Genomic DNA, 72,089 nt, shown 5'->3' on the forward strand with positions numbered 1-72,089 from the left:
TATAACTAAAATAAAAGGGAATAAGATACCTTAACTATTTCACTGTGGCTTATATTGATTTAATGTGCTTGGATTAATTGATGAGTCGTGATGGATGCAACTAGGTTCAAATCTAATAATAGAATCACACATACATTGTGGATGTAGACCAATGCTAATATTTCCCATGTTTGGGATGAAATTATGTACACAACTCCATCTAACTAGTGTGACTGTCTCTATTGTGTGTGATTTCATCTTAAATTGTATTCATGGATCCCTAAAACATTCAATTTGGAATATACCTAAAAAATATGGCGTTAGGTCTTATAGATTTTCTCTAAGAGGATTGAAGGATAAAATTTCCTTTACTTTAAGTCAACATGTGTTATGAGTTTCATTAGACCTCAATATTGTGAATGCAAAATGCACATGTTACTCTAGTATCCAATAGGGAGTCTTGTCAATAATCGATATATAGTCTTGTCAATAATCAAAATATGATCTATTTGATGATCATTAATGACCTTGGGGATTCCCTTAAACACAAGGTTCCAGATGTTCAATTCTAAATGGTTTAACATACATGCTAATGGGTTGTGGTCAAATAAAAAAAACAACAACTTGGGAACAAGTTAATTTGAAAATAAAAAATGTAACACATGGTTGCAAGTATGTTTTTACTCGGGGATGTCCCCGTGACGTAGCAGTTGGCTGCTGCGGGACTTCAACAGGGAGGTCGATAGTTCGAGCCCGACCCCCGCCCAAGCTCAGACCCTGTTCGCTGATTCAACAATTGTTGTCCCACTACCCGTCACAGTTTTGCGCTGACTTCTCCATTCGAGGCAGGATTTCATGATGCACGATGAGCTGGTTAATGGAGAGATTGAGCATGTTCGAGTCAGCTGATTGCTCGTTAGGTGCTCATTGGTCATTGTTCTTTGTGCGTTGGCTAAGGAATTAATAACTATGCTCTTTGGTTGTGAAAGAGGTTCTTAATGAGGATGCCTTGGCCCTCGCTATGAAGATGAGGTCCTCCTTGTGATCTCACTGGTTCATAGCTCCAGTCAAAAGTGCTCACCCCCCCTCCCCTCCCCCCCTAAAAAAAACACTGGTTCATAGCTCCAGTCAAAAGTGCTTACCCTCCCACCCCTCCCCCCCTAAAAAAAAAAAGTATGTTTTTACTCCCTGTGTGATTTATTCAAAAGAGGGGCAAATACCTAAGGATTTTGAAAGATCCAAATTTACAGTTCAAAAATTATGTTTAGAGTGATAAATACTAGGTTATGATCTACTTGTATGCAAAATAACATAATTTGAGCATAAGTATAGTGTATATAGGACAAGATCAAAATTTGGTGTACAATGACAAAATATGCACTTTTATTCACCTCAATAATAACTAGATGAAAAAGAGAAGATTGGTTTTACTCTTGCAAATTAATAATGTAACCATTCAACAAAAAAAGCATGGTATTTTGTTGTTAAATATAAGCTAATATAAACATATAGGGTAAAATTCATCAACAACTGAAATGGAATCTTCACGACTTACAGGTGGATGCAAAATGATGAGGGTGGAATTGGAGGAAGCATTTAGGGGATAGAAAACAATCTATAGAGCTAGATATTTGGTTTTGTTGGATTGAATAATTGATTGAAGTTCAGTTTTTTAATCTAGATTTCTCCTCTTGTTTACTTTGGTATTAGACTTGGATTTACAAGTTCATGATAACAACCATAGACAAACTAGACCTTTTGAGGTATAATTGATGACTTTAAATTGCAATTTTGATGAAATTAATAGGGCTTGTTAAGAGGATACCTACTTTTCTTATATCTATTTTTTTCAAGATTTAAACTTGTTTTTTAATTACTTTTTTTTTTCAAACACAATGTTTCACAAACTATTTTTTTATATATTTGCTTCTTTTGTAATAACTCCTCTTTATCAAATCTATTTTTTTTAAATGTAGGAGTCTAAGCTAGACACCATGTTCTAGACATTACAAAAATAATGTTACAATTATTTTTTATCAACATGCGTGTGTGTGTGTGTGTGTGCGTGCGTGTGCACACACACACACATATACATATGTATATATGTATATACATATATATATGTATATATTACATATGTACATGTATATATACATATGTATATGTATATGTATATGTATATACATATATACATATGTATATATACATATTTATGTATGTACACACACACACACATATATCCCGTCTCAATGTTAATTGAATTTATTTGCGAAATATTTACCTTTGTTAGTTCTAAGGTCATTTTACATTTGTCAAAGTGGGGGAAAATCACTTTTATACATCCTTTACTAAAACAACTTTTATCATCTATGTATTAGAATAGATTATATATTTAGAAATTGAAAGCACAATTCTAGATTTAAAATAAAAAGTTTCATTTTAATATCATTTTCAACCATCATTAATTTATACCCACTTGTAATATAACACTAGAAAAATCTTACAAGAATATTTTAATCTATTTTTTAAGATAAGTTGAGTTAGACGTCCAAAAACCACAAAATATAACATTGAAGCAAGTATTCCCTATAAAATTATGTTCACCAATACAAACATAAAAATTATCCAACCAAATAATAACATACTCCAAGCCAACAACATTCACCAAATTACTAGGTGTTGTAGGAGCACTGGCGAAAACCACACAAAATTGTCATAGACCAGAATAGAAGACAAGCGACATAATATATAGTGCACTACATGAAAGAATCCTATTCAAAAGGGTGTGATTTTTTTTTGAAAGACAAAAATTGACATCAAATGAAAATTATCATTTTGGTGAAGTTTGACTTTGAAACACTACTACAAAAAAAATATTCATCATTTTTAGTTCATGCACTAAGTATTGAAGTTATCTATTTGGGAGAAAAAGTTAGGGTAAAAAATTGTTTGCTCCTTTTTTTTTTAATCACGCCTCATCGACCTCATTTTTTTAGGAAACTTTCAATAATTCAAATTCCGCTCTTGAATATATATATATATATAAACACTTTTTAATTAATTTTTTTAAATTGCAAGCATAAATTTCATCAAGGGTCCTAAATTTCATTGGTTTACATCATTTTGAAATTAAAAACATAAAGACCTCTTTTATGTAGTTGAATTTGAATTATTTTGGTTGTGTTGACCATTTCCTTTATAAAAGCATGACATAAGTTTGTATTTTTACAACAAATATCCTAAACCTATATGTTCGAAATAATCAATATGATCTATTAAATATTGAAGGCCACAATTATGGTCATGGATGGGTATGGCCATGTTGGATTTTTCAGACTGTTTATTTGTAGGAACAACTTCAAGATTGTTCAATTCTTGTACAAAAGAATCAAATGCTTTTTAAAACTATAGACAATCAAACTGCCCAAAGTTTATTGTTTTGTCCACTTTACACCAATTCAAAATGCAACACTAGAAGAATTTGCATTTCATGTTGGTATTGATGCATGCAATTTAAAAAAACAAAAAAACAAAACGACAATTGTCGCTCACCTTTTCTACTATTTTATGAAAGTTTCCTAATGTAGTGTCGAATGACTTCCCAAAGTCTAATCTTGACTATGTCATCTATTGCATTCAATGCATTATTGGGCAAGATATGAACATTATGATCTCGATTGTTAACTACTTGAAATGCTTTCAATGGGGTGGAGTGGAGTTAAGTACCTGGGTCAAACACGCATTATGAAAGTATTTCATTGATTTCTTCCACCTTACAACCTTTGAACTTCCATTAGTAGAGGTTTCATTCTAGTGCCAAGTTGTTCAAATGTCTTTGTGAAAGTGGATAAGTTTGTATCTTGCACTTTCAACATTAAAGGTAAAAGCTTTTACAATTCCCAAAAAGAAAAATTAACTCACTTGCACTCAAGCCAAAGATAGGACAAACACACATTAAATTATAAACACGTGATATAAAAAATCTCTAAACAAAAAAAGCTACCAAATATCTAAAGACAAAACACACTTTCTTGAGAGAACTCGTTTTGATTTCATAAAATGCCAGAGTAATTTCCAATTTTTATTGTAGCAGAAAAATAAAATGATCATTGGGGACACATCACCTCTTACCCCCGTCCCCTGTAAGGGACATTTTGAGGATGTAGAGATGCCTAGGAAATGTCCCCCCATGTCCTCTTTCCAAGCAAAAAGAAGGGTGTGTTTCTTAAACAATTTTTGAAACAATGTACTTCAAAAGATGACTAGCCATCCTTGTGAGGCTAGGGGACGTCCAAGCATCCCTCGACTGTCCTAAAGACAACTAGTCTTTTAAGGTCTAGCAATGTTTAAGTTTTAAAAAAACATATTTTAAAATTTTTAAAAAGGGATGGGCTGGTCCACAAGGATCTCCACACCTCACTCCTTTAAGCATAAACTAAACTTAATTCACCCATCAAAACAACAACAAAAAAGCCATCTCATTTAACATTTGCAAACTTCTGTTTAAGAGCAAGAGAAGAGCAACAATTGAAAAAAGAAAAATGATAGTTGAAAGAGGAGACTAGGGCATCGAATCCATGACATTAGAAGTAAGTTTTTCATCTTACATTTGTTTTTCAATTTGTTGTTTTTAATTTTTTTTAATTTTTAACATATAGGGAGGGCGTCACAATTTTATTTTTTCTTTTATTTGAACTTACATCTCTTTTTCAAATTCTTAACAAAAAAAACACGAGCAATAATGCGAGTAGTGATAGTAAGAAGGTTGAAGTTTAACTGCAAGAAATAAGTAGAGCTAGAACTCATAGAGGTATGACAACCTCTAAGGGTTCTTCAACGAGTGGGAGTGTAGCATGGCCAACAAGTACAAACCCATTTAAATGTCTTGAACTCCCCACAACCTATACAAAAAGCCCATTTAACCCCAAAAAAACTCTCTTACAATTTGCATCATGAATTGATAAGGATAAGAAATCATAACCAAGGGGGAGTAGAGGATGGTTGTGCCATTGGTGTGAAAAAATGTAAGGGTAGCTATACTAGAGTTTATGGTCATCTTTTGTCGATAAGTGGTCAAAGGGTGAAAGGTTATTAAAAGAGTAACTCTAGTTAAGAAGATTGAGCCAACTATATTGCATATGGAGGGGGAGGCAAAAAAATAAAATTTAATGGAGAGTTTGCAGCCTAGTGTTTCATTACCTACAATAGCTATGGATATTCAAATTCAAGGGGGAAAGGGTTCTATTTCTATAAGGAAAAGAAGAAAACTAGTGTGGAAAATATGTTTAACATATAATCACGAGATGTGGTTGATTTTTGTAATGCTCATGCTATACCTTTTCATTTGACACATTCACCTTATTTTTAACAAATATTCAAAGATGTGAGAGCAATTGGTCCCTAATTTGTTCCATTTAGAGAACATAAGTTACACACCATCCTCATTGATAGAGAATATTCCAAGGTGAGTATGTTGATGGAAGAGATTATACATACTTGGATAAGAGATGAATGCTACATCATCATAGATGGGTGGATGAATATCAAACGTCAACCACACATCAATATTATTATCACAAGTTCAACTAACTCTTATTTTCTTAGAGCTTTCAATTGTTCAAAGAAGAGGAAGGATACAAACTTCCAATTTCAAAATCTGGAAGATGTCATAGAAGAGGTTGAAGCCTCTAATGTTGTACAGGTAGTGACTGATTCAATTTGTGTAAGTTAGCTAACTTGATGTGGAGGGTGCTTACAAGCACATTTTTTGGACCCAATATGTTCATGCATTGGACAACACCTTAAAGGACATTGGGAAGATAGAATGGGTGAAGACAATGGTGTTAGAGGTTAGAGATGTGCAAATGTTAATTTGTAATCATCACACTTCACTAGTTTTGTTCAAGACTATTTCGAGGAAATAATTCCTCAATCCCCATGGATACTAGATATGTAAACTACTTCATTTTGTTAGAGAATATGCTTGAGGTTTAAGAGGCCTTACAATTAATGGTATTTAATTCAAAGTGGGGTAGATGGTCAAAGGCAAGAACACATGAAGGAGGAAGTGTGAAACAATTTTTTTTTATGATGATTGGTGCTCCACAATGAGGCAAGAAAATTGTTGGTTATATTATTAATTTTTAAAATGATAACTTATTAATGCTTCTAACTTGTAAAATAATTTCATTATTTTTTAAGATTTTAATTTTTGTAACTTGTTTGCACTTGAATATATGTTTGTCTTTCCTTGAGCTTATTATGCAAGCAACACGATATGTTAAGATTGACTCTCCTAGTTTTAGAATGATTTGTGAAACCTTGTTAGCATAATTGGGCAAATTAAGCTAACAATTCATAGCAAAGACCCTACTTTGAGATTTTATGAGAAGCATATTAGACCCATTGTGATGCAACCATGGAACACTATGAATACCCAATTTCAAATGGGAGCCTCAGCTCTAAATTCCAATTGATATGTAATTAAACCTAGAAGAGTGCCTCCATCTCATGATGAAAGAATGAAAGAAGAGCTAAGGCCCTTCAAATAATGTATATTAAAAGGAATTTGTTGTACTATGCACATAGTGGGTTGCATTTATCAATCCTTATAGTTCAACCTACAACAAACCAAAGATGAGATTGGATAGAGCAACATTAAGTCAAACTAAACCTATTGGATGGTGGATGTGGCATGACAAGGATGCACCAAAGTTGATGGTACTTGACATTCATCTTCTTTCATAAGTTACCAATTCTTCAAGTGTAGAGAGGAATTGGTCCACATATAACTTCATCTAATCAGTCAAAAGGAACAACCTTACCTCTAGATGATTAGAGAAGTTAGTGGCCGTACATAATATCTTGCAACCACAAGATTAACATATTCCTCAATACCGTCAAACTTCAACCTTATGTTGGAATTTTGATCATGTACATGATATATGGATTGATGAAGAGACATAAGAAAAATTGGTTGGGGTTCCATTGCCTAAGGTAGCCCTTTATACTAGGAATGACTCAAACTTGAGCTCCGATTTTGACACAAACCTACTAGATGCATCTACTGATAAGAGACAATCATAATTTTTTATGTTTTGTCATTTGATAGTTGAAAGTTGCAGCCTTTAGGCATTTTGTTGTAATTTTTATATAACATGTACGCACATTGACAATGAAAGGATTTAATTTTTGTTAATTTGTTTGTCAATTCTCCTGTGAAATATCAATTCAAATTGAATGTTTTTTATTTAAAAAACAACAAAACAGGGGTGTCGGCCCTGCATACAAACAACCCCTAGGCGACAAAACAAGGGTGTTGACCCTGTACAAGCTTAGGTCAAACAAGCCAATAAAAACAGGTTAGAGGACCATTGTTGAAAGGCCTACCATACCAACAATAGCAGAAGCTACGAACCCAACTCAAGAGTGGGGAGAAACACCTCCAACTCGACCTAGAGTTTGGGAGGGGGACTTACCTTTACACCTATGACAAACAATACTCCAGACAATACCATTGTTAGGGACATCATTGCAAGTAAGATCAAGCAAGGAAACCCCCTCAAAGAAACCATCCACATCTGGAGCAGGTTGTTGCTGCAAAACAACACCTAGAGCAGATTGTTACTGTTGTAGGCATCTAAAAATGGTCAACGCTTGCGGTGCCATACTTTAACATGTCTGTGTGAGCTTCTTTAGGGTTTTCGCATCTTATTGACTTTTCTTCTATGTCACGCATTCGATCTTTATCATTTGTCGACATTGTGTCTTTCTTCGACATTTCTTCCCCTTTCGATTCGAATCTCTCGCATTTTTCAATTAGGTCTTGTCGATACCATTTCAGAATTGCAATCGTTGGTCATGATCAATTTTGTCACGTCAATTGGACATCATCAATCCTAATAGGTGTCGAATTAGGGTTTTGTCCTCAATTTTCAATCATCTTCAATCAATTTCAATCACTTTGGATCCTTTTTCAATTGTCAATTGTCAATCTCTTATCAATTTGCATCTGATTTGTCATTGGTCTTTTGTCATTTGACCTTCATCAAGTCGACCTTTTATCAATCTTTAATCGATTTGTCATTGATCTCAATCAATTATCAATCTTTGTCAATTTTAGATCAATTAGTCATTGATCCTTATCAATTGTCGTCTATCAATTTGATCCTTTCTTCAATCTTCATCAATTTGTCATTGATCTTTGTCAGTCAATTTTAGTTTCATATCAATTATCAAGTCTTCATCATTTGATCACGATCAACCTTATTTCGATTGCTTCAATCTTGTCTAGACCTAATTCCTCTTAGGGTTTAATGATTTGTTCATTTAATCCTACTAACTTTTCTCTTTAGGGTAAATAAATTTGTTTATCCTAGGTCTCTCATTTCACAATTAAATAAATCATGTAATTGGCTAATTTTGTGGACTAATTAATAAATGAATTAGGTGTCATCTAATTTTCTATTTTCTTAATTTCTCTAATTTTTCCTTTTTCAACCTAATTTGCTAATTTTTTGAATTTTGAATTCCCATTAATTTTCCCTCCTAACTTTTCCCACTAATTTCTCCTCTTTTAATGCTTCTCTTTGTCATGAATTATGAAGCTATTTTTGTGGCTAATTTGTCATATGATTTGAAAGCTATTTTTCCTCAATCATGTCATAAGTCATGAAGCAAATTTTGTGCATAATTGTGTCATAATTGATGAGCATAATTTGCTCTCAATTTGTCATATTTTGACATGGAACTTATCAATCAATTTGTCATTCAATTAATGCCATTTTCAAATCAATTTGCCTTTTCGAATCAATCATTCTAATTTCATGATTTTCCTCAATTTTGGTCTTTAAATTGAGCTTCTTTTTTTCAATCATTTTAACAACCACACTTTGAGTACCCTTACACTGTCGTTTTCATCTCACAATCTTGCTTCCAATCACGCTTTGCACTTGTAGGTGAAATCCATAAAGTCTCATTTGAAGGTGAAAGAAGAACAATGGAGGTCAATGGAGGAGACATCTGCGTTTGTGATGGTTTGCGCCTTTGATGTTTTGTTTTCCATTCTTCTATTAAATGTATTAGGATTGGATTTCATTAGAAATTAAGTTTGTGGTTGCCTAATGTTTGTGCTTTTGATGCTTTCCCCTATTTTCCTAACATACAGCTGCCAAATATGAGCAACGATAGAAGAAACCTCAAGGCTAGAGGGAGTCACACTCGTAGAATCTAGGGGGCCAACAAAGGCCACAACAACAGTAAGAGGCACAACCTCATCCTGGGAGGAGTCCACATCAACATCCGAAGAGTCATCAAAATCAGGAGCCTTGACAGACAAGTGATCAACACTGGCATCTTTCCACCAAGTAGCAACACCTTTATGGTGAGAGAGAACAATCCGAAGGTAAGTGACCAGATTAGAGACATCTACGACAATGAAAGGGGAGGCCCTCATAATCCAGTGATTTGAATCCATGGCCTATCCCCAACCATAAGAACCACATCCCTAGGGAAAGGCAAAGAGATGATAATGTTAATTAAAATGCGAGCAAAAGTAGAAAGACCCATGGAGGATGAGGGATCATCCACCTTCAAGAAGCAGCTGATTGAGTTGCAAATGGCCTCAAAACAAGAATGCCCACAAAAATGAAGAGGAAGATTAGAAAAATGAACCCACACCAAAAGCACATTAAGTGGTTTTGTAAGAGGGTTAAAAGAAGTTGTCCAAAGTTTGACATAGAGGGAGTTAACTCCCCAAATCCATAAGCTTACACAACACCAAGTCACGATACTTGAAAAAAGCAAAGGAAGCAATAAAAAAACTTCGAGCACAAGGGAAGAGCTCAATGCTACTAGAAACCAAAGGTTTCCAAGAATCACTCACCCAGTGATGCAAATCAGGAAGGGAAGGTCAAAGACCCACAAATCTACATACCAATCCACAACGTTGGTAGAAGGCAACATTCTCCACCACATCTTGGCTACAAACCACCATAAGGGAAGCCTTGGCACAAGGAAGAGGGTGAGATTTCCCCCTAGGAGGAGCAACAAGAAATCTGGCAACATGAGAGAAGCTTCACTCACCAATAGGTCCAAGAGGGACACTAGCACCTGCATTCCCCCCAATGGGACCACCATCATCAGAGGCAACGCCAGACCCACCAATAGCCGAGGAGGCATGTGGGGGGAAGGGTGGAGGCATTGACCCCAACGAACCCCGATGAAGGTAGAGGCAAGTATAACAGGGGTGGCCCCAAGCTCATCCCTGTGCGGAACACCTACAATAGAGAGCTAAGGTGCAGAAGGGCATCCCCGTAGAGCAGCAAGAAGGAAGGGCACAACAACATTGTTGAAATCTGCTAAGCATGAAGCACAAGTGACACGGCAGGCACAACGGCAAGCATTAGTACAATTTACAATATGGGATTGAAGGTTATCAAATTCATGCAAACAAATGATTAATTCAAATCAAATGCTATGTATTAAGCTTTTATAATGTTTATAATGAATGTTTCATCAGTATCATGACTATTTGAAATTTCTTAATATTTATAAAAATTTCCTTGTTTTCCAACAGTCGTCCCCCCAAAAATGGTCAAAAAATACCCACCATAAGAAATGGGTCCCATCGTCCCCACCATCCCAGCCTTGGAAACTTTGGAGAGCATAGAGAACATCAAGACCAACAATTACCTTAAACTTGATAGAGATTCCACCCAGCTAATTCTCCAACTCTCTTTTGTAGAATTTAACAAAAAGAAAAGAAAAGAGAAGAGAAGCAAAACAATTACCTGAAACCCCACAACAAATACTATGGTCTAAATGAAATTATCTTCTTGATGACCCTCAATAAATTTAAATGCCTTACACAGAAACCTCATTATCATTTTAAAAAAATTCTGAACCATATAAAGAGAACCATTTGCAAGACTACAGAAAATTTGTATGTTCTGTAGCTCATCCCTACATTGTTGCATTTGAAGCTATATTCACTGGAGAGGAAGTTTGCTTTCAATCAGATTTTCATCCACGACAGTTGGTGAATATATTTTCTACAATACAAAGAATGAAACTAAGACACAATTTCCCCATAAATGAGACTAAATAACAGGCTATGGTACTTAATCGTTTATTGGCATCCTCCGATGCTTTAAATACCACAAAAGCAAATAAAAATGAGACAATAATGCCCTTTCTCATTATTGCACCCAGAATTTAGAGCCATCTCAAAGCAATTTTCGCGGTAGTTTACCATAAATCTCTTAACAATTACATCTGACACAAGAATATACATACTCAGAATATATATGCAAGCAGAGGTCAGCCATTCAGTCACGTCGAAAAAAGATGTTCATACTTGTTACCAGAAAGAAATTCTTAGCTCTTGACTGCAATCATGCAGGTAAAAACATCATAGGAATAAACCAAGGTTCTGATCAGTAGATGAGTATGCTTGGAAATTTTTCTGTAAATTTCTTCAAAAAGATAAATTTATTTGGATAATTGATAAATGATAACCATCTGCCGGTGTCTTCTCCAATTTGCTCTACAGAAGATTTTAGAGCATGGAAAATTTCACAGGAAGTTATAAAACATGCAGTTACAAATCTAAAAATTGGTTAAAAAGAGTATAAATTTCAAATTAGAAAACTGATTATTTCTTTAGAACATGCTATCTTTGTCGAATACAATTTGGTGTCAAATTTTTAATGCACAACCGCTCTGACCTGCAATTTCTCTCCTAGTTCAACAACAATCCTCCAAAATTTCCATTTTCCAGCATATGGAAGAACAATATTTTTACAAACACTTAACTTGCCATTTTGTCAACAGAGAGCACTCTGCCAGAGTTACATTTTCCCCATCATTCAGATTTGCAAAGAAGAGAAATGAAATGAAAAAATCTCTACTTGCTCAAGCCCTCTGTAAAAATGCAGGACCATTTCTCCTCAGGATTCTGCTCAGTATCTTCACCATGAATTTTTCCTCCTGAACAAACATGGCATTTAAAATCACCATCCCTGGGGTTTGAACCACCCACAAGCAGCCTGACAAAGGATCACCCTCCGAATACTCCATACATGGATAAATCACCACTCATTTGCTTCACACAATATGCCTCTTTCTGCTGAGGCAGACATCGCACTACTATTAACAAATCCAAGACCAAAAAAAAATATACTAGACTACCTAGACACCATTGGAATCAGATACTGCACTGAGGAAGGAAAAAGAGAGGGAATAGAAGTGCCTTCCATATGCCCAACCTTCTCTTGCGCCCTGGAGCAGCATTTGCACTCTGATTAAAGGGTAAAAGCATCATAATTTAAATCAATGCTGCACAACTCATTAGCATGAGGCACAAGTATGACAATATGCTTGATTCACATGGTCCTCTGCATCCCGTTAATAAAAACTTTTAAGGCAATATATATGGAGCATTGACAGAGTAATCACAAAACATGTCCAGTCAGAATTGTTTCTATGGTCATCCAACTCCCTCCACAGTTACCAGCTGTTGATCTGCACTTTATTGATTGTAATAATATACTTTATTCTATGCCTAGAAAGAAAAAAGAGACCTCTAGCTCCACAAAATAGTCATATAAGAATCATTCACAAAAAGATATAAAATAATCCAAGGAGAAAACTACATCTAGATCCTTCATTTAACTAAAGACTGAATGAAGGAACAAAATAAGCAGTTGAAAAATATTCACTTCAGTTTTCCAATACAGTCTGATACATTGAATGTTCATACAACTAGATTGCCTGAATGGATAATATAGTATCCTGAACCAGAAAAGAAGGAAAAAAAATGACTGATGGGTACGATCCTATCCAAACCAAAAACTCTTTACAATTGCCAACCACTGCATATCCAGCATAATAAGTGGTACTAAAATACTATGCAAAATCATGTTTTCATGAGCATCCATCTACTTCACTAGACAGCTATAGGTCAAGTATTAAGAAATGTCAGAATGCCTGGAGAGCGAAAACTCAGCTAAAAATATTGTACCAGTTACATGTGGAACTTTTTTCTCATAAAATATATCACTGTAGGTATGACAGAACATTCAGCTGTCAAGTGGCATTTGTAAAAGATACTCATCAGATTCTTAGTACAAACTCTTCATTCCAAGTCAAAGTGAGCATCACTGTTGGGCACCAATTCATGAAAAATTCAAGCAAGCATAAGATGTCAATAACCATTATTTAGGGTCACAAAAAACTGAACCATGTATAACACCAGAATGTAGTCATAATTTGAAATAACATAATTGAATGGACCATCCCTAAAAAACGTAACACTCTTACCAAATAATGGCATGTAATGACCGGCGTAAATGAACATGCATAAAGAATGAAAGATATTTGATCCCTACAACGAACCCAACTACCCACTTAAACAAAGCCAGAACAGCTTGTTCATTTTTAAATCAAAAAAGATTCCAATTTCCAAGCTGCAGACAGCAAGCCCCAGAGTGCTGAAAAAGAATCGTAAAATTAATGTAAAACTAAAATTGTTGATCTGTTGGCTTTAAAGACAAAGAAAAGAATGGTATCCCCAAAACAGAATTATCCATCTGATTCAATTACACAATGGCATCAACGAAGGTTCACAACAAACTTGTGAAACCCCTACAAAAACCTTTAAGGTTTTTCCAAACTGAAAATCAAAGGATGTTGTACCAAAAAGAAAAAGAAAAAAATCATTTCCATAGCTCCTCAATTGGTATCCCACGAAGCTCTGAGACCTCCTGAAAAGTCCTCATTTGCGAAAAAGCATCAATAACAGCCCTGCAATTATTTAGAGCATTATCACAGCCTAATTGTTTTCCCAATCCATTCTGTATACCGGCAAGTTCTAACATAAGCCTCACAGCACCACCAGCACTGACACCACTACCAGCGGGAGCAGGTCTAAGCATCACTTTAGCAGCACCACAATGACCCTCAGCCCTATAATCATAAAGCCAGATGAGATAGGTGAAGAAGGGCAAACATAATGCAAAGAAAACGAGTATAGAATGTGCAGAGAGAAATTAATATAATATAATTCTACTCATTACTCTTTAGAAAAGACATGCAAAATAAGTGGGCAATAGAAGTGTTTGTCTTAATTGAAACTTTAAAGAGACAAAAAGCACACCGAATAAAACATACATGCATACATATACTCTAGTTCGGTGTTTGTCTTAACTGAAACTTCAAAGAAATAAAAAGGACACCAAATAAAACATACATACATACATGTACTCTAGGTCCACAAGCTTTTGTAGCTTTCCAATTCACTACTTTGGCTGCGTGAAAATGGGGTATCCTTGGTGAGTCAGCTACCCTTTATGTCATGGAGTGGGTACCCTTAAAAGAGATTGCTGGGCTCTCTCTCTATATATGTGTGTGTGTGTGTGTGTGTGTGAGTGAGAGAGAGAGAGAGAGAGAGAGAGAGAGAGAGATTAAAAGGACTACAAAATAATTAGGCAATAATTGTTCATTTAATTGATTTGGCAAAGAGATTAAAAGAAGAATGAGTAGAATCCTAATATATTAATACATCTCTGCACATTGAAATAAGTATTACAATCTGCAGAGACACATTAATATATTACAATTCCAGATATTGTTCTTATGGTCTCTTTGTAGTTTCAATTAAAATGAACAATTATTGCGTACCCACTTCATGACATAAAGGGTAGCTGACTCATTAAAGATGCCCAATTTTCAAACAGCCAATGAAGTGAATTTAAAAGCTACCAAAGCTTGTGGACCTAGAGACGGCTTAAGACTGTCTTAACCTGCTTCCTCTTTGCTTTCATCTTCTTATATATAGAGCTCAAAGAGAAAATCAGAATAATGTTTTGACAAAAGGGAGTAGACGTAACCCTTGGTTAGTGATATTGAGTCAATTTGGTAACTTGTGATAGGTATAAAGGGTAAAGTATTGGTCTAATGTGTAGAATGCAGGTTGAGATTTTACCCCAACCATTACATTAAGTGATTCCCTTATTTAGAGAAAACATATCGTGTAACCTTTTCTAAAGGGTATTCTTCCAGAGTACTTGAATATTTGGGTACATTGTACCGTCCATTGCATTTCAAGTTGAGCATTTCTGTTGCAGTTCAGTTTATTTCTATTTTTGGATGGTTAGTTCTTTACATGCATTAGAGCAGTCATTTGGGAAGCTAGAAAAATGTTATGCAGATCAAGAAATTTGAACTTGATTTTTCAGGGAAAATGCCTCATCTTGCTATCTGAAGCTTCCTCTCTTGAAGTGCTTTATTTATTTCACCCTGCTTGCTACACACAAGTGGTGATAATTTTTTTTTTCTTGCTATACCATACAAGTATAACAAATTAAATGTTACAATGAAAATATTGCGATGAAAATATATGCATGCTTACAACACTAAAAAACACCCATGCTGCTGTCTATGCTATTGATTTTGTTGGTTTTGCTGCAAGTCATGTACCCTCATGCAACCAAGCAAAACCCTACTTATCCTTGCTAAAAACAAGAAGTGGACGACGTATTAATTATCAATGAAAAAAATGTTAAGGCTGAAATTGATCCATTCACTCAATATTAATCTTTTTTTGTTCCTCCTTGGCCTCAAGACCCTCAACAGACAAGCTCTTCATACTCACCCTTAGTGAGTGTAAGACCTTCCTTGCTTGCTTTACAAGTGGAGTTAGCATCTTGAACATAACTAGATTCACAGGAATACTTGGAGTGTTACTCGAATGCCCATACAAATGAAAGCAACTCACCCTTTTCCCCTTTGTAAATCAAGTAAATGCTGTATCCAAGAATCATAATGACAACCGCTTATCATTCAACAGCCGTTAAATTTATGTGAGAATTGTTCTCTCCTTTATCCTGGTGTTTTGGTAATCTTCTCCTCACATTTTCAAAGTGGCTTCTCATTCTTGCCTTTGCCATGTTTTGGATAAAGCTCTGGATGGAGTCTCCAGCACTTGTCATCTCAATGCCCTTCCCATATACTCAAAGAGTTGTGAAATTCCCATATACTCAAATCAATCGGCATCTTGCTTCCTTTGTGATTCAGAAATAGATCCAATTTTTGTACTTCAGGACATGTTTATGGATGGTAAAAAAATTCTGCAATGCTTGACAAGGTTCAGGGAAGGTATGGGACATCTTAGAACATTCTTTGGATAAGGAGACATATTTCCCAGTTTGATTCTGCACATTGTTGGCGCCATAAATTGCAGTTGTGCTGAAAGGACAAAATTAGTATTTAGATGAAATCAAAGTTGAATATTATTGTACATTTTGGATTCCTCTAAAAAAAAGTACAATATATTAACAAAGGCACCTCATTGCAAGTTCATATGCAAAAGATTTGTTTTCAGAATTAATTAGCTTAAAGAAGGTTGTTGAAGTGGCAACTTCATGTTTGCCTTGATTAATTTGCAATGTAAAGTGGCAGCTTCATGTTCACCGCATTGAACTCTTCTCTAAGAGAAGCAGCGAACACATTCTATATGATTGTGAGCATCTTTTAAGTTCCAAAATTCAATTTCCTCTTCGTTTTGATAGTCATTGCAGCTTCCCACAAGCTTTGGAATCTTTATATAACATGTTTGGGTCAAATTAAGCATGGTGTGGAGTCAGTTAATGTAAAGTCCCCTTTTGGGATTACCTTATATTTTTCCCTAAATTCACAAATCCAGAATGAAACAAGGGCAGAACATAGTTAGAGATATAATCTTCACTCAAGAATAGATGAGGTAAGCCTGTTTTGGAAATCTGCAACCAGATTAGACAACAATGAAGACATAACTCATGAAATACACCAAATTCTAGGGTTAGGAAATATATATATATATACACAACAAATCTCAACAATTACATGGAAGCTTAACCACAACGAGGGTTGTGCTGGAAGACATGATGAGGTGCCCAAAGTATCCTCTACCCTAGGCCCAACAGCAGGACCTTATCCTCTGTGGCCTCATGTGGTCCTTAACCGATGGTCCTTAACCATCATCATGAGGTGGTGGACCTAGTGAGGTCTTTACACCGTTCCCCTCCATCATATCAACCTCTAACTCTTATGATTGATTCACTTCAACAATTGATCAATGTGGAGATAGTAGGGGAGCTGCAATAGGGTGCCCTTGATCCTCAACCCTAGGCCCAAGGTCAGGACCTTATCCTCCTTGGCCTCGTGTGGTCCTTAACCATCATCATGAGGTGGCCTCATGGTCCTTAACCAATGGTCCTTAACCATCTTTACTAGGCACCATATGCAGTGAGGTATCTTTCATTGTTCCCCCTCCTTTCACTCCCTTCCTTCCACATGATCGATAAGTGTATGGATATTTAGATTCAAGCATATTTCTAAAGTAATCTAATAGATTATAACAGATCACCTTGCTGTAGATATGATTGCATTTGCTGATGCAGATGTAATTCCGGTTTGATTACTGCCATAATCCTTAAATTCTGCTCACAAGTCTGCTATAATGATCTTCGAATCTGCACATAAATCTCCTTCAGAAATCTGCAATAATTTACACTCAGATCTTGTCTAAACAAAAGTCTATGATCTTTCCTTTATTGGTGAAAGAGTTGCCCCCTTTCATAGGGATTGAAGCACCACCTTTCATAAGGATTGAGGTATCTCCCTTGGATCCCTTCCTTAGATGAACCTTCTTCCCTTTATATCTCCCAATTTGAGGGAGAGGTCACACCTCTTCATCATGTATGCCTTTTAGCAAGAGACACAACCTTTCACAATTAGCTCCCTTTTGAAAGAGTGCAGCCACTTCCTTATCTACTTCCCATTCCTTTTCTTCTTCCATTAATCTTTCCTTGATATAAATGCTCCCTTTCTTCTTCCTTTCTCTCTCCTCTCCCTCTCAAATGAGGTTCTCTTCTCCCCTTTATATCTCATGTTTGAGGGAGTCACAACTTTTCATTTCAGGTCTTTTAACCATTCATTAACTTAATTTTTTTATTCTTTTGTATTTTAATTTTATTATTAAATTATATTTCAAAGTGGGGACATTACAGTTGAGTCTTGTAACTCAAGTATTGAGAGCATTTGTGAGAGTTTGTGCTCATATTGTGATGGTTTTACAGCAGAGGGCTGGGAAAATGTAGTAGAGCTGTAACTAATCTTGGGAAAGTATTTCAGAGTGTTGAGAACTCTTGGAAAAGTATATGGCAAGAAGATTATTTGTATTTTTCCATTTGGAATACAATAGTGAGTCTTCACTATCATTTTGGTGGAGTCCTTACCCACGAGTGATTTCTCCATGTTAATTTATGTGTCCATTCTCGTGCTGTTATCTCTCTAATTTTTGTTTTCCTTGTTCAAACTAATCTTACAAGTATACGATCATTTGTTGATCATAGGATCCTTGGAGATCCTCAAGCTTTTTCTTAAGAAGATTTGTCCTGGTTGTACCATGCAACCACCAATTTCTGTAACACCTAGTCACAAATCTAGAAATACGGTTATGCACACAAATCTCCTATGTATCACCAAAAAGCTTCAACAAGCCTCCAGGAACTTGGAGCTCCCATACCAATTGATCCTTAAATTTCCACAACATTGTGTTTGTGCACATCAGCAAACAAAATTATTTTGCATCCATAGTATGCTACTTGAATTTCCATTCAAATCATAGTGAGGTTCCTTATAATTTAAAAGTTAGTGTGCATACAAAATGGAAAGATGAACAAAAATATATTAAACCATAGAGACATGAATTTTATCTTGGAAACCTGAAGATGACAAAAACCAGTTGGAAGTGGCAATTGCACATCTTCTAAGCTTCCTAGGACATTGAAAAAATTACAAGTGTGAAAATTTCTCCATGTAACCCCTATCTTCTTAGTGCTCCTTGGCTTCAAATACTCCCCAGTTCCAACCACACAAGTTGTGTACTCTATCTAGAATTCTTATGCTTCATTTTATGCTCACTCGTGTATTGTGATTTGTAATTTGGTAGACTGTACTTTCCAATCCTCCAATTGATATCCTATGAAATACCTTCAATTATCCAATCCAGCCTCCTCATGTCCTTGAATAGATGTTGAAGGGTTCTCCCTGTGCATAGGAAGACTCCACAATTGGATTTGGAAGAGTAAACATCAAACTATTTACTTCACATTCTTGTTTCAGCAAACTGACAAATCACAAGTATCCCTTTTGAGACCAACGTTGTCAAAAACTGCCCCCTTAAAAGACTTTCATATCTTCTAGGATGTTTCTGGGCCTGCAACTTCATGAATCTCACTGCTAATTTGCTATCTTTTCATGAATGTTTATGGATCAAAGTGGTTAATCCAAATCAATCTTGCACTATCTCTCAATATAAGAATTGCACATAACCATAGTTGTAGGACTTGCCATGTACCCGTTGATGGGTTTTTTATGCACATATGAACACAGAATAAAATACCAAGGTATCTTATCCTCTTTTGAACAAAGTCTCTCAAACGCTATGCTTCGCGATCAAATGAGACAACTCCAAGGTTACGAAATGTCAGGTCTTGACTTGTGGATAAGCTCAAAGGTTTAATGTGATAATGCTGGAAGCACAAGGGGACTTACGTTGTACATGAATGCTTGAATATTTAGATGTTGTTGGAACTCGGGACTAACTCATCTAACAAAGAAAGATCAAAAGGAAAGGGTTTAGAGAGTCTAATCTACTCCTAAGAATGTAGGAAGTGGTGAATGACTTGGTGAAATTCTACTAGACTTTGCTTTGACATCAGTGAACAACTCCACAAAGCTAGTGCAATCTTCTAAGGTAAGTTTATAGATGTTCAAATTATTACCATCAAGGCAATGCATACCAATGGACGGACAATAATTGAAGTTAAGTTTGATTCATATTCTAGTTGACCACACAAGGCAAACTTACAATCAGCAAGAAACTAGTGGTATGGATTAAATGAATTTCACCACTAATCATCCACAATTCCTTTCATTCATTTAATCAACATATAAGCAAATGAGAATTGGAAACCATGCAACTTGTTGAAACAACACATTTCACCATATCTTTAATGAAAAGAGTACATTCATTTACAAGTCTTTGCAACAATCTCTTCTTTTGCTACTCTACTTCTATTCTTACTTCTAATTCCTAATTGCCTTAGCAACTACTCTCCTACTCCTCTACTGCTAACTATTCTTCTATTAACCTTTACAAATGAGAGAACTAAGCCTTATATAGAGGTCTCATTACAGTGAATGACTCAAATCGATTCAAGATCAATGGCCAAGATCGAAAGATAGAACCCTATTTAGGGTTTGTTACAACCACCATTACATTGACCAATGAGAGATGAGGGTAGGTAAGATAAATAATATTTGATGTAGTGCCACGTGTCACTTTTTCCCTCCTTGAATGAGTGTTGACTTGGAACCCTTTGATTGAATGAATGGTGACTGGAATGCCACCTCAGCTTGCCTTATAGATTTGATTAACTTGTCCTTTTACCTCGAACAATTTCATCCTTATGTTTGGAAATTCCTTAGACTATTCCTCCTTAACCTTCTATGACTTTGAAATCCCTTGATGTGGTTCCTGATTTATTGATGTGAGATCCTTTGTGCTCATGTCTTGAACTTGCTTTCCTTCATTTGTTCATCATCAAGGTGAAGTCTTCTTCATGTTTGATCTAGTCCGCATCTTTGCCTTTGGAAATACTTGTCCCAAAATCCTCTTCCAATCTTTGAAGTGTTGATCTTCCTTATCCACATTTGTTAACAATCCTGCAAAACAAACAAACATTGAATCAAACACCGAGTATGATAAACTTGATTTTAACCTTGGTGGGAAATCCATCTGCATATGGACGGTTCAGTCCTCAAAACATCTGCATTATCCTTGTCCATTTCTTCACTCGGTGGAAATTTGATGCCTATCTGGACAACTTTGTTATTGATCTTCAATTGAATTGATTTGTCCCTTCCTTTGTAATTCTGCCCCTAAGTGGAAATTTGACCCTCATCGAGACTCATTGTCCTTGAAAATCTTGTGTTGATTTGATCACTATTCGATGGAGTGGAAATCCGAACCTCATAGGGACTTTGTTCCCAACATTTGTCCCAACTTGCGATAGATAATCAATCAATTTAACCTAGGTTCCGATTAGAAAAATTGTAACACCGATTCTGGAAAATGTGAAAGTCCAGATTGAAAACTAGAAAATTCTCCTCAAGAAAACCTGATTTTCAGACTTAAGATAAGTCTGATTGCAATAAATGAGTCTGAAGACACCCTTGTAAACTCAGAAAATGGCGTGTTTGATGCAATCTCAGGTCTGATTTCTGAGTATAAAGTCTAAGGACACCCTTGGAAATGGTTGATTTAGGTACTGGAAAGTTGTCTCGGATTTGATTTTTTGAGTACTAAGTCTGAAGACACCCTGGTGTACTCAAAAAATGATTGAATTGAAGCTCAAAAAAGTATACCCGGGTCTGAAAATGCCACTTGGAAGTCTGAATACACCAAGAAAGTGACTGATTTTTTATATCAAAGTTGTAATAAAGTCTGATTTTCTGAGGACTGAGTCTGAATATGCCCTCCAATGTCTGAAAATACTCAAAAAATGGTGTATTGAAGTCTGATTTTCTGATGTTAAAGTCTGAATACACCCCTCTAAGGTCTGAAAATGGATGATCATGGTTGCCCCACATGTCTCAGGTCTGAACTCTGAGTTTGGAGGTCTGAATACACTCAGAAAATGACAAATTTCAGATGTCAAAATTGTAACAGTCTGGTTTTCTGAGGACAGAGTCTGAATACGCCCTCCAAATGTCTGAAAATGTCCTCCAAAAGTCTGAAGACACACCTTCAAAAGTCTGAAAATGTCCTCCAAAAGTCTAAAGACACTGAAAATGATGAATATCAATGCCTAGAAGTGATCACAGCCCTGTCACATGCTTGCACTTGACTTGTTTCACCTTTCTTAGTTCAAAAATAGCCACGCCTGGGCACCTTCAAGTGGCTAGAAATGATACCTCAGTCTGAGAATAGTTCTGAAGATGATGCTTCAGACTTGCACCAGCAATGGTGTCTTCACATTTGAGCCCAAAAATGGTGTCCACATAGAATCACCCAAGTGTAGTGATGGCTGGAAGTGAAGTATACGTCTGAAAATGGGATGTTCCAGCAATGAACAGCAATGGTGTCCAAAAAATGATGCCTAAATCTTCAATCAATGGTGGCCAGCAAAATCACAGTCACTCCTAGCCATGGCGCCAAAGGAAATGTGCACAAATCTCCCCCAATATGTGAGGCAATCAGCCACACAAAGAAAATTGTGACCCTAGCAATGGTGGCGCTAAGCATCAAAATTCGCCCAAGTCTCCAATGGTGACCAGCAACCTACAACAATTCTGGAAATTCCCCTCCAATGGTGGCACAGGGAATAGTTGGGCAAAATTGCCCCTTTCAATCTGCAACTTATCCTCAACAATGGTGTCAAAATGATCAAAAATCGCCCAGCTGTAGCCTCCAATTTGCCTTCAATCAGCCACCCAACTGTCACATCAGCAACATATAATATTATTTTAGTGCTGGCACTTGTGATGAGTTAATTGGAAATTTAATGAGGATTTTTATCCAAACATGGATCCTCATTAAAATAATAATATTAAAATCCTCATTAAATTTCCAATTAACTCATCACAAATGCCATTTGGGGAAAAACGACCCCCATCTGGATGCATGAATTCATTTAATCAACTTTGTCCCAAAAATCCACCTTGGGGAAAAACGTGGGCAATCTGGATGCCCAATCCACGCATTTTCGTCATTAAATTCCCTTTTGGGGAAATTCAATCTTCATCAGGACAAATATCTGCACTTATTTCCATTAGATTTGCTCATGAATTGACTTGGGGAAAAACGACCCCCATCAGGAGAATCAATTTCATCGGCATAAAACTTCATAAATCATTCTTGAGGAAATTTGACGACCATCAAGAAAATTTCAACACAGAGAGAAATTTTGGGCCTCCTGGTGGAGAAATGTGGTCCATTAGGGCAAATGTCAGGATACTTGGGGAAAAAGGCCCCTCATCAGGAATTTGAGTGGGGAAAATCATGGGTCATTGGAAATTTGTCCAAAAAGCTTAGGGAAAAACGTCCTTCATCAGGATAACCGACTTCTAGACCTCAATTTAAGGTTTTTCATTGGAATTTGATGATTTTCACACTCAAAAGCATTTGGACATGTCAAATTTCATCATTATGTATCAGGACTTAGTCAAATTTATCTGAATTTGAGCAAGAAAGTAGGGATTCCATCGGTATAAAATGAAATTTTGACTTCGTTCACCTCCTAGGAGTAGAAAAACGACTCCTATAAGGACCTCTTGACACTTAGGCACAAAAATATCACTGATTTGCAACACTTAGACATATTTATGCTCAAATTTCAAGGCAAAATTGAAACTCAACACTTAGAAGGATAAATCAAAACTCTTAGGCAACCTGACACTTAGGATCATTTAACAATTTTAACATCCTTTTGCATTTTGACATGACACCCTCTCATAAGCAAAGACTATAACTAGGAGAATACTGCTAAACCACGATAACTAAGAAAAACATCTACCCTAAAAAGCAAAAAGGTGGGTGGTCCCCATTTGCAATGGGGCGATGTGTGAAAACATCACAACAGAACCCAACATACTTGTCAATTCCCAAGACGAGGCAAGCCAACTGAGGCTTGCAATCTTGCATGCAAGTCTTGACAAGTTTCTGACAAACTCATTGTCAGAGACTCAGACTCATGAGACCTGCCAGTTAAACTTGATTAGCCATTATACAAAAGAAAAAAGAAAAAGTGACCACCATTTGACCACGTTGGGGGTTGTTGCTCCCATACCCTTGTTCTGTTTTTAGAAAGTGAAAAAATAAAAATGATTTGGTCTACACCAAATGGAAAAAGTGGAGTTTTTTTTCCCTTTATTTGGCTTGAAATAACAAAAATAACGATTTTTTTTTCTTTAGTTGGCTTGAAATAACAAAAAGAGCATTTTTTTTCCTTTATTTAGCTTGAAATAACAAAAAACAGGGTTTGATCCCTATTTTTATGAGTTTTCTATGTTACCAATTTGTCAAGGTATATTGCTATATCCAGGCCCCATTCATTACTGATCCTGATAAGGAACTAGAATACGAGGGAATTCAGCCAAGGTGCTGTTAAATTATTGTGGGTTTGTCCAGAACAAACTTGGGCGAACCCCAAGATGAACCCAACAAAACCCACAACAAACCCAACTAGAAAAACATGTTTCTTTTTAAGAAAAAAATTAAAAAAGAAAAAATTGATCATTTTTTTACTTTGAATTCAAATCTATCAACAACTTGAGCATAGACACCAAGTTCAGGTGCATTGTGAGCAGATGGAATGGCAGGTGTCACAGAACACCCATCAACAAATTGCCTTGCATGTCCAATCACTAGATCATACACATACTCAAGCATGGGAATCAAAACCATGACCTCTTGGGCAAAACTAAAACTTGAGCTTTCATTTTGTCCCCTACAAAACCCTTAACAGTAGTTTGAGTCTCCTCCCATATGTACTTCATCAATAACAATTAAAAAATACAAACCCTCAACATATAGAGGAGTCTTTACCTGTGTGTAGGCCAAGCAAATTGTAAGCCTATAGAGAGGGCCTTGCATTTAATTACTTAAATCCAGTTAAATGCGAGATTATATTAAATATCTCACAATTGCTATATTGTGACACATGGTTAAGTTAACAGCAGCATTCAAATACAGATATATTTGTGGTGGGAGATTAGAAAGCCATTGGACAAATGGAGGTTTTTTAGCTTTTTTAATTGAGCTAAAATTTAATTTATTAAGTGGTTATCCTTGTAAATTGGTATTTAATAGGATTGAATTTGAGAAGCCCTAGGGCATTTGATATTGAACAATGAATATTTATCATGAAATTTGGGTTTGAGTAGTTTGACTAATTGACATGGAAGTAGTGTTTTTTATTTTTATGATAGTTTTGTTTATTAATTATTATATGATGCTATGTGGTATTCTCAATTTAGTTCTTGTTTCTAGGCTGCAAATATATAAATTTTATGATTTTTGTATGCGTAAGCCCAACCCCCCAGAAAAAATTGCCAAATCTTACCAAACCCCTGTACCTAAACCCAAACCCAAACCTGAACTGGTAAGAAGAATTTTTTCAGCATTTTTTAATTCACTGAATTTTTCCCAATTAAATCAAGAGTAAATGAATAATAATTATACTTTTGGTTTGCCAAGTTAGTACCGATCTCGAGTATGCTTCTATGGCTACAGCAGCATTGAAAACTTATCCGAGATTTGAATGCAGGACCCAAGAACTAGTGATGCTGGGCCCAGCGATTTAGGCTCCTTTCTATCATAGTTTATTTGTGACTTTTGTTTTTGATTCCATGGATATTGTACTCCATGAGTTTTGTACACCAAAAGCACTCGAGAATATTTATATATTTAAAACAAACGTTTTCTTGAACTCAAATACCCTTTTGTACTCATTTGTTCAATGTATACTAGTTTATGTGATTGTGGATGCTGGCACCTCTACTTCATGTAGGTGATCATAAATGCTGCTCTTGTATGTGAAGCTGTGGGTTTGCCTGTAGAAGAGGAGTTCAAAAACTAGAAGCACAGGCTCTGTAGAACACATAATTGCAAGTTCTGGAATCCTTCCAAAGAGTTTGCTTGTGGTACATAGTATGTTAATACTATGATTATTAGTGAGGCGTGTGTTAAATTTATGGATCAGAATTAATATCTATCTTGTTCTATGTATTACTGATTAAAATATAAATCTGACTATAATCGTTTGTATGGCAGGTGAGAGGAGCATTTATTATTTTCTATGTCCTATCTCAAGAATGCCACTCACTATAAGTATATAACAAATGGGACACGGTCAAGCAATGCCTTGATCGGTCATGACCGATCAAGACATTACTTGATCGTGCCTTTTTGTTTAAACTAACAAATGCATGTTATCGTAAATGCCAATCGGTGTGGAGTAGGATTATAACCGAAGTCCATCGCTGTTTACCCAATGCTAACAGCCGATAGTATATCGGTGACTGTCAACGCTAACAGCTGATAGTTATCGATGTGTTAGCCTTGACAACTGATAACTATCGGTTACTAATATACTGCCACCCGATATATCATATGTATCCCAATATAATAATATGCAGCCCGAAATAATATGCAACCCGGTATATATATTAATCGGTGTTTATCAATATTATTGTTAATCGATATACATTTAATCAATTTAACAATAATAATAATAATAAATAAAATAATGATATATATAATTAAATGTTGAAGGCCTTAAGGCCAATCTAACATTTAATTTTATCCGACTGAAGCTATAAATCATCAACACTCCCTCTTAGCTAGGGAGGATAAAAGGTATTGGGAGCAATATTCATAAATCGTATGATGCTTATCTTGGGACCATAGTTTCAAGCTGTGAATTGCCTCTGTCGGCGATTCTATTCACAAACTCTTGGGTGGATTGCCTCTGTCGGCGATTCTATCCATAAGCTCTTATGTGGATTGCCTCTGTCGGCGATTCTATCCACAAGCTCTTGTGTGGATTGCCTCAGTCGGCGATTCTATCCATGAGTTCTCATGTGGATTGCCTCAGTCAACGATTCTATCCATGAGCTCTCACGTGGATTGCCTCAGTTGGCGATTCTATCCATGAGCTTTCACGTGGATTGCCTTAGTTGGTGATTCTATCCATGAGCTCTTGTGTGGATTGCCTCAGTCGACGATTCTATCCACAAGCTCTTACGTGGATTGCCTCAGTCGGCGATTCTATCCACAATCTTGAGTTATTGTAAGATCGTCACCTTCCAATAACCTCAAAAATACAATTGGAAATCATTTGGAAGTTGTCACTTCCTTATGATTTACACAGGGCCCATAAAATAATTAATATTTACAATTTTTACCTCAAAAGTGCTTAATCTTTATTAGTAAGCTCCCTCTCAATCACAAGGTATCTTGAGTTTCTTCTAGAGAACATATTTTTCTGAACATACATCTGAATTTCTGACTTCAGCAAGGGACGCTTGTAGTTTAAGTTTGAGAGGACAAGTTCTTGCAATGTGGCCATATTCGTCACATATGAAACATTGTACTTTAGAGGAGTCTCTAGGCTTCTTGAATGATCGATTACCATATGTCTTTTTGTCCTTTTTCCTTTTCAAACTAGAGACTAGAAATTGAACATCTTCATCAACGGGTTTCATGATTCCTCTTGATATTAGGTTACACTCTTCTTGAATGCAGTCAGCTTTTAGTCTGTCAAATTTGGGAACTTTGGATCGAGCACTAACTCCTTGTCTAAAGTTTTCCCATGAGATAGGGAGCCCATTTAGAGTTATCATAGTTAGCTCCTTATTATCATAAATGTGACCAATTGATGGGAGCTGGTTCCTTAATTCTGTTATCCTCATAAAATATGAAGTGATAGTTTCTTCTTTACTCATTTTAATATTAGAAAGTTGACTTTTAAGTGTGAGGATTCTGCTCGTGTTGTTAATCTCAAACATGTCTTTCAAGGCTTTGAACATGTCATATGCAGAATCTAACCTTGTAATGATAGGTAGTAGATGACTTTTTACTCCATCTACTAATAACTCAATTGCTTTAATATTGTTCTTTTCCCACTGACTCTGTTCTTCTTTTCCATCAGGTTTAGAAGGATTCTCTATTATTGTTTTTAACTCATTCTTCCTTAGTACCAACATCATTCGTAGTTTCCATGAATCATAGTTTGAGGCACCTTCAAGTCTGTCTTCGAATCTGATTCCATTCGTCATTTTAAAATACAAACTTTCAAGGAGATATCAATATGATCTTAATCGGATCTTCCTTCAGGCGGTTAGGCTTTATAGAAGGAAACTTGGCTTTGATACCATGTTAAATTTATGGATCAAAATTAATATCTATCTTGTTCTATGTATTACTGATTAAAATATAAATCTGACTAATCGTTTGTATGGCAGGTGAAAGGAGCATTTATTATTTTCTCTGTCCTATCTCAAGAATGCCACTCACTATAAGTATATAACAAATGGGGCACGGTCAAGCAATGCCTTGATCGGTCTGCCTTTTTGTTTATACTAACAAATGCATGTTATCGTAAATGCCAATCGGTGTGGAGTAGGATTATAACCGAAGTCCATCGCTGTTTACCCAACGCTAACAGCCGATAGTATATCGGTGACTGTCAACGCTAACAGCCAATAGTTATCGGTGTGTTAGCCTTGACAACCGATAACTATCGGTGTAGACTAACACACCGATAACTATCAGTGACTAATATACTGCCACCTGATATATCATATGTATCCCAATATAATAATATGCAGCTCGAAATAATATGCAACCCGGTATATATATATTAATCGGTGTTTATCAATATTATTGTTAATCGATATACATTTAATCAATTTAATAATAATAATAATAATAATAAATAACATAATGATATATATAATTAAATGTTGAAGGCCTTAAGGCCAATTTAACATTTAATTTTATCCGACTGAAGCTATAAATCATCAACAGTGTGGTCTAACTGAAAGCCATCTTATACTCGGGATTCTATGGATGCTATATAGTTGGAATTGAATGAAGCATTGTGGTTAAAGATCAGGTAAAGATGAGGTTGTAGAGCCCATTACAAATGTAATCTGCTTTACAGAGCAAACATTTCCATGTTTAGGACAATTTTATGAGAATATTTATTCTATGTTTAAAAGAGTTGTATATAGAAGGTACCTAACATATTATTTCAATTTGGAGATAAGAAGTGAAGATCCACTTTGGATGGACTTTTATCAGTACTCCCCTGCACATGGCAGCCTATGCAGGAAACCCTAATGATATGATAGAAAAATCAAAGAAAAGGAAGTCATTCAATAATGTTAAGGGCGCATAAAGGTTTATTCAATGTGTCTGAAAGATCTTTTAACATGAACAGCAAGATATAGTTTTCCAGCCAAGAAACAAAGAAAGAATCATGCATGAGACCTAAATAAGTGGTGGGCAATTCATGGAAATCATTTGAGAGAGCTGCAGATGTTTGTTATTCATTTGTTTCTTAGGAGGCAGGTTCTTTCTCTAATGTGACTGGAGTAAAAACATTTTCAGTTACACTGTCAATAGGTCCTATTCGACCTCCAAAAGAGCATTGACTTGGTTTTAATCCACAAAAACTTCTGATAGTGTCATGAAAGAATCCTGGCTGGTGGCGGGTATCTTCCAAGCAGTCAATTGTCAACCTCAAAAGACACTTCTTTGGAAAAGGACTCTTCTTCCATGTGTTCTAAAGCTGACAGTTGATGATGACCCACCACCACCTGATGCACAGTTTGATATGCAGTAGTTACCGTAAGCTGCTATCAAGGGATGAAAATACTGTTGTGGACATCTCCACATTAGATGAGGAAGATCTGATTAGAGCCCAAGCTTCTTTACTCTGCTTTTTATTTTTTCTCTTTAATATTTTATTTATTTTAACATCAGACATGGATGTATTTTTGCCATTTGACATTTGGACATCAAATACACAATATTGATACTAGAAAATTTTGAAATTTTAATGTGTCAATCATTATTTTGAGCTCTATTTCTAAAATCTAGATACTAAAGCAAATTTAATATGTGATGTTATTGTAGACCGTGTAAATAAATAAATATATTGTTCTGTAACCCAATATTGCTATTATAATCCTTGTTCCCACTGGTAGTGATGTAGCAAATATGGTTTCAGTTGTTAACAATTGTGTTTACCAACAACTATAAGTCTCGTCATTCAAAGAGCAAGTCTTATATCAAAGGCACACTGTGTATCGAGTTTTCCCTGGTCTGAGCAATCTGTGATTCTGTATTTAACACTAACTATAAATGAAACTTTGATGTACCAAGCAATCTGGATTAGTTTTGTTTGTTTCAGCATCTAATTTTAACTATTGATTTGTGAGAACAGAGCATCCAAAAATGAATGTTAATCTACAGGATCAAAGTGGGTATCAAAGTGTCCAAAGATATGCTAGGAGAAGAGAATCTGTAGGATAGCCTTACTGTTATTGAAGAGAGTACTAAAGAGCTCAGAGGAGAGCTATGACTATGGTGATGGATGCAGAGGTGGAGTTGCTACATGATGTGACAAAGAGGATAATTGAATTGGAAGAATTAAGACAAAGAATGAGGTGAAAGCAAACAAAAGAAAAGCAACACAAGTTGGAAAAATTGGAGTTTGAGTCGGAGGAATTATGGTAGGTGTTGAGACAGTACGAGAAAAGTAACAAGATATCAGGGAAGCAAACCCAAAATAATGGGAAGCAAATAAAAAGGAAGTTGAAGCAAAGGCATTCAAGAGTTTGTGAGAAGATGGAAAATATCAATCGTAATAAATACTCAGCTTGTGAGCAAGAGATATATTCAGAGAGAAAAGACATCGAGTCTTTGATTGGACGAGGGATAAAATTGTTAGAACAAGGAATGATTAAATCCCTTAAGAAGTCAATAGAAGTACTAGTGGATAAAAGGCCCTTAAATGTGCTCTGCAAAGAGTTTGAAAGAGGGAAAATGAATGACATTAGGGATTTTGTTTCTAATGAAGTTATGAAGAAAGGTAAATATGCATCACCTAAAGCATAATTATATAAGATGAAGCAAATAAATGGATGAAGATGTTGAGCAATGATACCCAGAACAAAGGGAAAGTACTGATGATTACCATGAAATAGGATAAGTTTTAGAAGACTATGATTAAGAGACATTGGCCAAACACTAGAGGTTGTCCAAGCTATTGTAGTTGTGGAAGCAGTTCACATTAGAGATAAGGCAGCAGCAAGAAAGGAGAATGAAGAGACTTTCTTAATAGGTACTAGTGTGAATGAAAAAGGCTACAAGGATGCCAAGCTTGGTGAAAATCAAGCTAGTGGTGGAAAAGAAAAGGTTCTTATAAAAGAGGATGACATTGTGAAGAATGAAGGTGAACGGTGTGATATTGCGTGCATGCAGGAAGCTAACATGGCAACAAAAATAGATGAAAAAGAAATGGAATCTTGATGATCTTTTATAGGGCAACAAGCAATGGAAAAGATACAAGCTGAACGGGGGAACTAGGAAGCATGCCTAAGTGGCATAATTTAAATAAGGAAGACACATCTATGGAAATTTTTATTCCCTTAACTTGATTTCTATTTTTTATTGTTTGTGTGTAGGTACAATAGAGGTCAAGGCGGCACAGAAGGGAGCCTTCCAAGGTGGAGTGAATGAGCTATTTGAAGAGCTCATCAGGACTAGTGAAGTAGAGTTAAAAAACTTTGTAAAGCTCTTATAAATGGTGAATCTACTATAAGATTTGATGCAGCAATAAGGACAACAGAAGAGTGGAGCAATGAATGCTAGCTTAGAGGCAGCCATGAGAAGAATGAGTAATCAACTTGATACCCAAAACATAGAGGAAACGATTAAATTAAAAGAAGAGTAAAGGAGCTGCAGTTAGGCTTAAATGGTTGGTTTAGAAGTACAACAACAAGTGGGCTAAGTGATACGAAAAGCCAAAGATGGCTTTCAGGGGAGGAGAACATGTAGAGTTGGGTCTAAGCCCAACTGGAAACTGAAACACATAAACAACAAAGAATATGAAGTAAGAAAACACTGTAAACACATGCGGTCAAAGGAATATTAGTCTTCTTTTCTTCAAATTAAAAAACACATTACACATATAGTCTATTCCCTTTCCCCTAACAGAGATGAACTTCATTTTTATTCCCTATCCCCTAAACTTCCTACTCCAGAGTTCAAATAAACAGCCAAATAAAGCATCAAACAGGCAGCACTCTCCTAAAATAACTCTATTGTTTTAAAACAACTAAGCTACCCTACGGTTGACACTTGTTTCCTTTCCCCAAAAAGACAAGGTAAGTTCTAACTACTAGAATTATTAGAAAAACTAACACTTTAGATTAGTTCCTGATTTGGTCACGCATCTTTTTGAGACACTAAATTCAAAGCTAATTTTGGAGAATCTTCTGGAAGAAATTCCATAACAGGTCGCAATACAATTCAGCATACCACCCCCAAATTGATAGTCAAACAGAGGTGGCAAATAAGAGCCTAGGCAACTTACTGAGATGTTTGGTTGGTGACAACCCCAGACAATAGGATTTGGTTTTATGCCAAGGGGAATTTGCCTATAGTTCCAGCAATAACAAATCTACAGGTGAATCTACATTTCAAATCATGCATGGTGTAATTCTTACAAGAACTATGGACTTGATTGATCTGCCAATAGGTCCACAAGTCAGCTGATATGGTACATATTTTGTAGAGAGCATTCAAGAGATACATCAACAAGTTTGGCACAAATTGCAAGCAATGAATGAGCAACATAAGAAAAATTCAAAAATATGATTTACATAGGAGAGAAAAAAATTTCCAAAAAGGGGAAGATCATGATATATTGCTCAAGAAGAGCTATCTTCAAGGCACTTATAACAAGCTAAAGCCCAAGTAAATTGCGCATTACAAAATTATAAAGAGGATAAATGACAATTCTTATATGATTGGCCTTCCTAAGGATTTGGACACCAATCCTATTTTTAATGTGGCCGACAATTATTCACAATCTAATAGGACAAATGATGATCAGCACGACAAGGGACAACAATTGGACCAACCACCTACCCAAGAAAAAAAAGAACAAATTGAAAAAGTGTTGGACACCAAATTGGCTGCTGCGAGGTTCAATGTATTTTGTTAAATTAGGAAGGCCTACTAAATTCCTACAATAACTCGATCATGAAGGCCAACTTGCTAAAGTAAAACAGAACAGCCCTGTCATATGATTCTAAACTAGGAGGTTTGGAAAATTAAAACAAGAGGTGGATGACATGCCACTAAGTATAGAAGTACACTGTAGTGTTGGCAAAGTGAAGAAATTGAGAGGAAATTGTTTGATGTAATCATAGTTTACAAACTCACTCACCGAATACTCAACGAGAGTACTTGCACAGTTATTTGTCGGGCAAGTATTTGCCATTTTTACTCACAGCATATTGAGGACGAACTTTCAGCGAGTTTTAGCACCAAACTCATGCAAGTACTTAGTGATTCCAATACCAAAACTCATTGGATGTCATAAAAACACAGAAATTATCCTGAAAAAAGTTATTTTTAAAACTCCCACACCCACACATCTTTCTCACGGAGCATTTTTGCATTCTTTGAGCATCCTTGAGCGAACTGGTGAATTGAGGAATTTTGGTTCCCAAGTTATTTTTTTTCTTTTTTCTTTTCAACCATCCAGATTTGTTCTAGAATCTTAATATTAGGTTTGTAAACATTATTTACAATTCAATGTGCAATGAATCCAATTTACAAAACTTTTATTGCTCATTTATTGTATTTTTTTAATGAAACTGCTGGGTTTTTTAATTCTTGAACAAAGGGTTTGACATTGTAGAGTCAAAAAATGTTATTTTGGTTAAATCAATTAATGACATTGCCATTCGATTGACATGTTAGTCTAAAATGCATCTTATATATGAATTTTATTTTATATTTTGTGTTTAAGTCATCATTTTTGAAATTATTTTTTTTGTATATAAACATGTCGCAAGTTAGATAGAATGGCATCCAACTTCATTGCAAACATGAAGTTGATGGTGTGTCAGTATGGTTGTCATTGATGTCAACATACTGATTCTTTGTTTCAGTGATTGGTTTGTGCTCCGCATTTCTGATATGTTGCAGTTGTAGTCATGAAGCTTTGGTATGTTGTTGGATGTTGCCTTGGGATGTCATTCTTATAATTTGGTGCTCCGGAAGTGTATTCAGTGATAGTGATGTTAGACAGTGTTTGCAGTGCTCTGTATTTCTCCGCATTTCTTGTTTTTGATGATGATATCTTGGATTTATGTTGTTCATGACTTTATCTTTGTTATTTTGATTCGGGACGTGATGATATGCTTCAGAGACGTGGTTGCAGATATGTTTATTCTAGGTTCGATCGACCTTGAATGATCTATTTTTTGCTCCATTGATTGTGGCGTGTGGGTAACGTATTGTTTTGATCGATGAAGTGCTTTGTAGTGTGGTCCACTTCTCATTCCTTTCCACCGCGGGAATGTTTAGTGTAGACCTATTTCAAATTGTGTTCTAATAAATTCTTTGGTCGACAAGGGAGACTTCTCATTCAAAGAGATTAGTATAAATAAAGGATGATTGTAATGAAAAAACATAGATGCAAGTGAATTGAAAGAGAAAATCTGTCCCCTGTTGGTGTGAGGTTGTGTGTGGTTGTGGTTGAGTAGTGTGGTAGTGCGCTAATGTTGTTTGACATCGGAGGCAGTGAGCCAAAGGTCTCTTTCAGCATTGCATCTTAGTGGCAGTTGTGCTACAGTGGTGGATTACTTCTTTTTCTTTCTTCTTCTAGGCAGTGAGCCCTCTTTTCCAAGTGGTTTTAGCCAAGCAGTGAGCCCACATACAGTGAGACACCCCTTCTAAAAATCACCTTAACCAGTGTCACCCTAATAGGTGTTTTATACTTGAGAATTAACATTCTCCGTGGTTTTTCCCTTCTTGGGTTTTCCACGTTAAATCGCGTGTTTCATGTATATGTTTCATGTGTGTGCTCTCTCATGCTAATATTAGTATATGGTTAAGTAATCAGGAATTAGTTTACCGGATTTGTTTTTGTGGAATAAGTAAAAGATCTTAATTGACAACTGATTCACCCCCCCTCTCAGTTGTCTGGGATATTCAACAATTGGTATCAAAGCTTTGGTTCCTAGAAAGTGAGACTAATTGCTCGAGGAGATCCGATGGCACATAAATTGACTATTCCTACTTTTGAAGGATTGGACTATAGTTTCTGGAGAGCGAAGATGAGAGGATATTTGATTTCTTTGAGTTACAAGACTTGGAAAGATGTGGAGGACTATAGCTTCACTTAGGATTCATTCCCTCGAGCATATAATATTTCATTTATCTCAGAAGGTTATGGATTTCTTGCACTCAAGAAAAGATGCTGCTCCTCCACCCTAAGGTCGTGGATTTCTTGACTTCAAGGAAAAATGTTAATCTTCCACCCTAAGGTCATGGATTCCTTGAATTCAAGGAAAAAATTCATTCACCTCCTCCAAGTCATGAATAAGGTTAATCACATCAGCTCTCACTTATTTTCATCATTAAAAGCACTTTGATTGTGAATTTTAAAGATTGAGATAAATTCAGTTAAGGCAATTCTCATCTCATATAGCCTTCAAGAACCCCAAGTCGTAGATTCCTTGGGGTCAAGGAATTTGAGCGCTCATGGACAAATAGTTCATCTACCTCAAGATCACTTCCTCTCCAACTCATTGATTTTGTTAAGTAAAGTTAGTTGTTGCAAGATTGATTGGAGGTAATCTCTCCTTGTTGAAATCATTTTAAACATCACCAAACTTATGTAAATCACAAACCCCTTGGAAGGTTGATCATCTCACTGAAGTCGTGGATTCCTTGAGGTCATGGAATTTGAGCACTTTCACACACCCTCTCTCAAGTCTTGGATCTTTGCATTTGATCATGTAGACATGGATAAACTTGCTCATTCCAACTCTCAGTTATCTTGATGGACAAAACTGATAGTGCAACTCATGGATAAAACTAGTCCTCAAGACCCTCAAGTCGTGGATTCCTTGAGGTCGTGGATTTTGAGCACAAGATCCTCATGGATTTTGAGCACAAGATCCTCATGGATTTTGAGCACTCATGGAACTTTACTTTCATCCACACTTGTCTTTTTCTTGAAATCCATTCTTCATCCACTTAGGTCTGATCGATTCTTTCCTCCTCATCCAGTCCTTGGGGTGCTCTACTCGCTTGAGAGTTGTTCGTAATTCATAAAACTTATCTCATGACTTAGCCTATGGGCTACATTGTGAATCCCCTTTCAATGAAGCTCTTTACTCCTATCCAACACTTAAGCACTAAAGCTAACCGCGCTCTAAACTATCCCCAAGGAAGATCAGATTGCTGCTAGACTGCCTGAGACTCGTAAAACTCGCTCCACCTTAGACTACCAAAACCAAACTCTTTCATAAGCAAAGGCTAAAGACTCGAACTATTGCCAAGCTAGACGACTAAGCTAAAACAACTATGCTAAGCAAAAAGTGGGGGTCCCCTTTGCAATGGGGCAATGTGTGAAAACATCACAACACTACCATCTAGTACCAAGGTGGCATCACCTGCACAACCTTCTAGGTCCGATAAGGAGCGGCACCTAAGTGCAAGGACTGTACAATTTATGATGATGATTTTCATAGACAATCATTATATATTCATAATAGTTATCAGCTAGCTATTGCATTCACACAATGGTGCTATTTTGCACTCTTTTTGTATTCAAATCTACTAGAAAACACTCCCACAACATTTTATAGACCTGTTTGACACATTTTGTAACTGTATTTTGTATTAAAATTTGTGTTTTTGGTTTAAAGATTTTTTATTTTTTTTAAGTTGTTGAATTTTGCCAAGTTTTGTTGGGTTGGAAATTTTTGGTCCACCAAGTCTGAGTTTGTGAACTATAGTTCTAACAATAGCAGTTCTTTGTAACTGCCTTGTTTTGGTGTGCCAAACAATTAATAAAAACAGGAGCCGTCTAATGGATAAAATTAGCTGTTTTAGATCTTAAAGAGCTGGATTAGAAAACAAATTCTTGCTGAAAACCTTTTGGTTTTATATAGGAACACATTCGGTTATGGCTGTATATAGGAACACATTTGGTTATGTTAAACTATATATAAATGGTTAATTTTTTAAATAAAAAAGATTTTCTATGTTTTCCGTTGGTTTAAGGGTTATTATGTGGGCTGCGTATCTTTTATACTATATTCTTCTTCATACCGTTAAGTTTGATTCATTATCTAGCGCGAATTTATAATTTGCAGAACAGAAAATAGAGATTTGACTGCATCATCTCGCTCCCCTTCAGAACCTCATCCTCAACACACATTCTATCTTCCTATTCAAATATAGTTCTCCCTTTACCCATGCTAATCTTCCCATTCAAATATCACTCTTGGCATAAATTAACCTGCCTGTATATCCATGCTGTTGTCCTTCTCAAATAGGGTACTTATAAATTTCTATTCAACTGTTACACTTAGATTTTTGGAGCTACTTCTAGGCACCCCCTTTTCTGGATCACTACTTTCTCATTTTCACATAGTGGGGCTATGTAGAACCTAACACTATTGTTTAAAGGGAGGATAACTGAACTAACCTAAACCTAATCCCAGATTATTAGTTAACCAACAGGCCAATTCATTAGAAAAACACAGAACAACAAATAACATAGTAGACAGGAACAAAAAAACCGACCAACCTGTGAGGAAAAGTGAGGTTCTTAGTCAAGGGGACAGAGACGAGGTGCCTCCGCGCATCCACACCAGCCTTCTGCATGGCACCAGAGAGATCAGTGGCCTTGCCCACGCCAACACCCACCTTGCCCTTCCTATCACCCACCACTAAAATAGCCCTCATTCGACTGTACCTCCCACCCTTCACCACTTTTGTCACCCTCTTCACCTGCACCACCGCCTCCTCAAAGCCGTCCCTTATCCTCACTACCTTTCTCATCCCCCTAGGATCGAATCTATCATCCATCTCATCCACATCGTTGCCCAGCACACTGATTCCACTGTAGGCGGGTCCATACATAGCCTCGAAGGCTTTAGCAATTTGTAGTTCTGACTCTTCCATCACGTCATCAAAGTATGTACTTCTAAATGGGGCTTCTGGTTTTTCTACCTCCTCCTCTTCTTCTTTCTCTTCTCCACCTTCTTCTTCCTGTGGTTCTTCCGGTGTTTCTTCTTTTCCTTCAAATGAAGAGTATGCCATTATTCTTGTCAGCGTAATTGGATGTTTGCTTTGGAAGGAGATTTTTGCTTTGGGTAGTGATATAGAGCATTTTGAAGCCGAGGATGAAGAGGGTATGGACGATAATCTTGTGCAACATGTGTTAGAAATGAATGAAGTGGAAAAATTTGTACAGATGGAGACCGTGGCCATTGTTAAGCTACCCTGCAGTCTTCCTTCTGGATATGTGGCTGTGCTTCCAACGCAAGCCAAGCTTGTAATCTAAACCGAAGTTGTTACTGCTTTTTTAAGTGTCTGAAGCTCAATTTTCATATCAATTACGAACTGACTGATATGATTAATAATTGGGGATATTATAAATGTTAATTCCCTGAAGGACGTGCATAGCAATGCATAGCAATTCAGCATTCAATTCAGCATTTTTCTTGAATTTGTAAAGATTTTTTCCCCATTGCAAGTTATTTTTTTAAGAGACCTTTAAGCAGATTTTTGTCCTAGTGGTGAGAGAGAAGTTTTACCGATTGTTTAATAGATTTTTGGGTTTTTGTAGACGAGAAAAGTATATATTTTGAATTTTATTTTTTTATTTTATAATATATAAATATTTATAACTGTATAGTTTAAATATATAATTGAATTTTTTGTATAGGTTTATTGATCTTAAATTTATCATTGTTATAGGAATCTCTTACTTCAAAGTAGTATTGGCCAACTTCTTAGCTATCATTCTTATATTAAATCTCTTGCTTCAAAGTAGTATTGGCCAAATTTTTAAGACTTTTTTGTATTGTAGAAGATTTGAATTCAAGCATCATATAGGTGCCTACAACATGGACTTTCCAATTAAACCAAGTGCCTTTTGGCAACTTCTTAAGACTTTTGCCTTCTTGGACTAGGTTGGACATGTGGTCTATCTTAAAGGTTAAACTACATGCACGATTTAGTTCACTATTTTCAATTTTTGAATTTACTACTCCTAAAGCTAAAAAATATAGGATATAGTCTTACTTATTAGTCTGTTCAACAAAAGTTTTGAATTGTGTGTCTAGACTTATTTAAAGATATCATCTTATGTCACTTATCTAGGTATCAAATATAAAAAAACATATGACCAAAAATATCAAAAAATTATGACCAAAATAAACTTCATTACTATTGGAAAAGTTTAAATTTTTAAATGACAATAAAATTGACAAAGATAAATTCAATGAGAAAAAATAAAAAGGAAACATATTTACACAGACTCATAAACTTATAATAGGAAAAAACTTTTGGGAAAAAAAAACCATAAATCCAATGTCACTCACTATATTAATTCAAGCTAGAGATTACGAATACAATGCATTTTTGTACACCTTAAAGTTTGATGCACAAATGTTGAAAGAGATAACAAACTTCCAACAACATATCCTCACACAAAATCTTCTCACGTGACACAACCAAAATGGTCCTCAATAGATAGAGATCCCACAAATCTAGTTGTCCAAGAGTCCAAAGATGGACACTCAAGTTATGACTCTTCGACTTCCAAGAATCTCCAACTTACATGTAACTCATTTTCTCGTAGATGCTTTGCAACCCAATTATCATGCTCTTACAACATAAGATCTATATATCATAATTAGTCTTCCAAGTGGAATTTTCTATTATACAAATAAATCCCATAAATTCCTCCAAGGATGATAGTACATTCAATAAGGGGTCAAAATTACAACACATTGAAATATTAAAAAATTATAAGGATTGCATGGTGTACAAAACACCTGACATAAATATATAGCATTGTCTCACTTTTGTAAATTGCTAAAGCATAAGGTAAACAATATCATAGTGTAGACATGAAAATTGTCCTAAGTCTTCGACGACACTTTTCACTAACCTTTCATTTAAATTGATTAAATAATTTTAATTGTTTAATTAGTACTAATATTCTTCTTCTAATTTCCTATAATTGATTAATTATTTAATTATTGTCCTTCTAAACCATTAATTAAATAATCTTTGTTATTTAATTAATGTTCATCATTATCTCTTTCTAATCAATTAATCTTCATCTTAATTGCCCAATCCTAACTATTCATCTTCGATTAAATAATTCATTTAATTATTTAATCCATTTATTCTAAGCTAATTATTCTTCCATGATTAATTTATTATTTTAATTATTTAATCCCTTTCTCCAAATTATTCTAATCAAATAAATTTAATTTATTTAATTACCATGTGTGGGTGAAATAAATAAATTTTATTTATTTATTTATTTATGACCCCACTTAACTCTTCCACTTTCTAATTTCTATCTCCCTTTAACTCCTCCATCTCCTTCCACATATTTGTTCCTCTTTCCAATTTTCATTCCCACTTATCTTTTCCACTTGATAATTTATGTTCCCACTTATCTCTTCCACTTGTTAATTTCCCTCTCACTTAACTCTTCCATTTTTCCATTCTTCACTCTTTCATTCCTCTACTTTCAAAAAGGTAGGTTTTGATGAAAATAAATAGTTTCGATCAATACTATCCATTTATTTCCTGGATTTCAAATCAATCTTGGCCATTGATCAAAATCCAAATCTTCTATTTAAACTGATCAAATACTCATTTTCGACAACCATGATTTTGAATATCCTTGCAATCACACTGCATAAATCACTTTGGTTATCACATATTTGCACTCACCTAATTGAGAGCTACACACCATTAGAGGAGAAAGAAAGAATAGTGAAGCCACGCCAAAGGAATGTGTTTTGGTGAAATAATTTTGAGTTTATGTTTGTTTCACATTTCATTTTCATGTCTTTTTTCGTTTGATTAGGGTTAGTTTTACATGATATTTGTTTTGTGGTTCATTTTTTATATCATGCTTTGTTCTAACCGATTTCCTAGTTGACATTTTGGTGAATCCAACGTGGAATGTGTCAAGATCTAATATTTTTGTGAGTTTATGTTTGCATGCAAGTACCTAGAGAATGGAATTTCATTGTCTATTTGTCTAAGAGGCATATATGCACAATTGACCATCGGATCTATGTTGTAGACACTCAGATGTGCGCAATTGAACCTAAAATTTGTGCATTTTAGCCTTAAAGCTACGTAGTTGAGCCTTAAAGTTGTGCAGTTGAGCCTTAAAACTACGCAATTGAGCCTTAAAGTTACATAATTATTAATCTTGCTCAAATTTATTATTCTTGTTTGCATGTAGGGTTGTTTGATGATCTAATTTATGTCATGAAGGGTTTATTTTGAATGTTTGTGTCATATAATCAAATCTACTAATTAGAATTGGTTAAATTGAACTACAAACTGCATCTAGTCTAATTAGGAGCTTTCAATGAACCACAATTCTCACATAGCCTAATTAGGGGATCAATTGGCAACAATTTCTCATTTCATTTTTTTAAGCAGTTATAAGGAATCTCATCTAACCTAATTAGGGTTTCTATAATGCCCGCCAAAATACCTTAGAGAAATTAACCAACTAACTAACAAATAGAGATAATTTTTTAAAACATTACTAACCAATGCAACATATACAACTAGAATACTCAAATGCATTAAGCAACCATCTACAAGATATGCACATAATCAACTTAAAGCATACACGTAAGAACACAATACGCAAGCAAAAATAAACACTACTCGTCAATTAACATTCCCTAGGGTATCTCAATACCATTACTTAATATAACACCAAGAACACAACATCATGTTTACTACCACAATTTAATACATTCTAACATTTTCTACAATTACTTCTCACAATCATATATGAGATCATCCATTTATTAATCTACCGTGAATGCATCCAATTACCAAACAAATGTCATTAATCCCCCTAGAATCATTCTAAGAGTACCAATCCAAATATTCCTAATTCCCATTCTTTCATTTACTAACATGTCATCATTAATCCAAAACATTGCCTACAACTTATCTAGCTCTTTTTCTTAACAACAATGGACATCCACATAACACTAAATGCATGAACATATTCAAGAGATAAGTACAATACGGAAATAACTTCTTTAAATCCAAGAATATTCACTTAATTCCATTCAAGACTAATCCAATAGCAACGTATGCAACCATAAATCTAAATCCTTATTTACATAAGTGGACAATATCCAAGGTACAACATAGAATCAACAAGGGTTACAATGGCATATTCTATTACAAATGTCACGATCTCATTCCACTAAATCATTTCCAATACATAAGAATTACAATATCCTTTATATCAAGATACATGATACTCAATCCACAAATACAATTATCTCATGAATGTCACATGAATCATAATACATCAATCTACTCCAAAAGTCCATCCCAAGGTTGAAGAGATAAATATCCACATTCACGCATAAATCATCCAATGAAGAACATACCAATGGAAGAAGGCATCAAACCACCCAACCATGTGGAACCATAAGGAACCACCCCTCATGCTGGGAGATGACACAAGGTCCCACACACACTCTACACCTAAGCTGACACCTAACAACCAAAGAGGTCTCAAAAAGACAACAACCACAACTAAATAAACCACATAAACAAATAATATAAATCGTATCACATGTCTAAATCAAAAACATGAAAATCCCATAGGCATATCAACAACCGCGACATAAGGAACAAGGACACATGTAGGGAAGTGTGTCATCACATGCTATCCTCACATAGAAGGGAAATAGTATATAAACATTTGGATCTCCACTCGACACTACGGGATCTCCACCCCTCACCCTGATAGACATGTGGAACCATCTCAACCTATGAGAGAATCAAGGGAGTTTGGTTTACCATCTCCACGGTCTTCCCAAGCTCATCCCGAGTCTCCACTCAAGGGTTGTGAGGTGGGGTACCAAAATCCATTTTTTATCTTGTTTAGGTGAGTCCTAATTACCCAACCCAACTAATTAATTATTATTGTTATCACTTGTTTAAATCAAGGAAACTTCCAATGTGTTATAGGTGGTCTAGACTTCAAGCATCCTTACAAGGAACCTCTTGACAACCTATTCTCTCATGATCCCGACCATCACATGGAAGCCCACTCCCATTAACCATGTTCCAAGACCTTAGGGTAAACATAACAATATCAACAACAAGGAGGCTCATTCATAATCACAACATAAAATCCACAAATACTAATGCAACTTTGAAACAATAGACAAAATGCCTCAAAACCAAATCACATAATAAACCAAGAGCCTCAAGTAAATAATCAAATAGTCAATAAACAAGAGCAAGGCATTATCTTTTTGCTCAGCCAAATCAAAACATCCCTTTACAACAAGGCACACATCATCTCGTTGGGCCATCACAAAGAAATCCTCCACAACAAGGAATAACCATCTTTTTGAAGCTACATTAATATAATCCTCAACAACAAGGCACATTTCATTTTGTCAAAGCTATAACATGATAAAACATCCAAATCTAAACAATATACAACTCTGAAATCTTAAGGATATTGAAAAATACACTCTGGTACAAAACACAGACTTAGAAAACCCATCACAAAAAGTCAAAATGATCAAAGTACAAGAGATACCTTGCATATTAGCACCTTTGCATATTAGTGCAACACACATGAAAAGTGAAATTGTTAGACTTGTGTGAATATTGTTGTCATTGATGTCAAACCAGTTATCCGGTTTGGTCTGGATGGTATATGTAATATATTGATGTCAAGTCAGTTATCCGATTTAGTCTAGATATTATGTGAAGTATGTTGTTGGTATGTGTAGATTTTCTATGAGCAGGTGATGCAAGTTCTGATATTGCTTTGGGATGTGATGCAGTAAGATGTAGTTGATTTGTTGGAGTTATTTTCAGAAGATCCTTATCTGAAATTCTGAGGTGTTTACATTGGTCTGAGTATCCGATATCAGCTATTTTTTGTTATGGTAGATGTATCTTTTTCTTGTGTTGTGGTTCAGTATCTATGGTATGCATATTCTTGGAGTTTGGAGATGCTATGTTTGGAGTTTTGAGTTTATGGGTCAGTTTCTATGGGTCTGGATGACCCCTATCCCATTATCGTAATTAAGGTATATGCATCGGTGAATGAATTGTGTAAAAGGAAGTCTATAGAGATCTTGTGGAGGCCGACTTGGTTATCATGTTTATATTCATGGCTTTATTGGATAACATGTTGAGCTGGGCCGACACATTATCCTGGTGTGTAAATCTTCTGGTATATATATGGAAATATGTGATATGAGTGATAATGGTTAAGAGAGATAGCAGACAAGTGAGTATCAGAGTGTGAAGTGCGAGTTGCGGATAGTAAAGGCAATTAGTGCAGAATTAGAGTGGAGACAGTATTGCAGTAATCCTTCACCGAATCTGCTGCATGTGATTAAGGACAGTTGTACAAAGATCTTTCACCGAATCATCTATAGGGTTTGTGAATTGTGATCTAAGCTTAACTTGGAAATGATCTCATGCATTTGGAGATGCAACTTTCTTATGTTCAACCTTACCTGTTGCAGTGAGAATTATGGCAGTAATCCACTTTTGTAATCTTGCAATGAGCAGTTCAGTAGTGAGCCATTTTTTTAATTTTAGTAGTGAGCCACCCTTTTGTAAACCCCATATAACTAGTTATATTCTCTTGAGACTTAACACTCTCTATGGTTTTTTTCCCATTTGGGTTTTCCACGTATAAAATTTGATGTTCCTTTGTGGCTATGTTTCATGTTTATTCTGCATTCTCTATTTCATGTTTGATATGCTTAATTGATGAAGTTTGATAGATCAACAAGGATTAAGTTTTGGAGAAAGTTTTTGAATCTGTTGGAATATTGATTCACCCCCCCCCCCCCTCTCAGTATTCTAGTCCTTCAACCAATCCAACAATTGGTATCAGAGCTTTGGTCCCTTGATTGGAAGCTTAACCACTCGAAAGAGATCTGTTTTGGTTGAATCATGACACCTATGTGCATGACCAACGAATTTCGATTGGATGAAGACTTGAAGACAACTCTTGAAGATTTGGAAAGTGTTGAATCCAAGAATGAGGAATTGAAAGAGAATGTGAAGATAGAAAATGAATGTGTACATAATCTAAGAGAGAAAATCTAGAAATTGAAGTTGAGGCATAAGGAGGTTAACAAACAGTTGAAGCAGGCAAATGAGACTATTAAAGATCCGATGCAGAAGATTGAAGAAAAGGATAAGGTAGAGGAAACCCTGAAAGAAACAATCAACCTAAAGACTGAGGAATGTTAGAAGCTAGAACAAGAAGTAAAGAAGTTGAAGACAAAAAATAAGGTTCTTGACAACAGTAAGCTCTTGGAAGATTTTTTCAGCATGCAACAAGCTCATTTGGACAAGATTGGACTTGGATTTCAGCCCGGTGTGTGTGTTAGGATCTAAGTGACAAAGAAAAAGGCAAAGAAGCTAAAGCTAAAGTTGAGAAGAAATCAGAAGGTGCAGGAAAGTTTCGTAATCAGAATACCAATGCAAGAAGGCCATCGGTTCGTCAACCTAATGCACAAAGGTACCCGTATTTTAATGTTTATTATTTTTAATGCAATAAATTTGGACACAAGGCTACAAATTGTAGAAGCATTCAGTGTTATAATAGTTGCAAGAGGTTTGGTCATAAAGCAAATCATTGTAGAAACCATGCTATGAGTTAGAATCATAATCTGGTTCGAGTAAATAAGATGAATTACAACTTTCATGGATATTGTTATACTTGCAATGGCTATGGTCATAAAGCTAATCAGTGTAGATATAGATCTCATCTGGTAAAACCTAAAAGGAAAGTTATCAATTGTTTCAAGTGCAAGTAGCCCTGACATTATGCTAATCAATGTGGTAATGGAAATATGGAAGAATCTACTAAGAAAAATATGATGAAGAATGATGAATCTAAGAAGAAGGAAAATTTGGTCTGGAAGAAGAAGGAAGTGAACAAAGGAAGCAAGCTTGGCATATCAGAATCTGGTGCAGGCAACTCTTCCTCCAGTAAATGAGAATATTGCTTTGGCTCAAGGGGAATTCTCTTTTGAAAGAATTTTTTTTTGTTCTCCCATGTCCGAGTGGATCATGTCATTGATCCTACATGACTGGGTTAAGAGGTTATCTAGTAATCTAAGGTTGTTGCCAACATCATCGACAAGCCTTTTCTTGGTGGCAAAACCCTAGAGGAAATTTTTGGCAAGATAAGTATTTGATTTTTGGATTCATTCTTTCATTGTCATATCATTTGTGCTTGAGAGTATTGTGAATAATAGAAGAGCAGCAGAGCAAGAAAGTAGAGAAAGGAATCATGGAAAGAAAGATGATCGTCAGAGAGTCAAGCAACATAGAGTTTCAGGTTTTGGAAAGAGTTTTCTTGGATGAATTTGACCCAAAGAAAATCAGAAATATAGAAACCAGTCTGAGTAATTCTGAGTTGCAGAGAGTTAAGGAATTGGAGCATAAAGGCCTAAATTCCCTTGGATTGATGATGCAGAGGTTATCAAAGTGATCCTTAGCCATGTGCAGAATGACATCATCGTGTTGGATAAACCCTATCCAATTACAAAGGATATTATCTCAGTTATCACTAGCTGTGCATTCTTGGGAGGTTCTTCTTCCAAAACTGAAGGAGAAATACAAGCTTATCTTTTCGAACAAGACTAGTTGAAAAGTTTTTTTGGTCTAGTACTTAGTTTTTGACATTTTTTTTGTTGTATATACATGTTCCTCCTCTTTCTTTTCCATTTTCATCAAAGATACCCTTTGTCCTTGATGTCAAAGGGGGGAAAGGATTGTGGTTTTTGGAATCAAGGAGATGTATGAGTTAGGGGGAGTTGAGTTGTATACATATATGTTCTTGAGATGTTTTGTTTTTGAGATGTTTTGTCATCAATGACAAAAGGGGAGATTGTTAGACGTTTGAATATTGTTGTCATTGATGTCAAACCAATTATATGGTTTGGTCTGGATGGTATATGTAGTATATTGATGTCAAGTGAGTTATTTGGATTAGTTTGGATGTTGTGTGCAGTATGCAGTTGGTATGTGTAGATTTGCTATGAGCAGGTGATGCGAGTTCTAGTATTGCTTCGGGATGTGATGATGTAAGATGTAGTTGATCTGTTGGAGTTATTTCTGAAAGAACCTTATCTGAAATTTTGAGTTGTGTTTACATTGGTCCTGGTATCTGGTATCAGCTATTTTTTGTTATGACAGTTGTATCTTTTTCATGTGTCGTGGTTCGGTATCTATGGTATGCATATTCTTGGAGTTTGGAGATGTTATGTTTGGAGTTTTGAGTTTATGGGTCAGTTTCTATGGGTCCAAATGACCCCTGTCCCATTCTGGTAATTAAGGTATATGCATCGGTGACTGAATTATGTAAAAGGAATTGTATAGAGATCTTGTGGAGGTTGACTTGGTTATCATGTTTATATTCATAACTTTATTGGATAACGTGTTGAGCTAGGCCGACACATTATCCTGGTGTGTGAATCTTCTGGTATATATATGAAAGTATGTGATATGAGTGTGACAATGGTTAAGAGAGATAATAGACAAGCGAGTATCAGAGTGCAAAGTACAATTTGCAAACAGTAAAGGCAGTTGGTGCAGAATTAGAGTGCAGACAAAATTGTAGTAATCCTTCACTGGATCTGCTGCATGTGATTAAGAACAATTGTATAGAGATCTTTCACCGGATCGTTTGTAGGGTTTGTGAATTGTTATCTGAGCTTAACTTGGAACTGATCTCATGCATTTGGAGATGCAAATTTCTTCTATTCAACCTTACCTATTGCATTGAGCATTTTGACAGTAAGCCACTTTTGTAATCTTGCAGTGAGTAGTCTGACAATGAGTTGTTTTTATAATTTTGGCAGTGTGCCACCCTTTTGATAACCCCATATAACTAGTTATATTCTCTTGAGAGTTAACACTCTCCATGGTTTTTCCCATTTGGGTTTTCCATGTATAAAATCCAGTGTTCCTTTACGGTTGCGTTTCATGTTTATTTTGCATTCTCTATTTCATGTTTGATATGCTTAATTGATGAAATTTGATATATCAGCAAGGATAATTTTTGGAGAGTTTTTTTGAATCTGTCGGATTACTGATTCACTCCCCCTCAATATTTTGGTCCTTCAACCAATCTAACAGAAACAATGCATACAAAACACTCTGCAACGCATTCAATCGACAATTTAGCATTCATTAAACTCTGCCATGCTTTTGTGAGATATAGTAGCACATTCACTAATTAGAATAGTTCCTTTACTCAGAGAAACAACGCATACACCTATTTGATTATCACATATGAAGATTTTTGCGGTGCATTCATCCAATAGAATAGCACTTTCATTGTTTCAGCATATTCGACAAAAGGTTTGGCGCATTTGACTTCAGAAAATGGAATCACAGAAATACAACAAGTCCAGAAAATCATTAAGGTATTAAATTAACACCAAATTCATCCCAAATAGATGCAGTGAAAAATATATCACAAGGAACTTCACAAATGAGTAAGTATCCAACCAAGATGAAACAAATACTTCCCAAGACATTGCAGAAACTCATCCCATTAATATACGAAAGAGCGACTCCCTCCAACGATAACATATGAGAAAACTCTAGGGCTCACAATAATACCGATACTCCAATAAGATGACAATTAAACCAAGGTGTATAGAGAAATATGGCAAGACAAACTCCAACATCTCCCAAACCAATACCGAGTGCACAAGAAAACTTACAACAATCACATAAATAATAACAAAATCCTTTCATGGTAATACTACATCAAATAAATTTCATAAAAATATATTATTTCAAAACTTTATATTATAAAACTCCATAAACAATATTTTCACAACTATTCCCAACACCTTTCCGCATACAATGTTTCACAGTCACAAAGAAAAGAATCTTTCAAAACAAAATGCAAGAAGGTAAAAGTCTCCAACCTGAAACTGTAGAAGTTATGGCAAATGAATCTGATGAAGTGCAACTCCAATCTAACAGCCAAATCAAACCAAGCCCTAAGCAATCAAAATCTCGACAATATAGAAAATTCTCCAAGAAGCCAACCAACGACAATGCTCAAAAAACCGATTAAATAAAATTTCAATCAAAACTATATAAAAATCTCCACCAATCAAAATAATCGATAATAAAATATTTCTTACCTACCACATGCACATAATCGAGGTAAGAAAATATAAAATAATATTATTTAACTTACCCAGATCTCTCAACCAATAGTAAAATAGAGTAGGTAGGATAAATACTAATAAATCAAATAACCCAAAAGGGTAAAAAGGAATTTAAATAATAAGAATAACCAATTAATTAAATAAACCATGGGAAATATAAATAAATACCCAATTTAACATAAAGCCACAATAATAACATTAGATCAATAATAATTAAACAATTAATAAATAAATAATAAATACCCAATTAAACATTAAATCACTAAATGATAATATAAAACCAAGTCCCGCATGGTAGGTGAATTGGCTTGGGCCGTGGGTTTGCTCCCCATTGGTCTCGGGTTCGATTCCCTGCCAGGTTATCCCGGTGGCTGGGGACTGTGGGCGAACTCATCCGCCTCCAGAGGACTAGTCTCACCTCATCTTGCCTCTCCTCTGACCCCAACTTTGCTCCCATAAGTCCAAGGTAAGGCGGGGTTGGTCGCTGGGATGAGACGCGGGGATACCTCTGGGTTACCAAAAAAATAAAATAAAAAAAATATAAAACCATGAATTAAATAAAACCAATAAATCAAGGCTTGATAAACATTAATCAAAATAAATATTAATAAACCACCCAATAATAATTAAATATCCAAAACTATGTACATTAATTTAATTTTAATAAATAAACTATATAAATCAATTATTAATTAATTAATTAATCATAACATCACAAGGCAACCCAACACAGGGTCGATCAACACATCAAAAGATACTAACATGATGACTCATGCCAAGGCACTAACTGACAAGGGTACAAACTTAGACCTAGAGTGTAGAAGGAACTCGTGCCATCTCCAATCAACTTGCCTTTGGGATAAAGACACGCTCAGACATGTGAGACCATGTGGAGTCGATGTCTAGTACCTGCAAACCTGGAACCACCAATCCACAAGTCAACATATATAATAACATGTATCATAAATGATCAGGCAAGTGAAGATAATCGCAACATCATATCATGCTCGTAATGAGTGATATGACATCGTCTCTATCACGAATACAGTCGTAACATAATCACACTAACCATAACATCAACACATCTAATATAATAATGAAATAGGGTTAGTACTATCAAGATTCTATCATAACCTCATAAGCAATAGAATCCATCCAGGAGTAATGAGTGCATATAGATCATCAAGTATAAGTCCATCCATCATAATAACCAAAGTTATCTCATCATCCACATAAGTCATCATATATCAAATGTCCATATAAAATGTCTAGCATAATCAAAAAGCATCTGAGATATAAATAAATCAGTCAATCATCATCAAAGAGTCTAAATAAGTCTATCAATGCATAAATAAAGAGATGAATCAGGGAGGGACACTACAATTTCACATTTCACATTTCATTTCACAATTGGTTAAAATGAACCTTACAATTGATGTTACTGATTTTTTTTTTTGGCCTTGTGGCAATAGTGGGATGAAGATTGAATGAGGAAACTACTAATGAGTTTGATACAGGATGCTTGATGAAGATGTGATTTTGAACAATTGCATGTTTGTTTTCATAGTTTAGAACACACTTATTTTTTTAATTTATTTTTAATAGATTAATAGCTACAGAGGGGTAGCACCCTTGTATTAATCAAAATTGAGAAATACATACCTGGTTTAGAAAGAGCCATGGGGGGAAAGAGCTAGGAAGAAAACCCCCCACCATTGCTCCAACAGTAAAAGGGCCAGCCAAGCTGACAAAGATCCTAAAAAGCTAGAAAAAACAACCAGAGGAGAACAAAAGCCCGTTAAAACCAAAACCCTACAATTATCTAAACAGTGCAAGAAAATGAGATGTGGAAAACCAACGAGGGTCGTAGCATAGGGCCAAGGAGGACGATGCATTCATGATTCTTCATCGTTTGAGTCTGGGTCCTCATCACCGGGGGCAGGAGCAGCGGCTGCATCCAGAATAACCAGGCAATCACTCCCACAAGCAACACGAGCCAATGATTCTGCTTTTTCCCAGGGGTGGCAGACATCATCCGGAAACCATTCTTCACCGCGACCAAGACCCCAAGAGTTGCCCTCAACTATGTCACCGTTGGCCATAATGCCAATGTCTTCTCTACCCGAAAGACCTTCCTCCTGGATAAAGGTGCTCCTCCCGATAGCCATGAAGCCTGGCAGTATACCGACAATCTTGCAGAGGAACTCAATATTTTTGTTAAAAACAGGCCAGGAGGCCTCCAGGGCATTGAAATCAAGAGAGTTTACAATCACCATTTTCCGCACCTCCACACCATTTCCCAAGCTCATATAATAATTCTGGGGGAAGCGCACTCTGAGATTTCCATCAACATTGTTCAACACTGCGTCAATTTCCCCAAGAAAGTGATGCTCGAACACCATTTGGGTGATAAGCTTCGCCCTTTGTTTGCTAATCCTCATATAGAGCATCATAGCTAGGAAGAAGGTTGGGATGTCTGCATTGGCTCTGTATTTGTGGTATGCATTCAGGAATTCCTCCCCCCAAATTCTTTTGACACAGTGCAGAATCAAAGGGTGGCTTGAGGAAAGAACCGATTGCAGACGCTTATCAAAGATTTTGCCTAGGAATGCCATCTGACGGCAGGTTGCTTCTAGCAAAATCGGTGTTTTAATTGTAAGGACAACAAAGCAAGAAAGAGGGAGAGCTTGATATGATAAAAATATGCAGGTCATTCATTATTTATCTCGGCGATCTCATAAAGGTTGAGGAGCTCAAGGACTTAGCTAATCAAGCCAAATTATTTCGCACAAACAAGGCACATCTCAAGCATGCCACCTTAAATCACTATTAATTTCCTCTTTGATGTCAGTCGCCATCCGACTTTATGATATCTAACAGTAATGATGAAAATTAGATTATCTTCTGACAACAACTCAACCAGAGCTAGAGTTAGTGGCCCCAGTAAGATTAAATTACCGAAACCATAAAGAATACTGGTAGGAGTCTAAGCAAGAGACCCGGTAAGAACACGTCTCCTGGTAAGTGCTACCACCAATAGGGGCCAATACATCAGGGAGACAAACAATTCATGCTTAGACCAAGATTGGTTACATCACTTAAGCCTTATAAACCACCATAATCAAAATAAAGATGTGCCTCAACCCGAACAGGGAATCTGAGGAAAGAAATGATTGTTGTCGCTTATCAGAGATTTGCTAGATTATCATTTTGGCAGCATTTGCAATAGGACTATAGTAACCCCGATGAGATCCTACACCAGAACGTAGTAAGTACCGGTTGGGGACAGGTACAATAGGCCTATGTGAGCGACAAAAACACCAACTGGAAGAGGCTGAGCAGCCGGGATGGATACTCTTATCGGTAGGAGCCCGAATACCATAATCAAGAGAGACCCATGACCCGTAAGAGTTCAAACTCTCGGTATAAACGACCAACCGGTAGGAACCAATACATGGGGGGACCAAAGCAATTCATTCATAGGCCAAAGGATGCAACATTTAACACTAATAATTGTTGTAATCAAATTTATCTATGCCCAGACTGAATACCCGGATCAAGGCCTCCATCTGCAATTGCCATCTTAGATAGTCTGTCTCCTTCCATATTGCCTTCTCTATAGATATGGCTAATCCAAAAACCTTAAAAGGTCTCAAGCAACCCCACTATAGGTCGAAGCCATAGGTTGAGATGCCAACTGGGGGTATGGTTACCACGAACAACATTGACAACATTTAATGAATCACCCTCCAAATGGATTCTTTTTATTCCCAACTCAGACCCTAACTGCAAACCTCTTAAAGCCACTCGAAATTCAGCCTCATTATTAGTGGCCAAACCAATGTCTTCAAAAATTTCCTTAATATAGATGCCGTCAGAATCTCTAATAATACAACCAATACCACTCCGCCCTGGATTCCCTGCAGAGGCACCATCAAAGTTAATCTTATACCATCCTGGTTCTGGGAGTACCCATTAACATCGAACCTTGGATTAGCCGATGTTTCAAGATTGCCATTTCTGAAAAGCGAGGAGATGATCAAATTTGGGAATGCTAAATTTAGCTTCCAATCCCAATCAGTATATAGATTCTTTTTCAGCGATTTGGACTTGGCCGATTCATTCAGGAGCTCAACCAGGTGGTTCTCTATTTTCCCATGGAGGGCTAACTGACCCATTTCTTATCCAGAAAAATTCTTCGGTTCCTTTCTTTCCAAATTTCCCAAATCATCAATCAGGGTAGGATAACAAATAAGTCCCCAAATAACGCCTTGTATTTTGATTTAGGCCATAGTAAAAACCAATCATCCAAACCTTTTGGAAAAGGGCATACTAGATTTATCTTCCCCATAAAATGCCACCAACAGTTGCCGGAGAATTTGCAGTGAAGCAAAAGGTGGTCAATTGTTTCCTCCTAATTCTGACATAATACACATCTACTAGGTCCATTAATACCCAGTTGAAGGAGTCTTTCACTGGTTAAGATTTTCTTCTAAAAATCCATCCAAGCAAAGGAACCTACTTTAGGAAGATGTCTGTGCCAGAATAGACTAACCAGCCAATCCTTCTTGTCTACTGCAGCTTCTTTCAATTTATAGCCAAAACATACCTTATACTTACCATCAGAGGAGCCACACCATCTAATGATGTCCTCATCTAGGGATGGATGAATGATTCGATCCTTCAAAATACCGGCAAAAAGATCTTTTTGAATTTGGGTTAAGGCCAAGGGGTCCAGAGAATTCTACACCCATTTATCAATACCATTCTCCTTAATTGAATGACCATAATCCCAGACCTTGTATCCCCAAAGCGGCATGTTTCTCTCATTATAGATTGGAGGGTTGGTTTATGACACAAGGCTTCTTCGCCACTCCAAGAATCCAGCCAGAAGGATGCATTCCTCCCTTTTCTGACATCCCAAGTGACCTGATCGCTTATGATTTCTCTGCACTCCATAATAAAATTCCAAATGGTCGAGCTCCTAGGAGGGTTGGTAACAGTGAGAATCCTTTTGGGCTCAAGTGAGTCTAGATATTTGTGTTTTAGGATTCTTTCCCACTTCAGATTACCTCCTCTACAAATTTCCCACACCAATTTAGCTCCCATAGCCAGATTCATGATGGAAATCTGTCGAATACCAGTACCCCCTGCAATTTTTGGTTGACTTATTTTTTTCCAGGCAATCAAGGGAAGCTTCCCTTTGTCATCCAATCCATTCTAAAGGAAATTTATCATTAAAGTAATTAAGTCTTCTTCTATTGCAACTGGTAACTTCATGCAAGCCATGGAAAAAACCGGTATGGCAGAGAGGATTGATTTTATCATAGTAAGTTTATCAGTAGAAGATAACCACTCCCCTTTCTAATTTTTGAGTCTAGCTTTACATTTCTCAATAAGATGTGACCAATAAAAAATATTATTACGACCACTAAAAAGAGGAGTCCCAAGGAATTTACTTGGAAAGTTTGCCACTCTTAAATTGAGAATCCTTGAAAGGACACCTTGCATATTTGGCAACATGTTGATAAAGAAAACTTCTGACTTGTTCCAATTGATTTTTTTCCCTGATGCCTTGCAATAGTCTTCCAGGCATGTATTTATGGTCCTTGCCTCCCTTCTACTAGAGGCTCCAAAAAGAATAGTATCGTCAACAAATTGCAAGTGGGTTGAGTGTTCAACTCCTGTAGCCACATTGACTCCCAGCCAGTGACCATCATGGTGAAGAGATTTAATCAGCCGACCTAAGGCTTCAACCATAATTATAAACAAAATGGCGACATAGGATCCCCTTGACGAATACCTCTTGTTGAAGGGAAGAAACCATGAGATGAACCGTTAATGAAAACTGAGAATTTGGGGGTTGATATACAATTCCGGACCCAAGTGATCCATTCATTGCAAAATCCAAATTTCCTCAATACTTCTACAAGAAATTCCCTCTCCACCATATCATAGGCTTTCATGATATCTAGCTTTAATATCATACAAGAAGCTTTAGTTTTCCTTGCAGTGTGGAGGGTTTCATGAGTAGTAATGATGCCTTCAACAATAGAGCGACCAGAGGCAAAGCCACTCTGCTCATCTGAAATAATATATTTAAGAAGAGGTTTCAGTCTATTAGCAATGATATTTTTCACTATTTTGTATACTGAATTGCATAAAGAAATTGGTCTAAAATCACCTATTTGCTGAGGGTTCTTCTTTTTTGATATTAAAGATAGAAAGGTGTGATTGATGGCTCCCAGCATAGTCATTTTTTTCCTGGATTCTTCTACCGCTAGGTGCAAATCCTGGGCAATAATGTCCCAAAAATATTGAAAGAAGGCCACAAGAAAACCATCAAGGCCTGGAGTCTTATCAAGATTCAACTGGAAGGTAACTTTCCTGACTTCTTCTAAGTCAATAAGTTTAAAGAGCTCTTTATTGTGTCTTTCAATGATTATAGAGGGGATTGAGTCAAGAATTATGTTTCTTTCTTTCTGAACACTCTGGTAATTGTCATTCATCAAAGATTCAAAATGTCTTACTGCTTCCTGGGCAATATCCTCATAAACTCTGGCAATACTGCCATTCGGTCTCACAACCTCTAAAATTTGGTCCTACTATGGTTGGCAATAGCCAATCTGTGAAAAAAATTGGTATTTTTATCCCCATCCTTGAGCCAAAGTTCCCTAGATTTCTGCCTCCAGTGAATTTCCTCATGCCAAATAATTTCATTTATTTCAGACTTGAGAGAGTTCTCCCTTCTGAAAAGTTCATCATTCATGCCTAAATTTATAACAGAATTGGTTAAAACCTCCAGCTCTGTCGTAATCCTAAGTTTCTCCTTATGGATGTTTTGGAACTGACTCAAATTCCACTATTTGATTTTGATCTTAATATACTTGAGCTTCTTATTAAGCTTGAACAACCTTGAGTTGTTTCTGAGAGCCGGCTCATTCCACCATGCTGCTATCAATTCATGTAGGTCTGACACTCTGAGCCACATCAATTCAAACCAGAAAGGATTGCCACCCTCAGATTGTCCTAAAGACACATTTAGACAAATAGGGAAATGACCTGACCCTACAAGGGGTAGAATAGATGACTCAAGAATAAGATTTTGTGCTAGCCAATCATCGGCAACTAGAAACTGGTCTAGACGTTCTGCAATTTCAATGAAATCGGTACGCCTATTTGTCAATGTAAAGGTCTCAATCTTTGGGACAAGATCCAATAACTGATTTTTATCAACAAATTCCTGGAAATCTCTCTAAGCCATACCAATCCTCTGAATACCACCCTTCTTTTCATTACCTGCCAAGATAGCATTAAAGTCACCAGCAAACACACAGGTGCCTAAAGGAATATTTTAGAATTTGTCTGACAGGAGTGCCCACAGTTCATGTTTGTCATTGGCAATAGAAGGTCCGTAGACATTAAATAGGTTGAAGCTCTCATTTTTGCATAAACTAGTGACCAAACAATGTTGCCAATATTTATCTTCGTCAAGGAGAGAGACATGAACATTCAGAGGGTTCCAGATTATTCCCATGCCACCTGAGGCCCCCTCAGATTGCCTCAATAGACTTTTCCATTGTTTCCATGCTTTCATTTTTAGTATAATCTCAGACTGACTCCATTTAGTCTCTTGCAATACCCAAATATCTCCCTTAGTCTCATCAATATGACACTTAATTAAGTGCCATTTGTTAGGGCCATTGAGGCCACTGACATTCCAGGATAGTAGTCTCATGGTTCCTGGGGAAGGAGGTTTCCCTTCCCTAAATTAATTTTGGACTGCCCACTAGCTACGCCTGCGATTTTCAGCATTGTTTTCCTTGATTTGCGCCCCCTTTTGCCCTTTGGATTGAAGTTTGGTGCAATAATATGTGATGCAAACTTACCAAAACCTTTTGTTGTGTTATCCAATATTAGGTTGGCAACCGGTTCAAGATCTTCTTCCCATTCTGAGGCAAAGGAATCAATTTCTCCTTCTTCCAAGTCAATGGTGGGGCCTTTCTTGCCCAAATCACCAGAGGCGATTGGATCAGCTGGCAAAGGGGATATAATCTTATCCTTCATTACACTAAAATCACTGGCCTTATTAGGTACTGAGGAAAGAGAAGTTGCAATCTCTATTGCAATATCCTTTTGAAGGGTTTTAGCATCATCCAAGAGATTTAGAAGAGCTTGAGTACTCTCACTATTGTCAGTAAGGACCTGTTGATGGCAAGTCACAACAAGAGGATAATTAGCAGTAGGGTTATTCTTTTCCCCCCACCCCTCAATTCAGGATTTAATTGCACACAAGCATAACTTTTAAGGATGGAGATCGAAACTTCGCAATCAAGACCTATGTGCTCCCTTGAGAAGCATTTGGGGCAAAGGTGCAACTGATCTTCTCTGTCAATCCTTTGAATCCAAACCTTACTGACACCAATAATTTTGACTTCCTCTGGGATACTGGAAATTGTGCCAGTGTTAATGCAGATCCCGATAAAGCAACTCCAAACCCTATCCTCCAAAATATCATCCACAAATACAAAGGTGCCAAGCTCTTTGCAGATATCTTTAAGAATCTCAGTGTGCCAATAGTCCGATGGGTAGTTGTATAACCTTAACCAAACTGTGTTTTCTGGTAAGGAATGGAATCAAGGATTAAAATTTGGTTTCCAATCAATGATGTGCACCCCAATCCCGTCCAAAGTATAAGGACCTTTATTTTTAGCTTTAAACATGTCCTCATTTTTCATAAACACAATTAGATAATAATCATTCGGAAGGACATTAATGTTAATATTCTCCCCCCATTGCGATCTACACCATTTCTCAAAATTACCCCTTAACTATTTGCCGCCACCCCATTTAGTAAAAAAATAGAAATCTAGAAGATTTGACCTAGCCAAATTGATCTTGTTATCATCCAAAATAATAGTGGGTCTCGAGATTTTCCTTACCGGTTTGTGGATGTCTAGATAAACCACTGATTGGTATCTTCACCCAGGTTCATACTTCCCAACTCTATCTAGATTAGATCGTTGATTTCTGGTTGGGGCAATGGAGCACCAGGCCTCTGCCCAATCGGCTCGTGAGGCTCTGTCTTGCCTAAACCTCCCATTCTGAAACTTATTAGGGCCATAACCTAGAGGAGGGTTGAAATATTTCTTATGATCATTAGGGATGTTAAATGTTCTCATCTCCAATATAGAGGGATTAGGTTTTAAGATTGAGTTCCAATTGCCCGCCAAATTATAAGCAGGAAGCTTCACAGATTGAAACCAACCATCATTGCTCCAAGAAAAGTCATTCTTCTTCCATGCTTGCGAATTTATTGGCCTTAGATTACTATTTGTGTAGGGGTGACTAGCATCTGATTTCTTCTGTGTGCTAAGATCCCTCCTTCCTCTCCACACAGGATTAGGTGCATCCAACTTCCACGGTCGGGCTGGGGTTTGATCATTCCATGTTGACAATTTAAAAGTTGGTCACTTGTCGGTAGTATGGTACCTTATTGCTTTGATTGGAAAAGCTTCGTCAACTTCATCGCTCCATGATCTGATCTTCCCCTGACCTCCCTTGCCATTGATCAAAATCTCTACAATCTGCTCGTCGGTTAGAATCCTGTCGCTGCTGCTACCTCTGCCGAATTCGCCACCTTCGCTCGCCATTTTTTTCCCTTTAGAACACACTTATTTTGCTAAATGGTTAATGAACAAATGTGTGTGTTTTTTGTCTTGTACGTTTTCATCGTGTAGGGTGGTGTTGACGGGTGTTTTGACACACTCACCAACAATCAGGTAGTTTATGTGAACACTCCCCACCTCTCCTAAAAAAGCGATAAGTTTTTGGGAACTAACTACTCCAAGGTCTCTATAGTCGGTTCTCAACGGTGATGGGCAACTCAATGGTTGATGCGGTCATACCTGTTAAAGGGATCTGCTGGTTGAAACAACTTCCAATAGCTTAACTTATTTATTTGTTTTTGTAGTTTTATGGTTTAGATTCTCTTTCAAAATAAACTACAAAAGATGGATCAGGGAAACAAAAAAATAACAATGAAATGAATACAATAACAACTTAATGAACTACACAATTAGCACCCTGCAATCTAAATATCATCAATATCATTCAAACCAACATTCATTAACGAACCTCCAATAAACATGCAAAGTCATGCAACCTCACAAATTCATGGAAAAGAATACCACCACAATATTGTTCTATCAAATTAATTCTCATACACTACTTATGTGCGCAATATGATTCATAAAGCAATAAAATGTAAGATCAAAATAAGTTGTTGATTTCAAACAATAGACATTACCATATTCCAAAGAACAAATTCATAGCACATATGCATAGATCAGGCAATCTATAAGTCACTTCTTGTATTAACTCCAAAGAATGTAAAATAACATTTACTCAAACTCATAAAACATGCATAAAAATATCTAAAAGAATATCTAATTGGGCCTCAAATCATCATTTGTGGACCCTTAACAATGAATCAAAATCTCCAATTTATAGAGTTTCTTATCCTACTTTCTAGGAAATAAAACTATCACTAAAAAAGAAAGGGGTCGCAGTTGACTTGCAAGTCTCTGCCTGGAAGTCCAGGTAACTACTACGAAACTATGACTGGGTGAGCATTACAAAAATGGTGTTGCATGAGCCAACACTTCGTAATCATGCAAAACTTTTTGAATAATTCTAGATACATAGTGGAGCAGCAATTGAAGTCCCAGTCATAGTGACATGCAAAATTATTCAAAAATACCATGCTATCATTAGCAACTGTATGTTCAACTTCTACTTCTTTTTATAACTCTCGTAGTTACTAATGATGCATGCAACTACCTCAGCAAGAGGATCAACAACATATTCTAAACTTGTATTTCTTCAAAATCCCCTCTGCATTCTTACTTCTCTATTATCTCCGAAGCCTGTTGACATTGAGGTATTAAGTATGTATATCTATACATTAACTCAACATTAAAATCTATAGAAGTTGTAAAATATCATGCCGCATATGCATCCCATTGGCAGAGTACATTGTCTTCCTCTAAGCGTCCAACATTAAGGATACCAAGCCCAAAAATGCCCAACAACTGCCCTACAAACTTTTCGTACTTCTTTATTACACTATGGAGAGGAGAACGAGCATCTGTTATGTCCTTCCCATACTGCTGAAGCATGTCATTCTTCAACTCCAAAATGTATATATAGGACTGCAAATTTTCAACACTATCTCCTCCCAAGAGATCTTCGCCCATTATGATATCCTCCCTGAGATTCAAAATCTTATTCAAAATCTGATACTGTTTATAAAAAATGTGGAGCTTTCGCTCCCATTGTTGAGAACATGAAGCTAGAGCTTCACCTACTTGTGTGTCTTTCTTATACACTTCCATAGTATTCTACAAAAACAATCTAATTTTAGAAGCTTTATTTTGCGCCCATGCTTTTGCAGTAACATCCACCTTTCTCACTTCAACAAGTGTCTTCACGTCACCTTTCAAAAGTGATGAAGTGGAAGGTAAACTATCATCTACATGTTAGGATTGATGATAGCCCCAAAGATACTAAGAGGGGGGTGAATCAGTATCTAACCGGTTAACTGAATATTTAACCTTATTTAGTATTTTGCATTCCAAAATAGTGTATCGGTAAACAATAATTAATGGAGTAAATAAGAACAGTAAAGACAACATAGAAAACACACCATAACACAAGATGTTTAACGAGGAAACCCGGTGTGGGAAAAACCTCGGTGGGATTTGTAACCCACAATATTCACTCACTAGCCAATGAATGGATATTACTTACAAGAGGGGCCTGCACATGCAGGAAGGCCAACTGCCTAGAGCTCACTGCTCAATTACAAAAGGAAGTCTCACTGACTTACAAAATGGATTATGAAAATCCAATATAGTGTACTTCTACAAAACAACATCTACTATGCCAGGTTCAGTACCAGTTTAAGCTCATACAATAACCATAAACCCTTATACAAAATCTGCCTTAATATTCCCTTATCACTTCTACCATCATATGTCCATCCATCACTATTCTCCTATATTCCAAAATGATTTACAAGACCTCATACATATATGAGTCTATTACAATATGCCATGTCGGCTTACAAAAAATATTACAATTAAATACAATAAACAAAACTTTATTCCTGTCGGCTGGGATGCCGATGAACATTGTTGTCACTGCCGGTGAAGTGCCTGCCGGTGTCGGTGCCGGTGCCGGTGCCTGAAGATATCCACAAGGTTGTCGGTAATTTGCCATCAATGACAACATCTTCAATCACCTTTAATTCTCATTGGACTTTGCAATGCCAACAATCTCCCCCTTTGGCATTCATGGCAACACTCATGAGAAAAATCCAAAAATCGTATCCAAAAATGAAGTCCAAAATTTTACCAAAAATGTGTGCTCCAAAATGTGTGCTCCCCTTGAGTAGATGATCTCCTCTGGTGATCATTTTTATCTGTCCTACTACTCCCCCTTTGACATCAATGACAAAGGTTGTCAAAATTGCCAAAAGAGTGCAGTCTTCAATTTGAACCTTGTAACCGGTTGGTTACTGTAGCGTCGTAAAATTGTGACACTTGCAATTTTGACTGCATTTGGGTCTTCATGATGGCGGTGCAACATTGAACCTGAATGGAGACCCCGAAACCTGTTTACGACATCAAAAACTACATCTTTCTGCACCTTGGCCTGATCCTTCTTGCACCCTGCTATCCCGGGAGGTGGGACCATGGCGCCGAGCGCCCTGGTCCTTCAGGACCATGGCGCCGAGTGCCCTAGTCCCTCAGGACTATGGCGCCCAGTGCCCTGGTACTTGGCCCTATTTTGGGCCCGGTCTCTTGTTGGGCATTGGGTCTTCAAGTTTGCAATTTGGAAAATAATGCTCCTAGGTCGGCCTAAGGTCAGAAAAATCAGTCTCCTAACCCTAATTGACAAGTATATAAACTACATTTCCCCTCCGGAAAGGGGGTGGAAAAAAACATATGTGTGTAAGAGGCGAAAGCGATAGGCAAACATTCAAGCATTCAAGCATTCCTTCAAGCAATTGAGCATTCTAGGTCTCCATTCAAGGCTAGGTGTTGCATTCAAGACAAGGATTCAACCATTGAAGAGGAGATCACCTACAACATACAACATCATTACACCTTTGCATGTAAGAATACAAACATTCTTACAACAAGGTATCAATACTTGATTACATTACAAACACTTACATTTACAACATTCTCATTTATTGGTTAATTCCAAAACCAGGGTTTGACCTGAAGGCAAACCCCTAATCCCTAACCCCCCAATCGTCCTCTCTTTTCTATGTGTAGGTTGCAGGTACGCAGCTATAATTGAAGATCTGGAATCCTTGTGCAGAGACGAACAGATCCCCCTTCGTTTTGCATATTTTTCGAAGGACCGTGTGCACTTCGGGTGCCATCGTCCCGTCAACTTTTACTCAAACTTGCAGGACAACATCGTCTCGACATTTTACTACTAATTTCAGGTCCGTAGCTTCATCCCGTGTCCCTATCTCCGTCTACAAGCGAATCTTTCTTACTTTTACATACACTACTAGTTCAATCCTTCTATCTACATTCTTTACGAAAGAGGGTATCCTTGCTGTCTCAACCCTTGAAACTCATTTAGAATTCAATCTTGCATTGTGTGGGATTGGATCTTGTGAGTTTCAACCCCTCTTTTGAATGTAAAGTCTCTCCTAAGTGAAAACCGTCAATCCTAGTGACCTCCTTTCTCTCTCCTTGGAGTGGGGGAACACCTAGGGTTCGATTTTCTACTTTACATTTTGGTGAACCTGACGTGAACATCCTAATTCTGATTATTCATGGTTAGATCTGAAAAAATTTGCTTCCTTAATTACATTTCCATGTTTGATCTTTTGCAAATTTTAAAAACCCTAAATTTTCTTTTTAGTAATTGAGCTTGTGAAATGTTTAATTGTTAATGCTTGTTTCAGATCTACCCTTCTATTGCAAATTGTCAATTCATATTTGTGCTTTAATTCTGAAAATTAAGTGGTTAAGTGTCAAAACCCTAATTTTTAAAACCCTCTTGATTCAGCCTTTGACCGATGATTTTACTGATCAAAACACGTCCAAATCGGCTGTAACTTTGGATTCCGCAACAAAATCATAATATCTCTCATCCCTGAAAATTTTGAAAAAAGTTGCGAGGACCGTGTGCACCCCGAGCGCCATTGTCCCCGACATATTTTCCAAAATTTCGGGAGCTAGATCTTACTGTATTTTTCTGCTAGAATCCAGAATCTTGGCTGATTTCATCAATTCTAACACTTTCAAAATTAAAGTCGAAGTTGGTCTAGTGATTGCTTGGATTAAGGCTTATAATCATTCAAAAATTGTTGAAATTGAAATTTTGTTAAAATTGCGTTTCTTATTGTCCTAAATCTGAAAAGTGTGTTGGCATTCATTCGAAGTTTCAGTGCTTTATTCAATTTTTTTTGCAATTTGTGACTTTTGAAATTAAATGTTTAATTGCAACAACTCTGATTTCCGCTTTCAAAATTGAATTTTGCATGAAATTGAGTCAACTTTTAAATTTCAAAGCTTGCATTGCTTTTAGTATTCACTCTAAAATCATAAAATTCAAAATTTCAGTTTCCCTCTCTTTTTCAAAATTCAAATTTTGCATTTTTCAACAATCTTGGTAGGGTTCAATTTTGAGATTGCAACTTTAATTTGGCCTATCTACAGATCTTAAAATTGCTCAATTTTTTCAGATTAGCTTTAAAATCATCATAACTTTCATCCCTGAAAATTTCGAAAAAAGTTGCGAGGACCGCATGCACTCCGTTCGCCACGGTCCCCGACATTTTTTTCGAAATTTGGGAGATTGTCATGATTGCATTTAACGGCTTAAATCTAGGAGATTGGCTGATTTTATTGAAATTTGCTACCTCTAAATTCAAAAATAAATTCAAAATTCAAGATTTCAATTTTCTAGATAACAATTAAAATTAAGTGCTACCCCCTTGGCCCTAATTTTCAATTGTGCCTACCTTTCTTGGAAGTTGTGTTTCCCTCTTGTTTCACAAAATTCAAATTGGATAATCATTATCTCATTGTTCAATTTTGCCAACTTTATTTTCAAAATTAAAAATCTTCTCTCTCTCTAGTGCATGAGTTTTACAACAATAAGCCCTACTTACACTATTCCCGTTAGACGAAGCCTTAGAATTAAGTCTTTCCAAGGTTTAATTACCAAGGAGATGAAACCTAATTTGAATGGCCTTTTTAACGAGGACATGGGTAATTCCTCTATTCCTCTTAATGATGAAGAAGCTCTCCATGAGGTTTCTGTAGAACAACTTTCGAAATTGGATAACCAATTTGATGATTTTCAACAAAGGATGTCTCAAGAATACCCCGATAGTCAAGCTCTTTCATTAATTGAGGGTCTAAAACGTATGGTTCAAAGTGATAAGAATGGAATTGATATTTTGCGTAGTATTGCACACATTGTGGATTCGAATGTGATGCCTATGAAGAGTTGTGCCGAAACTTTAGGTTATACACAACCTCCTACTCAAGTCAATAATTCTATTCCTTTGACAACTTCTATTGCTAGTATACCTACTTTTACATCAAACATAATGACTACTTCAATACAAAACATTCCACCTATGATCACCAGTCATGGGGGCAATCCTTCTTCTTCAATCAACCCTCTTCCTTCATTCAATCTGACTTCTTCATTCATTCCTTCAATGAGTGTCCCTATTACATCTCCACAAATGAACATGACGCAAGGGGGCAATTCATTTAACCATTCCATTCCTCCTTGTAGTGTTCCTTCTTTCCAATCATCTCCTATGACTAACTATCATAGTGTCCCGCCACCTTACTCTCGATCAATACCTTCTTTCAATAACATAATACCTCCATCACAATCTAGCATGTCTAATATGAACTCTTCGACTGAAGTGACCATTAACAATCTTGCACAAACTGTCTCTTCTTTACAACAACAAATTGCCTCTATGAATCAATCTAAGTTTAGTGTGCCCACATTTGATGTTGCGAGTCCACTTTCTCTTGACATTGTTCGAGCTACCCCCCCTAAGCATGTTGAAATCCCGCAATTGGAGCTTTATAATGGTAAAGGTGATCCTCCCTTTCAAACAATATGTACCGATTTTGCTCATGACCAAAGGTTGCTTGCAAAACTGTTTACTAGAACATTAAGAGATAAGGCTCTACAATGGTATTGCTCGTTGCCTTCCTATTCTATTACTTCTTTCCAACAACTTGCAAATGCTTTTATTCAACAATTTCAAAACAATATAAGTCCTAAAGTTACTTTGACTGATTTAATGCATTGTAAACAAGGTGTTAAAGAAAAAGTGATTGATTTCATTGGTAGATATAAGCATTTATGTGCTCAAATTTCTTTTCTAGTACCTGACAATGATATTCAAAGAATCTTTATTTCTAATTTACAAAAAGATATTAGAGAAAAACTTCTGTTTTCTGAGTTTACTTCTTTCCAACAGTTGTGTGCAACTCTTCACAGTTATCAACTGACTGTGAGTCAAATGGAACAAGCAAATCCTATGGCTCTGAGTGATAAGGGTGATAGTAGTCAACAACCATTTGGGAAGTTTAAACCGAATAGAGGGTTCATTAAGTTCAATGAAAACATGACCAACAACAATGTGAATGCAACATCAGGTGTGCCTCTTATTTCTAAGTTTTTCAAGAAAAAGAGAGTTTACTCCTTTGAATGAATCATTGCATAATATTATGAATAAGTTATTGGAACGAAATGTACTTATCCTCCCTCCTATAAAGCAAATAGATCCAGCAAAGATGAATTCACCCTATTTTGATAATAAATCTTTTTGTCAATTTCATCGTCAACCTGGGCATGATACTGAAAAATGTTTTGCTTTAAAGGGTAAAATTCAAGATTTGATTGATAATAATACTATCTCTGTTTTAGGTGTGAATGATAAAGGCAACACATCTGTAGCTCTTCCTAACCAAAATCTTAAGATTTTTACTGATCCATTACCTTCTCATACCTCTAATGTGATTGAGACTAACGATTCCTCTTTCTCACTTGATGGTCTTGTGTCTATGACTCCGAATGTGATTAACTTTGTAGAGCAGCAGAAAATCCTTAAAGAGCCTTCCATCACATTTGATTCCAGTGAAACTATCAGGGCACCTGATGGTCCTTTATATATAGTTGCAAAAGTCAAGAATACACCTTGCCGTGGAGTGCTTATTGATCCTTCTTGCATGGTTAATGTCATTACTGAAGAATTTCTTTTTACTTTGCAATTGAATCAAGTGATCTATGACAAAACAAATGTGGTTGTGAAATTATTTGATGCATTTTCTTCTCCTGCAATTGGTTCTATTACATTACCTATTGAGGTCCATAACAAATCCCTTGATGTGAGCTTTGCTATTATTCCATCATCCGAACAATTTCATGTGAAGCTAGGCTATCCTTGGCTATCTTCCATGAAAGCTATTGCTTCTCCTATTCACAAGTGTTTGAAATTTCCCCATAATGGCAAAGTTGTTACTGTCAATCATAGTCTCTTTAAACCAGCTGAAAGAACTTCTAGCGTTCCTGTTGATTATTTTTGGCCTAAACAATTCCAATCTCTTCCACCGCGAAGTGATCATCTTTTCAAATCTTATCAAAAGTGGAAAAAAGATATGATCCTATCTCTAAGTGAACCTCGAACACCCAAACTTGATATTCCTATCGTTCTTGAGAAGGAAGTTCTTCCTTTGAAAGATAAAACTAATGTCTTTCCTCAAGAAGATTCCCAACCCATCCCTATGGATGTGACTATGTCTATGTCTAATAAAATTTCTAAAGGTAGACCCATACCTCCTCGTCATGATGGACTTGGTCTCCTTCCTAAACTAGATATTCCTCCTTTGTATGGAGCAGTTCCTCCTCCTTCCTCTTATAGAGAGAAGATACCTTCTTCTTCTCGTATTATCCAACCTAAGAGACCACAACCTAAACACCCAAGTGATAAGGATGAGAACATTCCTCCTCCTCAATCTTCTCAACTTCCTACTAAGACTAGATGAAATCGTTCTGCGCGTGAACACTGATGAAAGTGTCGTCTTAGAGCTCATGCTGCTGCTTCTCAAACTTTGCAATCTCCAAAAACACCTTCAGCTAGTATTATTCCATTTTCTCCTCAGCCGAAAATTGAGCCAAATCTCCTAAACATAAGATACATGATGGTTTTGATCCTGTGCGAGTTAAAGATCCTATTTTTATAAATCTTGATGATGATATAGATGAAAATGTTATTCATGATGAAAATGTTACTTCTCTTGCTTCTGATAGTGAATATGAATATGTTGATATTGATAACCATTTATCTAATGAATTTTCTAAAGCACTTATCTTAGCTCCTAGACAAGAACAACATGGCTTGGAACATGAACATAGCCCTTGTTTGGATCTTGTGATAGCTCCATCTGCTGTGTTGGATGTTCCTCCTCTAGTGTGTTTCCTGCCTTCCCGAAATATTGATCAGCAAGATCGGGGGGTAGATGACGTGCTAGACTAGTTCATTAGCATAGCAGACTCTCTCTTCCTCTCTTGATCTCTTTTGTTACTTCTTCTATGTGTTATTCCCATTCTTCTATTTGTTGTCCTTAGTGTTGTCTACTTGAGGACGATGCAAAGCATTGAGATCTCTTTTGGTCTCTCTCATGTTGACTCAAAAGACACATGTGTTCCCTTCTTCTAGGTGGCCTTCCTTGATTGGGGAATGAAGAACAATTATGCATACATACATATGATATACATGAATTATCATACAACATACTGACCCCAAGGAAAGTGAAGTCACCTCGTGATTTGTGTTTTGTGTCTATTATCCTTGGGTTTATCTCACACTTGGGGGCTAAATCTTTGTGATAACATGCTCCTTTCCCTTCTCATTTCTTATGTGTATCACTACCTTAAAGCAATCACCCCTGATGAGGCATGTGCGATCACTTTAACGTAGGGGGCATACACTCCGTCCATATCTCTTCAAGATTCTTAAAAATTTCTTGGCGAACTTAGCTTTGCCTTGAAAATTTTTGGTATTATTCTTGCACGACTCATAGTGAGGGAACCTTACTACTATCAGTCATGGTTCTCCCTCATGATCTTCCCTTTTACTTTGTCAATCGAAGTCGTAAGATCCTTAGTCCACTGGGGGCTTGCTGTATCTTGCCTCCTTGATGTGGTGAAAGTCTTTCAATGTTGTTTCCTTGTACTTTACCGGAAGTATGGGCGTACGCTTATAATCCCGCTAAAGTGGGGGTTAAATGTAGTGTCGTAAAATTGCGACACTTACAATTTCGACTGCATTTGGGTCTTCACGATGGTGGCGCAACGTTGAACCTGAATGGAGACCCCGAAACCTATTTACAACATCAAAAACTGCATCTTTCTGCACCTTGGCCTGATCCTCCTTGCACCCTACTGTCCTGGGAGGTGGGACCATGGCGCCCAGCGCCCTGGTCCCTGGCCCTATTTTGGGCCCGGTCTCTTGTTGGGCATCGGGTCTTCAAGTTTGCAATTTGGAAAATAATGCTCCTAGGTCGGCCTAAGGTCAGAAAAATCAGTCTCCTAACCCTAATTGACAAGTATATAAACTACATTTCCCCTCCCGGAAAGGAGGTGGAAAAAAACATATGTGTGCAAGAGGCGGAAGCGATAGGAAAACATTCAAGCATTCCATCAAGCAATTGAGCATTCTAGGTCTCCATTCAAGGCTAGGTGTTGCATTCAAGAGAAGGATTCAACCATTGAAGAGGAGATCACCTACAACATACAACATCATTACACCTTCGCATGTAAGAATACAAACATTCTTAAAACAAGGTATCAATACTTGATTACATTACAAACACTTACATTTACAACATTCTCATTTCTTGCTTAATTCCAAAACCGGGGTTTGACTTGAAGGCAAACCCCTAATCCCTAGCCCCCCAATCATCCTCTCTTTTCTGTGTGTAGGTTACAGGTACGCAACTGTAATTGAAGATCTGGAATCCTTGTGCAGAGACGAACAGATCCCCCTTCGTTTCGTGGATTTTTCGAAGGACCGTGTGCACTCCGGGTGCCATCATCCCGTCAACTTTCACTCAAACTTGCAGGACAGCATCGTCTTGACATTTTACTGCTAATTTAAGGTTCGTAGCTTCATCCTGTGTCCCTATCTCCGTCTACAAGTGAATCTTTCTTACTTTTACATACACTCCTAGTTCAATCCTTCTATCTACATTCTTTACGAAAGAGGGTATCCTTGCTGTCTCAACCCTTGAAACTCATTTAGAATTCAATCTTGCATTGTGTGGGATTGGATCTTGTGAGTTTTAACCCCTCTTTTGAATGTAAAGTCTCTCCTAAGTGAAAACTGTCAATCCTAGTGACCTCCTTTCTCTCTCCTTGGAGTGGGGGAACACCTAGGGTTCGATTTTCCGCTTTATAGTTACAATTTGGAATAAGTCTGCTAAAACCAAATTCAAGCTCTGAGTAAACCTATTACCATCCTTCAAAGCTATCTCTATTCTCTGAATAGTACCAGTGAGATGATGCATTCTCTCTTCCGGTGTCTTCTGTCCTTGAATTAGTGGCTCAGAGATCTCTTTCCTTAGAGAGATGAGGTTATCTAACTTTGGACTGAGTCTACATTTTAGCTCTTTGGCTTTTCCCTTTATTCTTTCCTTCTCTTTCTCTAACTTCTCCAATTTTCCTTCAAATCCAACAATTTCCTATTCAATAACTGATATAGGTTCAGATGAACCAATGATATTATTAGCTATGTCATTAATCTCCTTTTGAACTTTGCTAATTTCCTTGTCAATATCCATTGTCAAAAGATTTGTCTTACAAGTGTCTCTGTATAGTTCCTTAAACTCCGTAATTGTTTTATTTAGTGCCGATAAAAGAGTGTCAATGTGTTCTGTGCACTTCTTTATTGTTTCTTCAAAGAATTTCTTTCTTTCCTTCTCCATTTTCTCCTTAAATGTTTCTTCATTTATTTGATCTACAGTCAGTATATTGCCAGTAATATATTTAGACAATGTGTCTAACTGACTCAAAGAATCCTTATTATCTACATTGCATTTGGGTGCAATCAACTTAAGAATAGGTATTGTATCATCTATTGCCTTATAGGCCAATGCATTACAATCTGTAATTTTCTTTATTGAATCCAAGAGCACTTCAGTCACATTGGTGGGTCTAAATTCTGTCATTGAAGAACTGGATGTCTGCCCAACTACCTTCACAATCTCTGTGCTGCCGGTGGGAGTAACCAATTTGCCTGAATCGACCTCTGGTGGTTTAGTCTGTGTCTTCATTTACACTAGCAAAGGTTTTGACTTTTCAGTTGTTTCCGGTGGCACTATCTCAGTGTGTACCTGTGAATCAACCTGTTTCTCTACTTGTGTCTCTGCTTGTTTTACAGTGTTATCTGCCGGTATCTCTGTCTATTTTTTTGCATTGTCCATTACCGGTATCTTAGTTGTTGTCTTTGTTGGTTTCTCAATGCTTGCATCAATGTTATCAATAACCATGCCACTAACCAAGGGATCAACAGAATGTTCAGTTTTCTCTGACCTCTCTGTTTGAGTCTCAACCCCAATCTTAATGTTTTCAGCTGGTTGCTCAGTAGCAACGTCATTTTTCTTTTTCTCAGTGCTTTCTTTATCAACTACAATATTAACCTCCTGAGTATCAATGTTCATCGTGTACAAAATTTTAGACTCAAGGTTTGTGTCTTCATGTGGTGTTTCCACATTCTTAGTAGCTGGTGTACTATCAGTCTGTACCGATGGAGTGACTGAAGGTGGTGGTAGGTTATCAGTCACTTTTATATTGGGTAGTCCACCTACCTTGCCTTTTCCCTTGTCTTTTTGATATACCTTGAAAGTTTTAGGTCTTTTTAGTTCTTCTTGTTTTTCTTTCTCAACAAAGAAAATGTCCCATTTGTCAGCTGTCTCTTCTGAAGTTTCATTAACTGTCGGCCATTAGGCTCACATGTCGGCATCCGCTTGAAAAGACTATTTTGTTTGCTTCACTGATTAGTTCATCAATTTCTTCAAAAGATTTTACCGGATGTACAACTAGTTGTTTCTCAATTTTAATTTTGTTGCCAAGTTCCATAATTGCTAACCTCTTAGCATCTAACCGCCTATACAATTCACTAGGCAAATCATCTACAACCTCTATTAACACTTTCTTAAATATGCCAAGATGTAGGATGATGCTATTCTCTATACTTTCATTTTCCTCATTTGTGAATGTATCATACAATTTGCTTACATTGGATAAATTACCATCATCTGTTATTTCATTCAACAAGCTGTCCAGTGGTGGTATAACCTATTTTTGCTTTCTCTTCTTTTAGGTGTCAACTTCTTTGCCGATGGTCTCACTGCCCATTTCTTCTACCTTGGTGTTCTAGTTTTCTTGGGAGGAGGAGAGGGTACCGGTAAGGGTTTTCTCTTCCTATCTACTCTTTTGAATTCAACAGGAATTTCACTTTCTGATGATGTACCAACCGGTGAGAGATGAGCCTCTAGTTGTAATCCTTCTAAGTCACTTTCCTTTATACCAGTGATATTCATGACATTTTCCTTAATTTCCTTTACTTGTTTAGATGCACTCATGTATTTTTCTCTTCTCTTCCTTTGTTTCAATGTTTGTACATCACTTTCTATTGATTGTGCATTCCCAGAAACCTTTTCTTTGGGTTCTCTAGGGGTTGCTAATAGGGCTTTGGCATATGTTTCAATTATGTTTACATCAGCCCCATATCCCATTTCTATTACCCATACAGTTCTAGGAAGAAGTGCCTCCATCCATATCTCATCCTTCTTGATTAAAAAACAAATTTCCTTTTCATATTTATCTACAATGCTTTGTGG

General features: G+C 36.5%; 1 protein-coding gene across 1 annotated transcript; it reads right to left on the bottom strand.

Annotated features, from left to right (window-relative positions):
• Positions 1–13,386: 13,386 nt before the first annotated feature.
• Positions 13,387–38,422, bottom strand: LOC131035727 (small ribosomal subunit protein uS5c). The gene is made up of 2 exons (XM_057967465.2): positions 37,437–38,422; positions 13,387–13,944 (listed from the first exon to the last, which is right to left on the bottom strand). The coding sequence occupies exons 1-2, from the start codon at positions 38,120–38,122 to the stop codon at positions 13,695–13,697; spliced, it is 936 nt and encodes a 311-aa protein (XP_057823448.1). The 5' UTR covers positions 38,123–38,422; the 3' UTR covers positions 13,387–13,694.
• Between the last annotated feature and the right edge of the window lie 33,667 nt (positions 38,423–72,089).

The sequence above is a fragment of the Cryptomeria japonica genome, chromosome 3 (assembly GCF_030272615.1).
Source record: "Cryptomeria japonica chromosome 3, Sugi_1.0, whole genome shotgun sequence".
NCBI lineage: Eukaryota > Viridiplantae > Streptophyta > Pinopsida > Cupressales > Cupressaceae > Cryptomeria > Cryptomeria japonica.

Coding starts and splice junctions, on each gene's coding strand:
- LOC131035727 (XM_057967465.2), bottom strand. CDS start 38,122: ATGGCCACGGTCTCCATCTGTACAAATTTTTCCACTTCATTCATTTCT. Junction 13,945..37,436: donor AACCTCACTTTTCCTCACAG/GTTGGTCGGTTT, acceptor TTATGATTATAG/GGCTGAGGGTCATTGTGGTG.